Raw genomic sequence first — 72,089 nt, forward strand, 5'->3', positions numbered from 1 at the left:
TATCAGCTATGATACCTGGGTATGAATTAGGTAATTAATTTAATAAATATTGTATTATTTTTAAAATATTTATTGCAAAATATAAAAATATCACATTCAAGTTTTAGGAGTGGAGTGTAAGGGATACGGGGTAATGGGTGGGGAAGTGTGGTAATACCCAGATATCCACTATGATACCTGGGTATTCATTATGTAATCCATTTGATACACTTTGTAATATTTTCAAAGTAGTTAGCGCAACATATTTTAAGAATGTCACAGACTTAGGAGCCACTGGCTTCTTCCAATGTCTTACCAAGTTAAACTTGGCATAAGAAATACTCATATAGAGGGTCCTCTTATTATCTCTCTTGATCCCACCACAAACCAAACATTATAAACTTTGTTGAAGGGTTAACAGCCTCTATTACACAGGACAATCTTTTGCCGCAGAAATGCATAATGTCTTCCGGAGTGATGTATGCCTGAAACAACATATACTTTTTGCATATTTTACATGCTTCATGGGATAGGCAACTGGCAAAATGAGCTACTTCTCTCGCCCACTTTCCTGTAGTGCCAGGAGTGTTTTCCAGATGACCCTGGCATTTTGCTACTATGTACTCCTTCCCTGGCATCGTGCAGTTTTTCATTTTAGCAGAGCCTGGTATTTTGCCAGGGGTGGCCTTCCTTTGCTGTTGAGAAGAATTCTATAAGTCGTCATATAGAGCATGGAAAACTTGTTTCTCCAAAACCATCTCTTCCTGGACCCATTTGCCTCCAATATAATAAAGAAAGGTTTTCTTGCCTCTTGAAATCTGGTTGTTATGCCCTCATATGATAGACATTTCCCATCACTCACCATATCTTGGATAATCTACACTTTGTCTATTGCTTGTGGCCCTAACTTCACTTGAGAAAAAGGTTTTAGAGATTCTCACTATTTTGAGCTGGATTAAGAAAATCAGTTTTGGTAATTTTAAACTGCTCAGCCCTGATAGGAATATGACACTACAAGATCTTTATTCTAATTTCTCCTGTGGTTGATAAGGGCTGGGCTTCACATCTGTAGAGGGTTCTAATAACGGGATCGATGTATCCCTCCTCATAGAGTGATAATCAGCATATTAAGTCACCTGGGGTGGGCTGACCAGAACACAACCCTTCTTGAAATTTGGTTTTCATACCTTCTTCTAAACTATTCTGGACTGCCTGTAGCCACACATAAATATACTTATTTCCAATTCCTTGATCGAGCCACAAAGGATCACTTATTGTACAGTCTGACAAACAAGCAATTATAATTTGTACTAAATTAATGCCACCCTAGAGAGGCAAGACTCTTTCACTCCCCTTTTGAAAGTTCTTAATCATTACAACTTTTAATCAGATTCCTTACCATGGTATCTGAACAAAGTCTCATTCATCACCCCCTGTTGGCCGCAGTTTAGAATCATGCACTTTATTGCAGGGGCGGCTCCTCCATAAGGGTGGAGGAGCGTTGCCCCCCCCCAGCAGCGGCAGATGCAAAACCTTTCAAAGAAAAGGGGTGGGCCACGGGGCTGACTTGCACTGAGGAGGAGTGCTGTGCACCCCCCCTCGCTGCGTATGTATGTTTGGCCTGCCATCTCAGGCCGGCCAAACATACATCTGCAGCAGGCTCCCTCAAGCCAGGCAACTTAGTTGCCTGGCTTGAGCGAGCCTGCACAGGCTCCCAGTCTGCATGGGAGCGCCCTGGCTGGGCGGTCCCAGCCAATCCTGATGCTGCTCTGAGCAGCGTCAGGATTGGCGCAGGGCAGGCTGGGAGCCTGTGCCTGGAGCGATGACGCGTGAGAGAGGAGCAGCGCATGGCGGAGAAGGTAAGTTTAAAAAAAAAGTTTTTTTCTTTAATAAATTTAATAATGTTTTAATGCCCCCCCTCACGTGCCCCGCCCACCCTGCCCCCAGGAATCCCCACGAGCCACTACTGCTTTATTGGTCCCGGACCTGAAAATGCATCAAATTCTGGTCATTCTTCTCACCGCGTAGCCTCTGCCTCAGGTTGCACAGAATGTAGAAACGTATGTGCAATGTTATGCGAAACTAGGTTTATCACTCTCCACCTATACACCAACTAATATTGCAACTCAGGTTTTTGTTGCTGGGATAATCATTTTCTTGAAAGAGGGGAGCATGTTCTTTTGTTCCACCATTGGTTTTATGCCCTGATGGAGAAATATTAATAATTATATTAATACATTTAAAAAAGGATGAGTATGATTTTGCCTGTTTTCGAGGTTCTTTAGTTTGCTTTGATTATAATTGTTACCCAGGGTTCCCCTTTTCTTCACGTGGACCCCCCCCCCCCTTAGTTTCCTTCTTGATGCAAGTCCTAGTTTATGGAAGATAATGTCTTGTGTGTGTTCTTGCATATCTTAACGTTCTTGAAACATGCATACAGGAAGAGGCACTTGAAGGGCATGCTGTGTGCAGTGTCCATGCCCTCTTAATATATAGGGCATCCCTTGCCAGTCCACCCACAGCTGGAAGTTTCAGTGAAAATCGAATAAAGGGTTTGATTCCTTTATAAACATTATTAAAGAAACAAAGAGTTGGCTTGGCTAGTGGGCAAGCTTAGAGTTCTGCTTCAACTAAAAAGTTTTTTTTAAACCCGTTCTGGTGCACAATAGGTCATATCAGGGCATGCCTTTAAACGTTTTTAATTGTCCAGTTTTAATTTATTTTTAATCATTCTTAGCTCCTTAAATATAAATATAATTAGTCTTCCGTACCACACCAAAAGGATTATATCAATTGGTCAGAAGTGTCATGTACGATTCTCAGTTCTGTAGAAATATTCAGAAGCCAGCAGCAAGTTCATGGTTCATAATTCCTTAACACAGCTCTGGTTCTGGACTGCCCACTGGCATCTACTGGAAGGATCCAGCACTGAGAGCCAAATGTAAACACTGGGGATACTTGGCTGATGACGTCTCTCCAGAAACTATGAGACTAATAAACAATCCATTGGTGGAAGAAAGCCAAGGCAACTTGAGACTCCAAAACTAATAAATCCAAGCAAAGAAAACCTGAAAAGAATGTGATACAAAAACATTAGAAAAATTCAACTTCACCACTCGACGCATCAGGAGCACAGGGGACGTGATGAACTCTGTTCAAATTAGAGGACATATGTCAAGAAACTGTGATGGGTTACATCAACCCCTTGCCACGGCCAAGAGACTGGGGCAAAACATGAGGCATACCTGATAGCATCTGAAAGGAATCAATGGATGAGCAAAATTGTAAAATGTTGTCAAATTTCATGAATTTTCATAAAAAATTGCCCAAAATTATACAAACGTTTCGGAAATGTACTGGTATCTAACAGGGAATTTAAATTCAAGTGCACAACCCTTGTTTAAAAGGCATTTAAGGTGCTGGCAGAAGATTGTTTCAAGGAGAAAATGTCTCTCAACCTCGGTTTTAGTCTTCCTGTGAAACATTTTCTTCTCAGAACCTGTTTTCTCCTAGATAAATATCCAGTGAAATATTATGCACACAAAATCTTGTGAAATTCTGTGATATTATCGTAAATGTGAAATTTACTCATTGTGCAAGATTTGATTTGTGTATAATAAATTGCTTATGTCTAACCACCAGAGCCTTAAAATGATCTCCCCTTGAAGAGCAAAATGCCCTTGGACCATAAAATGAACTGCACATCAATCACCCAAGCATACTTTGATTCCATGAGTAGGTGAAATATAGAGAAATTTCAAGGACGATCTGACAGATGTTAAGAGATTCATTCATTCCGTTGGTGATACATGATGTAAACTTGAAGAACTCTTGGTTGACTATTTAGATGCGGAGTTTGTAGAGCGAGCACAACTCTTTAAAATAATACCATCGCAGAACAGAGGTTAAAATGTGCAAAAGTGTTTCCAATCTAATAATATTTCAATAAATGGTGTACCTGAGGGGTCTGCAGCAAAGAGGCCTTCTAAGCCGTGATGTTGCACGCAAAAAAATACAAAAAAACCTTTAGTACAGAATAACAAGGTTAAACTAATACGTAAAAGTTTTCTTCCCACTTGCCATTTCTAGGGGTGGGTAAAATATTTTGCTCCGCTGGAAGTTTGGGGAGTTTTGGCCACTCCGTATTACACATGTAATGCAGAGTTCCAGCCAAATATCTCACTCAGGCACGTGGTTCAGTTTTTCTCATGAGTATCATGCCAACGGTAAGTTGGCAAGCACAAGCAAGAATTGGCACCTGGTGAGATTTTCCCAATGCGGGTGTCACAACTGTTCGCATTGGAAAAGCTGCCGCAAGTGGCATGACAAAGGCGTCGGCAGCCCCTGTGGCGTGGGGGGCCCTGAGCTCCAGGGGGACCCTCAGCACAGTTCCCTGGCCTGAGAGCTCCAGAGATAGTCCAGAGAGGGGTGCCCTCCATGTACCTTTTCAGGTCGGCCCTCTCAAGTTTTGTTACGCCACTGGCTGCCGTTTGAGTAAAAAATCTACCTGCGCTGCAGCAAAACTAACATGAGCAGCAATACCCGCTGTGTGATGCTGTTTGCACTGATTTCTCAGCGTGAAACAAGGTCCTAGTGCTAAAAATCAGCATGGGCAGTGCGATGTACCAATTTCCGCCCGCTCGCAGAACTCCCCAGAATATCACAGAGTTTCCACATAACTCCGTGGAAATCCGCCGACCACTAGCCATGTTACCACCAGCGCCTTGAGCACTTCTTCCACAGTGGAAGCCAAGAGGAAAATGAAACAACAAAGTGGCCATGAGTTGATGTTTGGCTGATCGGCCGTGACACAGAAGCTTAGAAATACATCCGTATATGTTGTCACCTTATCACAGCTGTCAGCAGGAGACAGATGAAGGAGTAATTTAACCAAAAGATACATGGCAAGGGATTCCAAACGGGATGCGGGGGTAATAGTGCCGCCCCCAAAAGCAAGGTAAGCCATTCACAAAACAGTGATGAGGGTTGCCCGTAGGACTTCACGTTATTTTTTAAAACAACAGCCGCAACCTCACCGGTGTGTAAGATGAAACACTGAGGTTCTATCTATAGAACCTGAACTCTTTGAAGGGCTGAATACTGAGCAAAAAATGGAAATAAACTGTGCAGTGCCATGAATTTGTTTGTTTTTGCAATTTTTTTGTTACTTATTCCCCACACATCTACTTCTCACTGGAAGAGTTCACATCTATTTAGATTTTTAAACTATATCAGATTCAAGAAGTTAGTAAAATTGTTGAAGTTTTAAAATCAAAGTAGGATAATATCACATATGTGACCTAATTCAGGTGTCTCTCCTTCAATAAAAGTAATGTAGGACATATTTTCACCCAATTGCTTTTTAAATCTCCCACTTTTCTCTCTTAAAATGTTGGCATGTATGTAATATGACGTAAAATAAAAATCACAAAGCTCTTCCAGAATGTGATTTTTCTGTTTTGGCTGAATTAAGTTTTTATCTATATCAGGTGTCTCCAACCTTTTCTGTAGTGAGAGCTACTTCTGCTCAGTGAAAATCATCATGAGCTACTGAAAGCTAAATAACTCACATATTGTTACCAGACACCACAACACCCATTTTCATTGACTCTACCCTAATATCTGTAGAACCTGATACTGTCACTTGAACAAAATATTTGGACTAGGGGCACAGACAGGACTGTCATGTGTGTCATGAGAGCGTGGTCTTTGGGGATGTATGAACATCTGTGCGTATGAATAGGATATTTGTGTATGGGTAAATGAGAGACAGTGTCATATGTACTTGTGGCATAGGACATACTTTTCGCCATATGTGGCACCATTACCTGTATAACACAAACATACAGCAATTTTTCTGAATGGGAGGAATTTAAAGTGCAAACATTTTCATAATATGGAACATTGTTATGCACTTTAAAGTTCTCCCATTTAAACATTTTCCCATTTAAACAGTGACTGTATTTTTTTGTTATAAATATGGCACAGTGTTCTGCTGACCACTGAGAGCAAGAGACCTGCAGTTTGTAAATGCAACACTTTTGAAAACAATTTGAGAACATTGAAATGAAACGTTAACTTAATCATAAGGTAACTTTTCTTTTTAATTTTCCCCGACTTAAAAGCTATGAAATTAATCATTTTGTCCTCACCTCCAATCCTGAGTTGACAATAACTTTTATTCTAGAGTTAAATACCTCAGTCGTTCAGTTGTTCACCTTTGCCCTGGGTCATGAATCTGACTCCAGCACTTCTCCTTATCAGGCCCTGCACCTTCCCTTTGCTTTAAAAGGAAAAATGTGACCCTGTGTTTTTTTTAAATGAAATTAAGGCTGTGAGCTACTCTGAAGGGGTCTGGGAGCTACTGGTAGCTCGTGATCGACTGGTTGGAGACACCTGGTCTATATCAATCTCTATAGTGCATGCTGAAGGACACTGTTGCTTTTAGGTGCATTACATTAGAAAGTGGCCTCCGTGAGGTGGGTCATGTTTATAGTGTTTGCTTCCTATTCTGGCACAGCAAATATGATGCTTATTTACGCAGGAATTTCAAATCAAGAGTTACAATGATTATGGGAAGGTGTTTCAAAGGGCTGCCTTAGGTGGCAGCTTAGACATTTTGTAGTTGGATACAGTATGTGCATTTGTTTTAGTTTGTGTGGTTGTGAGCTTTTTCTTTGGCCCTTAGAAGCAATTAATACAAGTGTGTTTTTGATATTCTGGTGATGAGCTTGAGTGCTGGTGCATTATGAATGAATTGAGAGTGTTCAAGTATAGGCTGTTCCAGAGGTGGGTGACATGAAGGTAAAGCCTCTATCTTCCCTGCTCCAGTGGCGTAACAAAACTTAAGGTGGCCCCTTTTAAAAGTACCTGTAGGGGGTATCCTCCCCCGGACCCAGTCATAAGCCTGCTACCCATGTATAGTGTACTGTGCTGAGGTGGCCCCTTGGAGATAGGGCCCTCCCCACACCGAAGGGCTGCGGAAGCCTTTGTTACACCACTGTCCTGCTCTTGTAAAAGGTTTTAGGTATGAACCATTGGCTGCTTTAAGCAGAGCCTGGGAGATGGGGGGCTGTTACTTTGTGATCTTGCATTAAATGCATTTGGGTCCAGATTTATCCAGATATAGCATTGGAAGTTGCCTGCGTGGGGAGACGGTGGATGCTTTTTGTCCCTCTTCCTACATACAAGGGGCATCCTGCTGCATTTTGAAATATTTTGGCTGTTCATGCAGGTAGTGCACTGGTTAAGACTGCATGGTTGCATGGAGTTATAAATTGTTGGGTATTTTCAGGAGTTTCTTTTGGAAGAAGATTAACTTGACTACTGCTCCTATTTGGTTGAGCTGAAAATGGCATTCTGGTTGATGCCTAAGATTCTCACATGGGATCTGATGGCTACAGATGAACCAAAGAAGGTGGGTGGGTGTTTTAGGAACTGAGGTGGTGATTCTGAGCTTGGTGGGCTATACCAAAGACCGCTGTGCAAGCGGCCGCCGAAAGACAGGCAGTGATGGCAGCCTGAAGACTGTCACATTACAAGTCACCCACACAACACGGCACAAAATACACCCAGAAAATGACACCGTCGACCTAAACGACGGCGCGAAGGAGGCGGCTCCACCACCAGCACTGCCACGCCGAGAACATCCTGCCCGCCAAATAACGAATCACAAATCAGCACCACGGACCCAACACGGTGTCAATCCATTGGCGGTCTGGACCGCCGTGGGAAAAAAGACACCACCACCAGAACACTGCACCACATTGGACAATGCCATTACCCCATACCTGAGACACATCACACACCTGTCCACAGCACTACAAAACATACCCCCACACATACCCAGAACCCTTTGCAACCAGAAACTTTGACAGAGAGAGGCAAGAGCACACTGAAAGGAGGCACTTTACCTAGATATCACAGGCACCATCACACTGAGCACGCATCACGCAACATACCACTGCACACAAACACCACAGAGCCCACACACAAACCACTACCCAAACTCACACCAACAAACAGCACACCCAGCATCCCTTGACAACAGACATACACCCCCACCGACAACCCAACCACCATGGCACCACCAAAAAAAACACAATTCACAGGCGAAGAGCTGAGGGTCATGGATGACGAAATCATCAGAGTGGAGCCGAAACTGTTTGGAGCACAGGCCCAGCAGACATCCATAGCCTGGAAGAATGACTTATGGCAGAGGATAGTCATTAGGGTGAATGCAGTGGGGAACGTCCCATGCACAAGGGAGGATATTAGGAAGAGGTGGAACGACCTTAGGGGGAAGATACAGTCCATGGCTTCCCGGCACCAAATCGCCATCATGAGGACTGGTGGTGGGCCCCCACCGCCTCCCCCAGAATTGTCATCGTGGGAAGAGAAGGTCCTGGACATTCTATATCCAGAAGGGCTAACGGGAATACCTAGTGGACTGGACACTGGTAAGTGAACTACACTCCCCAGCCAACATGTCCCCATGCACATCATGTACCCCACCACCCTCTCATCCCCTCACACCACCTTAACTTGAATAAGCCCACCATGGACCCAATACCCACCCTTGCATGCCACAGCCCCCTACTGACACAATTCCCTCCCAGGCCCACCTAGTGCATGGATACCCCACACTGCAGCAAGTACCACAACTACCACAATGCAACACTCCCTACCCTGGCATGTCTGCTACATCCACTTCACATCCCTGCAATTGCACTTTAAACCATGTCACTCCCCATCACCAGTAAGTATATGGAATGCACACCAGTACATGGCAATGACAGTAGCAAGACAAACATTACCTATTCTCCAAAATAGGCCCATCGCAACATTACACTGATGGCAACACAAGCAGTGGACTAATAACTGTGAATGCCATTACTGCCCTGCAAATCCAGTCAATGGTGGCCTACAACCATGTGTCACTGTTACAATACCATCATCTGACAATGCTTCTCATTCCACAGGTCTCCCATGTACTGCCACACAGCAGAGGAGCCCAGTGACAGAAACCCCAGGCCTGGAAGCAGGTCCAATAAGGGAGGACTCCCCTGGAAGTCTGGATATGGACGACGAACTTGGCCCAACAGGCATGAGTGGTCGGTTCACCACCACCAGCCTCACCCTGCCCACAACTGAAACCACCTCCCCTGGGGCAGCCAATGCACAGCAGAGCCCACCTTCCCATACCTGTGCCCCAAGGTCACATCAAACATCAGTGTGCCCCACAGGACAGTGGCAGAGTCAATGGTGCAAACCGAAGACAATGACAGTCCTGATGTTAGTGGGAGGGAGCACACTGCACCAGGAGCACAGGCACATGGGGCAAGGGCCAGTGGGAGGGCAATCGTGGGCCAAGGGACGAGGCAGGTACGGGACATGACTTGCCAGGAGGCCGCCTCCAGAGTCCTGGGAGCCTACCAGAAAACCCAGGACAAGATGGGCCTGATACTCAACACCTTGCAGGACACCTAAAGGCTGCAGGGGGAATACCCCCAGGAGGCCATGCAGCCGTGGCAGAGACTCAATGCCACCATGGTCTCCATATCAGGGGAGTTCAAGGAATTGAACAATATCCTGCGGACAACCTCCACCCAACAGCAGGCCAATCCAGTAGTCTAGGCAATACCACTGTCATCAACATCAGCACCTGCTACAGAAAAGGAGGCCCAGCAGGAGGACCCACAGGCAACCAGTGCCCCTAACCCTGCAGCTGAGGGACCCTCCCATAAAAGAGGTCACCCATCCAGACATCTTGCAGGACCTAAGGCCAAGACCAATCCCCCCACCAGGAAGTAATCCCTCTTCTAAACTGTCACCCTTGTGTGCCACTGTTACACCCTGTTAGCTGTCCAAAACCAAGTTCACATCATACCGGGCAAATGGATACAGGACCTGTGAGACAAACAACCGTACCACCTACTCTGATCAGCATCTAGACCATTAACCCACTCCTCTGGACTGTGATATCATACACTTAATAAACACAAATCAACACAAGTCATGGTGCATGTCCCTTCATTGCATATAGTAGCAATCCTGTTTCCAAGCAACAAATATATACACATGTCGGCAACACAATAATGTTGAAGTGATAGACGTAGTGGGACACTCCAGCAGGTGTGTAAGTACATCCATATCGTAATGATATCCAGTGTCAACGATGTCAACAGACAGTACAGTAATCAGCTTGCAGACAGAGATGTGACCTGAAGAGGGAAAATGAAAAGGAATCAGGCACAATGTTGTAAAGCATGTGAACCACAGTCATACATCCACAGCATTTGAACATATACACAGGATGACTGGCCAAGCAGCTATGATACCACATATGTTGGGGCCTACATAGACACTCACACACGAGTAGGTCAGGAAAGATGTCACATAGGTAAAATCCTCTATTGTTCACCTCCCCGAGTAGAACAGGTACTCGCCACACAGCAGCTGACAATGCAGCATGACATGCCCACGCAGCAGGACAAGACTGAAAAATCTCCCTTACATTTACCCAAACAGGCAGACTGAGAACTCTAAACCTTTGGTAGAACTATAAGGCTGTACTTCAATTGCACCAGCATACCACACATGTCCTTAGCAGCAGTGCATTTCTACTACCCCTCATGGTAAGTCAGCTACACTTCAGGGTTGGAGACCAAGATGGAATGCTGTAGTCCCCACACACACCTTGATGCATGCAAATACTGGATACAGACTGGCTTCAACAATGCATCTCCCAAGTGCAGATAACATACAAAAAGCACATACCTATACATCATTGATAGTGAAGAATCAGGTCAGTCCTGTTGCCATGTGCCTCATCCTCGTCTGCCTCCCCCTCAGCATAAGCTTTACCTGCCCCAAACACTGTTCCAGCATCAATGTCCCCCCTCCTCCAACAGTGGAATGTGCCTTCTGAGGACCAGATTATGGAGCATGCAGCATCCAACAATGATCTTGCAGACTTTCCCTGGTCCGTACTGTAGTGTACCACCGGACACATGGAGGCAACGAAATCTAGCTTTCAGGAGACCAAAAGTCCGCTCAATCACTCGCCTCATCCGGCCATGCCCCTCATTGTACCTTTTCTGCCCTCCTGTAGTTGGATGCCTCACAGGTGTCAGGAGCCAGGGCAGGTTGGGACATCCGGAGTCACCTGTGCAGAATATCGAACATGACTATAGGTAATAATGCTAGGCAGAGTGCCGACTGCGTTAGGAGGGGTACAAACTTCTGACATGGAGAGCTGTACACATACCTATGAGCCAGGCCCTTTCTCCCTGTAGCTGTGACACCATTGCAGGGACACTGCTGTTCCTCAGGACGTAGGAATCATGTAGTGATCCAGGGAATTTTGCGTTTAAATGTGTTATGTACTCACCTGCAAGACACACCAATTGTATATTGAGTGAATATGTACTCTTCCGGTTTCTGTAGACCTGTTTGTTGGTCCTCGGAGTACCAAGGTGATGTGAGTCCCATCAATGACCCCATTTGCATCTGGGATTTTTGATATATTGTAGAAGGCTGGTTTTACAGTGGGCAATTCAGCATGTTGTGGGAACAGAATGAACCTGTGCACATGCTTCACTAGGGCATCCAGCACATCCTGCAACACCTTACTGAACTGGGGCTGTGACATCCCTGCAGCCAGTCCCACTATAACCTGAAAAGATCCACTTGCCAGAACATGCAGGACTGACACCACCTGGACTGTTGGAGGAATGGCATTGGGATTTCTCAAACCCGGCAGGAGTTCTGGCTCGAACTGGGCGACCAGTTCCCTAATGCACAAACGGTTCAGTTGATAGGTCAGGATGATGTGGCGCTCTTCCATGGTATCAAGATCTACGAGTGGATGGTAAACTGGTGCAATCCTCATCACTCCATTGTGGCAATATCTGGGCAGGGAGACAAACAACAATCTGGGAAACTCACACAATGTTGTGCACCAAGTATGACATACAACAGTCATGAAGTTTTGTTCATGCAAGTTGGCTGTCATGTTTTGGGAAGACACATTACTCCACACTCCATACCTAACCAGAAGATGGCACATAATTCCTGTGACATTGGACGCATACAGGACATGTAAACATACACCTTCCATGTGTTCCACTATACGGATCATAAATACTGACAACTGTAGTTACAAGTGTGGTGATGTCACCAGACACTCACTACATATGTCATTATCCACAATGTGTGACCTAATGTATCAGTTTGCAACGACATACAGGTACTTATGCATTGTGAACCCAGGACAGTCATGTTACAGACTAATATGGCATCTGTCTGTCCGGCATGCATTGGACAGCTGGAAGTGACCTTGTTCCACCGGCGGAAGTCGTCATGGTGAAAGGCGATCTGATCCACCGTGCAAATCCTCATTGATTAACATTAACATCTATAGGAGACTGGAACCAATGACGATCACCGCCGGCGGTGACGGTTATGACTGCTGCTGTCGAAACCGCCATTTTGTATGGGCCAGCTCACTTGACTCCTGGCATTCCGGCAAGACAGACCTCCACTTCGTGTGCTGCTGTGTCCTGTATCTTGGAGCAACGTGCCCCAGTATTCACTGCAGAGGAACTGGAGAAACTGGTGAAAGGGGTCCTACCCCTGCATGAGCGGTTGTACAGTGCTCCAGGGCAACAGATCAGTACAACATCCTTTGTCCCACATGTCGGGTGGAGTTTGACAATGTATGTGTGTGCACATTGACATGTCATGACTGATCAGGTGTTTTGCATGCACATGATATGTGGGGTATATTGGCAGTATGTATGGCAGCATGTTGTGTGTCACCAAAGGTTTCAGCTGTATTGGTATTATTTACATCATGTCCCCCATTTTTGGAATGTTTCCCCTGCAGGTCAGCGCCCCAAAAAAAGGGTTATGAAGAGCCACCTCCAAGGAAGTGTGGACCCTGGGGGTCCATAGCCAGCGGAGCACCCACTGCAGGAAGAAGTGGGAGGACCTGAGATGCTGGGCTCGGATACTGCAGAGGACCAGCTCGGGGACGGCCTTCCAACGTGGGAGGGGTGCCTGTCAGACCCTGACAGCCCCCTATTGGGCGCATACTGGCGGTGGCCTACCCAGAGTTGGATGGGCGCTTGAGGGCAGCACAGCAGCCACAAGGGTGTAAGTGTTGACCGTTCGGTGACTTCTGCATGGTTGTGTACTGTGACCCTCACTGGACTTGGGATTTACGTGGTGAGATGAGATGTAGGGAATGTACAGTCCTGTTTGTCACACCAATCATGTAAGAGTGTGACACGTTAGCTATGTCGAGCCATGCAGGAAAAGAAGTGGTGCTACTGTGACACACGTTCACCTGTACGTATGGGTCGCTCAAGTACTCTACCATGTCGCTGGCTGCATCCTCCATCTCTGCGTGTACTGTTGTAGTACAAGGTGATCATATTGGCACTGAATTTGGGTGATGACAGGCATGTTACGTGTACATTGCAATTGCTTCACTTGCTACATCCATCGACCTCTGTACCACATGCACTCCACACATTCCTGTCAGTGGTTTGTGTGCTCAGTTCCTCTGAGCTCAGATTTGTCTCATCCCGTAATGGATGACATGTGGTTGGGTATGTTCCTGGCCTGGACTGTTGGATCAGTGATTTAGCCAGTTCATTGGCATGTAGTGGTCTTCATTCAGGTATATGGGCTGCAGGATTAAGGTGATCGCTGATGGGTTTGGGTATCGCTTGCATGACTCAATTGTAAGTGATTGCAAAATGGTCTTGTTTACCCGGCAGGGGCTGAATTATGTATTGTTTGTTTGTGAAGTGGATGTGTGGGTTATCAACATTTCCTCCATTTCTGATTCTCCCACCCCCTTCTCTCTCCACCTCTGTCTATGTGTGCATTAGCATCATCTGGCGAAGGAGGAAGGGGCGGCAAGTGGAGATGTAGCAGCCCACGGGACCCTGGAGGCTGGCACCAGTGAAGACGAGGGGACCAGTGGGACAGAGGGCGAGGAGGACATCACAAGGGGGGACTGGAGCAACCAACACATCTGATACAGATTCTTCCTCCTATGGCGGCTCCCTGGCGGTGGCGGACCCATCTGAGGCCACCCCAGCACCATCCTTGTCCGTCACTGCCCTTACCAGCACTGCCCTCCCTATAGCACCCCACCCAGTTGCCCGTGCCCGCTCACACAGGAGGGTAGGTGTCTCCTTTGCTGTAGGCACCTGTGCTCCTGCCCAACTCAGCCCTGCTAGCCTCAATGAGGAGGCTATTGGCCTCCTGAGTTCCATCTCTATGTGGCAAACAACCATCGTGAATACCATCCAGGGACCGGCATTCCAGATGCAGCAGTCCAATGCATTCCTGGAAGGCATTCACGGTGCCTTGTCTGGCCTGCAGAGATCGGTTTAGGCTCTGGCCTCCTCGTTGACGGCAGCCAGTGTCCCTTTATCTTCCGTCCCCCCTCCAGCTACCTGTTCCCAATCCACAACCCCTCTCCCTACACCTGTCCGAAGCACATCTACAGACCAGCATACACCCACTGCAACAGACAAGGTGCACAAAGAGGTGCACAAAGACAGACATAGGCATCACAAGAGTTCCCACACGCATGCACACACACACACACAACACATATCTGCATACACAACAACAGAAACGTCCCCCTCCACCTCCTCCCTTACAGTCACATCTCCACTCACACCTGCCAGCACCACATTGTCACACACTGGTCCTGCTATCATTCCTGTCATACCCTCATTCACCACAACAGCAGACTCACAGACACACACCCCACACTTCACATCCGCACTCACCATTACTACCGTCTCTGACACTTTCAGCACATCCACCTCACTTACACACACCACCGCAACATTCACTCACACATCTCCCATTCCCGCTCCCTAAATCTCTACCCCCTCCGCCCAATGAATGCACATGCACCCACTGACCCACCCAACATTCACCCACCACACACATGCACACATTGCACACACCAACATCCACATACAGCCCACCAACACTTCAGACAAGCACTCCCTCTACCTCCACTCCCAATCCTCAATCATGTGACCGCCCCCGTGTACCTAAGAAAGTTTTCCTTGCCGCCCTTGACCTCTTTCCTACTCCTCTCCCGCCCCGTGTTCCCCGTAAACACTGTGTCCCCTGCCCCTCCCAGGCCCTTCCACCTCCCATTCCTCAGGTGCCTCGTCTGGTGTTTCCCCTGCTCCTCCACCAGCAAGAAATCCACCCCTCCCAGAGCCAAAGTCCCCCCTCCCAAAGCCCAAACTGAGACATGCCCCTTCCAAATCAAAGCCACCCCTACCTCCACACCACCAAACCCCTGAGGTGCCTGCCTGTCCCATTGATGCCCCATGACGTGGAGGCCTATTTGCTGTCAGGAGTCAAGGTAGGGCCATGTTATATGGACTTTATGCATTTCTGAATTAATGCAGATTGGACTTGCCATTTGGCAGATTTTGTATATATTTATAATATTTTTGATGGTTCCAATTACAACTGCCCACATTGCTGTGGTTGGCAAGATGAGATGCTTGTTCTGGTTTCCTTCTGCTTGGTGGTGTGACATCTGTGTGCAACGGTGTGTGAGGTCTGTGTATGGGTTGTGTCTGTGCTGTTGCATGCGCTTTGCGAGTTGCAAAAAGAAAAACTTCCGAAACCATTTGGTTTCGTTTTTTTCAGAGCAGGCAGTGGTCCATAGGACCACTGCCTGCTCTGAAAAAACATTTTTTTTGTCATTCACAAAGGGGAAGGGGTCCCATGGGGACCCCTTCCCTTTTGCGAATGAGTTACCACCCACTTCAAGTGGGTGGTAACTGCGAGTTGGTTTGCGACCGCATTCGCGGTCAAAAAGCAACTCAGCATGGCGATGCGGTCGCAAATAGGAAGGGAACACCCCTTCCTATTTGCGAGTTCCAGCCTCAAATTGCGAGTCGGTACCGACTCGCAATTTGAGGTTGTGCATCGCGTTAGGCCTTTTGCACATCGCAAACTGCGTTTTTAGCAGTTTGCGACGTGCAAAAGGCTTTCTACATCTGGCCCTATGTGTATCACAGGGCTTGTGATTCAAAAATGGCATTGGGCAATTCGTCCTTAATCTGTGAACCAAAAGCAATAATAACCTACCAGGAAAACAATATATATGAACGTTGAAACAACTAACTTAAAGAGCACAGAAGAGATGGGCCAGAGATAAGCTTGTGGGACATCGGATCAGTGGAAAAGAAAACAGAGTCCTCTTCCAAGGCACTGAAGGGTGCACGAGAGTGCAAAGTTTTCAAACCATTCCTGAGCAGTGCCCGAGCTACTGAGGGAAAATACACAAACCACAGGGTGGAAAAAATCAACAGTGTTAGAAGGAAAACAAAAAAAAAACGATAAAGTAAAACGAGAATGACAGCTATTGATTGTGGGATCGTTGAGTGAAATTAAACATAAAAACGCAATGACCAAAAGTAAAACCCGGGAGTAATGAGACGTGTTCTAAATGCCCTTCAACAAGGTGGGAAGGAAGTAATTCAGTAGAGACATGTTCATCTGACTGCTATAAAGTCATTTGCCATAAATATCCTTGGGAATTCACTTTAAATTACAGTAATCAAACATCAGTGCATCAGATCACTTTAAGGCGCTCAAAAAATAGTTTAAGTTATGGTGTAAATCAGTGTAATTCTCAGATGGCTGAGCAAGAGATTTGAACAAAATTCAAAAACACCTATTTGGACTTACAATTAATTGGTTTGAATAAGATTAGAAACCATTGATTCTAACTGGTCCAATCAAATTTTTCGGCCTGAGCTAATTCAACGCCAAAGGATGAGATATTTTTTGTCACAATACACCGCAACCATCTGCAACACTCTTCCCTCACCTACGAGTGTGCAAAAATGTGTATTTTTTCTAAATATTGTGTGAAATTTCACAAAACATTAGGCACACACGTGCAAAGTTTGGTTGGTGGCATTTCACACGACTTTTCACCAAATAGGACCACCTTTATGCCACATTAGCTGTTACGTGACTTTTTGATTGATTTGCTGAAAATTGAATAAATTACATTCAATGTATAAATAATCTGCAGTTGTGAGAAGGCTTCCCTAACACAGTATTGCAGTGGAACTTAAGGGCTACACTTCCCCCTCATGGACCATTTGTTGCCTTAATCTGAGTTAGAACTGGGTGGACGGGTTACTCCATCACAACGGTTATGGATATCCCGTCCAATAATATCGGAATCCCTTTATATCCTATGGGATTTAGATATCGGCAGACAGGATATCCGTCACCATTGTGTAACCTGAACGTGGAATTCTAAATCAAGCACTAGCTCGTTTTTATCGAGTGCATATTAATGCATATTTTTGATCCCAAAACATGTTAAAAGTCTCTACTCACGCCTCATTTACTTTAGTGGATGGTTAAGCAAGAGAGACCTCGTTGTTTACAGAAACACTGAAAATGTTATTTTAAAGCTGCTTAGGTAGATCAGAGTACGGCCTGCTGGGGGCTTGTGCTAAGCACAGATACTCAAGAGCCCCTGTCCATCCTTACAAAGGCAGAGTGATGGACTTTCAGCAGGGGCGGCTCCAGTGTTAGGACAGAGGAGTGTCCCCTCCTCCCCTCCCCCCTGTCAGCAGAAGAAGCTGCAAACATTTCAGAACAAAAGGATAATGAACTGTGTTTATTATCCTTTTGTTCTGAAAGGGGCGGGGCCATGGGGGTGACTAGCAGTCAGAGCGCATGTGTGTTTGGCCGGCCATCTTGGACCGGCCAAACACACATGCGCACTGTGCTCTCTCCAGCCCGGCACTGTGTTGCCGGGCAGGAGAGAGCCTGCACAAGCTCCCTGTCTGCCTGGGAGTACCCTGGCTGGGTGCTCCCTGCCAATCCTGACGCTGCTGGGAGCCTGTGCCTGCAGCAACGATGGAAAGGAGATTGGCACGGCATGGGTCCGCAGGTCAGGTAAGTTTTTCAATGCTTTTACTTATTAAATGTACCCCCCCCGCTCATCTCCCCCAGCCCTCTCGTGCAGCATCTATCCCACCCCTTGTTAGCGCAGCGAGCTACGACTGACTTTCAGACAGCCAATCTACGGGATTCTACGTGCCTGTGCAACCTCTGTCATAATCTGCGGATGTCTCCTGTGCGCTCAGATCTGCCTGACACCTCCTGTCGATGCCCGGCGCTGTAATAGCTTCTTTCTTCACACTTTTGCTGGCACCTTTACGCGTCAGTAGGTGACCCACCGGATAACATCCGATTCACAGATGTCCACTCTTTGTTTGTTGTACTAGATTTTCAGCAACTTTCACAGTTTGTCAAAGTGGAGTAAACAGACATCTGGTGAGTGACAACTATTTAACGGTTTTTAAATGGAAAACTAAAAAATGGCAACAGACACATTGGTCATGTGAAAGCGACCGACCATGTTCTCCTTCTGTTGATAAACACGCCAAACATGAGAAGTTTCTGTAAAACAATAAATTACACTCAGCGCATGAAGAAGAGACCTGTGTGCCCCTGAAAGCTTCCAATGATAAATGTGAGCTAAGGTGTCATCTGGGCAAGATTATGCTGTTTGTACTCTCAATGGGCCAGGAGAGTCATTTCAAGTGGTTGGGCACCCATCACCTTCAAAGCCTGCAAGGGAGTGGGCTTGGAATATCTTCAGAGGTCGCCAACCATTTACACCCCTGGCCACGACCTCTGCTTTGGAAAAGGAAACCAGATGGCCCAGTTTACATTCAACTTCTGGGAGGTTAAACTCATGACTGCTCTGGGCTCTCGACTTTAGGGCAGCCACACATCATCCATCATCTGTCCTAGGACACCCCTTTCATTGTCAAGAGGCCTGACCTCCGGGCAGTGACATCCCTCAAAGTTTTGAACAGGTGCAGCACCGAGGCTGGGAGTGCACAGCGCATGTGGGGCGTCCATTCAAAACCTTTATGAAGCGCTTCTGTGTGTCTGTCTAGAGAAAAGTTACCCAGGCTGTTTTTTTTCTTTAAAGTGACATTCTGGGCTCATGACAGTCCTTCATCCCCTTTCACACCACGAGAAGGGATCTTTCCGATACTGGCATAGCAAGGTGCAGCATTTAACAGATGTGTAAGTGAACCTCACCAATACATCTAAATTAAGGAACAGTGGCAAGCCTGCTGGGCATGACACGAGGAGTTACAACAGTGACAGCAGGTCTATCAGTGACAGCAGCAGGAGTATCAGAATGGGATATAGACTTTTTTTTATTTTTTTTTATTTTTTATTGATTATTGCATAATACAGAACAGACAGCAACCCAAACGGCACCCCCCTTTATAGCAGCAGACTGTACATACTACAACCCTCCTCAGCTTCAGGATTTATCCCGCTCGGCAATACTCCAAGCGTTTCTCACAGTGTGCGTCAAGATCCGGAGCCACATCGCCGGCTCAACCCGCCGGGCTTCCAGACGACACAGTCCGCTTATCCAGTCCAGGAGGGATTGTCGTATCAAACATCGAAGTCAATATATCAACAAAGGAGGGATAAAGCAACTTAAAGAAAAACAAGAAAGGCAGGTAGGGTGCACAAGCCAGGCTACACCAACTGACCTCAACTATACACAATCCTTGACCCAGTCAGGGGGGGCAGGGGAAAGCATCGGAATGTGGGCAAACACACATCATTCCGCCTGCTCGTTCCTGGACGCCAGGTACTCACGCAGTGGAGCCCAGATATCCCTCGGCCGGGAGCCTTCAGGCATAAGCTCCCAAAAAAACATCAACTGATCTTGACAAAAGGCAGCATCCCGCAGCCATTCAGACCTACGCGGCGCCCGCCCCCTGCCCCAGCACATGGCGACTCTGCGCTTGGCCAATAGGAAAAGTAAGCCAACCAGCCGCCTGTGTGACCCGTTAATCTCATTCACACACCCAAGCAGCGCAACCCTAGGGGAGATGGGTATCTCAGAGCCAGTTACCACAGCAATTGTGTGCAAAACCTCCACCCAGAAAGCTTGAACTTCTGCACACTCCCACGCCAGGTGCAGGAAACCTGCGTCCGGTGCATGACAGCGCTCACAGCACGCATCCGCGCACAGGCCCATGGAGTGGAGCCCGCTGGGTGTATGATATATATGATGCAGAAACTTAAAATGCAGCAGCCGTAGCCTATAGTTCGGGGACAGCACTCTCATGTGGGCACAGCAGCCTCGCCACATTGCCTCTGTGATAGGTTCACCCACGTCCCTCTCCCACCTGACCCTAGAAGACTCCCCAGAGCCGCCTCTCTGCTCCTGTATGCAATTATACAGTTTGGTAACTAGCTTATGCAGCGACCGCGCGCAGCACAGCACCTCCAAAGCACGGCACTCCGTGGGCACCTCTGGCAAGCCTGGAAATCGAGCCCGAAGCAAAGCATTGACCCTGAGAGCATACATTCGCTGCAACACCGTCACGCCACTGTCATCTAGTACCTCCGAAAGGTTAATCAGGCGACCATCCACAAACCAGTCTCCTAGCCCCGTCAAGCCTGCATCCCGAAGAAAACCACGCACACCGCCATCCCGGAACATCTGAGCATCGGCGACCGCCATAACAGGCAACGAAGGAGAAAACGGTGCATTAACACCAGAACGCTGCATCAGCATCCCCCATGCTCTCGCCGTACATGCCACCGTGTCAACTCCCTTAGGTCGAGACAAAGCCCGGCCCCCAAGCACACGCAACAACCCATCCGGCCACACCGCATCGCTCTCGCGTGCCAGATGCGGCAAGTATCGAATCGGACGCAACCAGTAGTATGCAAAGTGCGCTTGCACACAGTTATAGTATAACTCCAGATCCGGAGCAGCACGCCCACCCAATTCGAACGGCAGCGTCAGCCTCTCCCAAGAAATGCGGGGCTGGCGACCTGCCCATACCAAGCAAATCAGCACAGAACGCAGGCGTCGCAGGAAACCCCGCGTTAGCGGAAGTGGGAGGTTAACGAAGAGATACAGGAATTTAGGAAGAATCACCATCTTCGTAATGGCGAAACGCCCAAATAACGATAATGGTAGGGCGCGCCAAGCCTCAATCTTCTCCTCCAGCCATGACATTGCAGCACCATAATTAGCCAGCCAGAGTGTATCAACATCACAGCTCAGCTGGACCCCCAGATAGCGCACCGGGCCCTCCGCCCAAGCCATGGGGTACCGCAAATCGAACTTCGCCACGCTCTAAGTCAAAGGCAAAACCACGGACTTCGACCAGTTGATCGTGATGCCGGAAAAGGTGCCAAAGTGCACGATCTTGTCCAATCAAATGTCCAAGTTTCGATCGGGATTCCGTACATATAGCGCAATATCATTAGCATACATAGACACCAAGATAGGCCTCTGTCGGAACTGCAAACCCCTATCATTATACTTCTGTTGCAGCCCGCCGCCAGGGGTTCCATTGCCGCCGCAAATAGTAGCGGGGACAGCGGGCAGCCCTGATGCGTACCGCGAGCAACAGGAAATGGGGCCAACACGCACCCGTTGAGACGCAACCGAGCCGTAGGCAGGGTGTACAGTAATCTAATCAACTGCACAAACCGCGCGCTGAGACCCACCCGGGCAAGAAGTGCGAACATATACTCCCATGCCAGAGAATCAAAAGCTTTGGCAGCATCTAGAAACACCGCCGCCGCCCTGTCCTCCGCCACCAACGAGCCCGACACCGCGAAGAACGTGCGCAAGTTGTGACATGTGGACCTCCCGAGTCCAAATCCCACTGATCCGGGAGCACCAGCTTGGGAAGGAGCGGCTGCAAACATGCCGCGATCATTTTAGCCAGGATTTTGTTGTCAATATTGATCATAGAGAGTGGGCGTCACGAGTCACATCGAGCTGGATCCTTCCCTGGTTTAAGAATCGTTACTATCAGAGCCTCTCGGAACGAAGCAGGAAGGAACCCAGTTTCCAGGGACTCCGCGTATACCTCCAGAAGGCACGGGGTGAAAATATCTGCATATTCCTTATAAAACGCTGGACTCAGGCCATCAGTGCCAGGAGACTTATCACCAGGCATGCCGCGGATCGCCGCCGCCACCTCCTCCACAGAAAACAGAATATCCAGGTACGACCTGTGCGCCTCATCAAACCACACAAGTGCAATATCCGCAAAATACGCCTGCGCAGCCGCAGCATCCAGGCCCTCCGGGGTAGCATACAGCTGCGCAAAATACTCTGAAAAAACTTGCATTACACCATTCATCCCAGTCACACTCTCATCCTCAATTCCCACAACCTCAGTGACATAGTTACTGGCCCAGGGCCTGCGCAGCATATCAGCAAGCGTGCGCCCAGCTCTCTCCATAGCGACGAGCCCGCGCATGCCTCCCCATAAAACAAACTTCTCTGAGGGAGGCCTCCTCATACAAGGACACCTCTCGTCGGATCTCCGCTAGCACCTCGCCCGACCAACTCTCAGTCAGACGCCGCTCCAACTCCGCAAGTCTCCCCTCTATGTCAACCATCTCCCGTCGCAGGGCCTTCAATGTTCCATGCTGTTTCGAGAGGCATATTCCCCTAATGACCACCTTAAATGCCTCCCATAATGTACTGGCCGACCTCACTGAACCCCGGTTCTCAGCAAAAAACAACACAATAGCCTCGCGCACCTCCGCCCGAAAGGCCGCATCATGGGGGTGCCCCGCAGGGCAACCTCCTCATGAACGACTGGCCCAACTCGCTGGGTATCTCCAACACTAATCTGACCGGCGAGTGGTCGGATAGAGTGCGAGGAAGATGATCTACCGATCTCGTCCAGACCTCCACGTCTCTTGTGCCCAGCCAGCGATCAATACGGGACCAGCTACCGTGGACGTAATTCACGCACGTACCCCCTCTAGCATCTCCGTGCTTCTGCCTCCACAGATCTACTAAAGCACCACTCTGCATCACCGCCGCCAGCGACTTCGCTGCCGCAACATGCTGCACTCTGGCCACACTCTCGCGATCCATCCTAGAATACAGAATCACATTAAAATCGCCGCCCCAAATCACTGCACCAGCACCCAGCGATTCCACCAAGCGCCACAGCTCCAGGAAAAACTCTGGGTCATCCACATTTGGCCCGTAAACAGCAACAAGCCGGCAGGCCCTGTCGGACAACGTACCACTCAGTAAGACATATCTACCATTTGGGTCAACAATCACATCACGGGTACGCCACTGCAGGCGCTTACGCAACAAGATCACCACTCCACGAGTGTAACTTGAGTATGTCGAGCAGTGGGTCTCGCCAGCCCACCCAGCTCTCAGTCTGCCCAGCGCAGACGCCACCAAATGGGTCTCCTGCAGCATACAAATATCAATACCATGCCGTTTAACATACGCTGCCACCAGCCGCGCCTTCCGCCTGTTGTTGAGCCCACGCACATTCCACGCCAAACACCGAACCGCAGTCACACTATCAGCTCCCACCTCTCCCCAACATGCATACTTCACATCGCCAGGAAGCACAGCCCCACCTGCCAAGGGCTTGAAAGAAAACAGCCGCAGCAACATAGAGAACAGAAGACACACAGCCAAACCGAGCCCGCTTCCACCCCCTCCCACTCAGGCCCCCCCAATTGGACCATTGCAGAAACCCACCCACTCACCCCCAAAACCCACCCATTTAAATCAAAAGCACAACCATCAGGACTCATCCTAGGGGCGATAGCCGGCCTATCAGCTCTCCACCCAGTATGCACTAGGGGAGAGGGACACATGGGCCGAACAGCAAAGCTGAACTCCAGGCGATCCCATGCACGGAGGCGGATCCGCGCGCCTCAGCAGCCTCAGCCAGCACCACCAGCCCAGCAGCGAGCCAACTAGTCATTGTCACTCAAGGCAGCACTCTCAGCTCCCGACTCCCCCGGCCCCGCAGCCCCCGGCCTCCTAGGCAAATGGCGAGCAAACCTGGCTGCCTGCTTTGGGTCCATGAAGTACAGTACCTTCCCCTCATGCCGCACCCTCAGCTTAGCAGGGTACAGCAAGGCAAATCTTACGCCAGCCTGGTTCAGCAATCGCTTGGTCGGCAAAAAGGCATGTTGCAGCGCCTGCACTCCCGGGGTATAATCAGGGAAGAAACTGAGTTCCGAGTTTTTGTATACCAGCGGCTTCCTCTCCCTCGCCAAACGAAGAACAGTATCTCGATAATTCAATAGGAGCGCTATAATTGGGCACGGAGGAGTACCCGGCAGAGGCCGAGGCCCCAAGGATCTATGCGCCCTCTCGACCACCAGAATCCGGGAGAGCTCGCCCGCAAACAGATCCAACAGCATGCTCTCCACAAAGTCCTCCATGCGGCCCATATCAGTAGCCTCAGGCAGGCCCACAATGCGAATATTGTTGTGGCGCGACCCCGCCTCCAAGTCCTCATTCTTATTCCGTATCGCCTCCAAAATGCGCTCCATTTGCGCAATCTGGTCTCTATCCCCCCGACGTGCATCCTCCATCTCCGACGTATGCCTCAAATCTGGAATCGTGATCGTCCACACGGGCCTTGATGCGACCAAGTTGTTCAGTCACATGGTCCAGCTTCGCGTCAATGCCAGCCAGACTATTCTTGAGCTCTAAAAACATGGACCGCACAGACTCCTCCGGGCTTCCCTCTCCGGCTCCATCACCACAGGGCTGAGAGGCAGGAGTCGCGTTTCTCTTTTTCCCACCCTCAAAGGTGAGCTTTGCTTGACGCTGATCAGCCTTGCCCATGATTCCAGCTCAGTTCATAACCGACTCCTCCATGCACAGGAAGGGTAAATGATATCCAGATCTAAGGACGTCCACAATCAGGCAGCCCCTTCACAGCCACCCAGGCTTCGCCCCGCCGGCCCACCAGACGACACAAAGGGTGGCAGACCAGCGCCAAGGCACTCCACACGGCAGGCCAATCCGTGCCAGCTCCACTGCAAGCCACCGCCAACACCAGCTCCAGCACTGTGAATCCTCCTTACACGGAACAGCTTCTGGGCCCCAGTTAAGACTAGCACATCAGCGCGGGGGATCCCTCTAGCTCCAGGCCCTTAATCAACCACCGCCGGCCCGGCCACGACCCACCAGAATCGGGTCACATCCTCCTACTCTCCAGCACCCGGCCACCACGTCCGTCCAGCCACTCTTAAGCAGCTCAGTGCATGCCAGCCAGCCCAGACCTGCCAGGCAATCCAAAGGTGCCGCTCCCCACACGGCGCTCTCCAGCGTCACTCTTCTGGCACCTCCATCCGTCCACGCGCCAGCAGCAGGCCTCCTCGTCCGGCAGAGATCCACCGGGCTTCCAAGCCGGTCCCACCTCCTCCCTGAGTCAATCCGCCGCCGGCTATTAGCTCAGCTCCATCGCGCTCGCCCGCACCACCAGGCCACCGGGGCGCGAAGGCCACAAAAACTGCCAGAGCCGCGGGGGTCTACGAGGCCGCGGAGTCCACGAGAGCCGCGGCTCGATCCAGCCACTGAGTAAGCCCCCAAAGCGTTCACCCGTTCCCGGCACTGTATGTTCACCGGAAGCGGCACTCCACGAGCGCCCCGACCACCGGAGCGCGCGCGCGCTCAGCAACTCGCAGCTAGGCCTCCACCTGCGAGCCGGGAGCTCCAGCACCAGTCACGGTCGCGAACCACCGCCGCACCCAAAGTGACGGCGAGACCCACTCAGGATCGTACCCCAATCCGCCTCCGTCAGAGTCACCCTTTAGGGGAAATAAACGGATAAGCGGCCCGCGGCCCGGCAGAGCCTCACAGAGTGCCGGCCATCTTGCCCGGCAGCCAGGCCACGCCCCCCAGAATGGGATATAGACTTTACCTATTTGAGAAGGGTGTCTTCACCCACTCACCTATAAATTCCTCTCACTGTTGACCCCCCGCTCCAAGGCTATGTCTGTAACATACATGTGCATGTTCTGTGAAGGATGGAAACTTGTTTCAATCTGTTGAATCTGTTCTGCACAGAATAGTGAGACTACATCTGCTGCTTTCTCCAACAGAGGGAAGCTTGCTTTGCTGCTGCCATGCTGTTCCTGCTCTGTGAAAAAACAAAGTTTGTACCTAATTTGTACGTCTCCAGTGATGGGTAAAGCTTGAGCTGCTGCTCCTCGAACTGTACCTGTCCTCTGATGGACCGAAACCTGCAGTGCTTCTGCCCACAATGTGTCTGCTCTTTGAAGAAGGGTTGCTTCCACTGCTTTTACCCATTTTTAGCTCGAACCTAGGCGGCGTGATGGAGCTGTCTCTTGACATGTTGTAATCTACATCTGTGGGCTTGCAACATGCCCATCTCACCACACTCATCACTTTCATCGGCCTGCCTTTCAAAATTCCCTTGATTTTAAAGGTAAGTGCTTTATGTTTGTCCTGCCTTGAGGTTGTTTTGTTATCGCCTTGCAGACTGACCCTGTTATATGGATTATTGTACGATCGGCCATATACCTTAGTGAGGCACTCTACTTTTTTCTTTCACCTCGCCACCTTGCGCTCCATGGCCATGTTGATTTCTCCTCTTCCTTGTTTTAGGCATGCTGCTATTTCTTTGTGGTCTGGACGCACAAAGGCTGCAAGCTGGAGAAGGGGTTCTTTTTAATTTTTTTTTATTTTTAAAAAAAAGGTCCATATAGCGCAAACTCGACCAGAGGAGCTCTTTACATGAGGACGTGAAGTTTCATATAGAACAAACTTGATTGGACAAGTGCATTACATGACTACATGAAGTTTCATATAGCGCGACCTCGATCTGAGGAGCACTTTACATGAGTACCACTTAACAAGTTTAACAGTTGAAAAATATACAGACTGGAGCATTTAACACAGAAAAAAACACAGAATACTTCAAAGCGGTTCTCCTGGCACATCGGCAGAGCCAATACTACAATAGTCACTGTCCTCGGGAAACTCACCCCATAATGCTTTGCGAGGCATTTCTTTTTTAAAACAGTTTTGCCCATAACTCAGCCTGTGGTGGTCCTACGACAATGGGACCACCACCAAACCGTTCAACATGGTGCGCTCTTTCGGTCTAGTTCATCTCTGGGTCCCCGCACTAGGTTGGGACGGGCCCCAAAATAGTAACCTCTCCCACCATTCAATGTCTTTATAAGCGCTCTCATGGCTGGAACTATTGTTTTACAGTGGGGAGTAGTTTGTGTTTTAAAGACCTTGTTTGTAATAGTATTGGAGTAGGCCTGCTAGGCCTGAAAATGTGTTAGGTACTATATTCTCTAGGGGTTATATATATGATTGCACTGCATAACTTTCTGACATTCTGTTTTCATGTCGTTATGCCCTCTAGGGGATGACTATATGGTGACATGACCATGTTTCTTACAAATGCTATTTTTATTATGGTGTCCTCTAGGGGCTGTTCTGAGCATTACAATCAAGATACTACAATATTCGCTGTATCCGGAAATTTGCCCATAATGCTTTGCGGGGCATTTCTTCCCCAAAACATTTTTGCCCAGAACTCAGGGTGTGGTGGTCCTAGGACAATGGGACCACCATCAAAACAAGGGACCCCGTACAAGGTTGGGGGGGAGGGGGGGGGCACATAATAATAACCCCTTTGACCAGTCAGTGTCTTTTTAAGTTCTCTCTTGGCTGGAATTTGTTTTTATAGCTGGGAACAGTTTGTGTTTTAAGGGCCTTGCTTGTAATATTACTCTAGTAGGCTTGCTAGGCCTCTAAGACCTCTTCTGGGAGTTGACCATATGATAAAATGACCATATATATTACAAATGTTGTTTTTATATTGGTGCCCTCTGGGGGCTGTTCTGAACATTACAATTGAGATACTACAATATTTGCTTTGCAGGGTATTCCTTCTACAAAACATTTTTGCCCATAACTCATCACACAATATGCTCTTTCTGTCTAGGTCATTTCTGGGTCCCCACACTAGGATGAGTATATATAATAAGTAATAGCAATAATGTAATATTTTGCTGCAGATAGAGAAAGAAGATAAAATGAAGTGCTTTAGTTATATGGGGGCCACTGGAATTATGTGGCAGAGAGATCCAAATTATGCAGCAGTGTTGACCAATTTATGTGGCAAGAAAAGTCCACTTATACATGTACAACACCAATAGCTCTAACTCAAGCAAATGCAAAACCTATTTCATTGCAAATGCTTGTTTGAAAAAGCAAAGGATATATTGAATGCATTACATCACATGACCTACGATCCAGGGACTGTTTCAAAATACTTGGGGCCATATTTATACTTCTTGATGCAAACCAACGCCGGCGCAGGTTTGCGTAATTTTTTTTACAGCCGGATAACGCCATTCCTACGTGCCAAGCGGGCGCCTTATTTAAGAATTGACGTTAGCTGGCTCTGCGGGCTGGTCAGAGTAAAAAAAAAAAGACTCAAACCAGGCAGCGCCGGCGTAGGGGAAAATGGGGGATGTGCGTAAAAAAATGGTGCAAGTCAGGGTTGAGTAAAAAATCATGGCTCAAACCGGACCTGCGCCATTTTTTGACACACAACCCCCATTTAAATGACTCCTGTCTTAGCAAAAACGGTGTTGCTGGCTGGAGAGAGCCTACTGCGCATGTGTGTTTGACCAGCCCGAGACGGCCGGCCAAACACACATGCGCTCCGAGGGGGAGGGCTGATCACTCTCCCTCACTGCTCGTCACCCTTGTGGCCCCGCCCTTTTACCAAACAACGATAATAAACGCCTTTTATTATCGTTGTTTGGTAAAAGGTTTGCAGCTTCCACTGCTAGCGGGGGGGGGGGGGGAGAGGCTCCTCCGCCCTAATGGAGGAGCCGCCCCTGGTGTAAACATGCGAGTATGAGTGAAACTGAAATTCAAAGGGCGTGTGATGTCACTTCCGCTAGCCCTGGCATTTTGGTGAGTTGACATTCATGGCTTTTCTGATCTGGTCTAAAAGTCAAAGTTTGGAAAAAAATCCATAGCTCCTTCTACAGAGCGCACTGATCATTTCTGACTCCTGAATCCATTTCTAGGCATTAAACTCAATTAAACTCACACATTTCCAGCCGGGATTCGCGCTAATTACTCCCTTCCCTTGCAGAGGTCCCGAGGAGCATGAAGTGCGCTAATGTGAGTAGACAGACCAAAGGCCTTCGGTTAGGAGGATATCAGGGGCCGCCTTCTCATAGCCAATCCTGTCCCCCGAAAGCTTAATAAAAGGTGATCAGATTTAGAAAGCCAAAAACCGGAGCCGTTTCTCAAAAATAGAAGAAGGACTACAATTTTACAGAAAGGCTTAAATAACAGCGCCTACCAACAGAAAAACACAGTGAACGAGGCGCTAAGGAAATGCATCCAATGCAACCTTTTAACCGCGGGTCAAACGTGTTAATTAAACTGTTTTTGATAAGCTAGTCCTGGTTTGACAGTTCCTCTGTTTAATTGGAACCTTTTATTGCGACGTGCGTTACATGTGTCAAAATCTGCACTGACAGCTGGTGAAAAACTGGGGCTATCCCGGCAAATCCAGGACGCCAAGTCACCCCAACTTATGATCAATTGTTTCTGCATTCGTGGCTCTGCAGTCCAAGAAATGGGGAGAAGCAAATACCTCCAGGTAACCAGGAACACACCTTTCATTAAAAATCATACATTTACTCTCCTTTTAAATGGAGAACGTTCGTCTGTGTTTGAGGTAGATTTGTTTCTTTTTTACAACAAAAGAAACGTGGATCAAAATCACCTGGTTTTATTATTTATTAAAGTTATGCACAGGTTCAGGTTTGGTAAAGTTGAATTTCTTTCAGTGGCTTAAAGCGATTATATACAGTATATGCGTTATTTATGGTTTCACAATCTGTTTCCCTCCTTTTTCCTGATGCAAACATTTTTCTGTGACAAAAATTGCTTGTGCCATTCCTTGTTACACATGTAGTAAAAACGGTGCAAACAATTACACCACTGTTACCCTTGCACTCTCAGGCAGTTAAAAATATGGAGTTAAAAATGCATTTTATGTTTCATGTCTTTCTCTTCTTCCTTCCTCCCACCTCTTCTACCTTACTTCTCTCTCTTTACCTCTCTCCCGCTCTAATTCACTAAGGGCCTGATTTAGATACTGGCGGTAACGGGTCTGCCGCCACTTTTTTGATGGAAATCCCAACCGCGGGCTTGGCGGTCCGCCCCTCCAATCTAGATGTTGGCGGTCCCATAGACGATAACCTGCCAGAGTCCCGCCGATTCGGCCAAGGATTCCATTCCGGCGCTATAGGAAAGAGTGGTTGGCGACAGGACTCCAGCCACCTTTATCGTTGTGTAGATTTGGATGTGATTACCGCCAAGCAAAATGTGGCGGTCCGACCTCCAATTCTGACTTGGCCGATTGGGAGGGTGGTAAGGGGTGAAAACTCACCTTTTCTCCTGATTCCACTTCCAATTCCGTCTGGACACGACTGGACAACACCCTCTGTCGCTGCTGTCACTTGAACACAGAGAAGGCTCGACCCCCCCCCATCGCTAAACACAAAGGCAGGGAATCTGCATTGGCTGTATATGTTGGGGGGTGGGGGTCACTGCACATGAGCTTGAGACCACTGCAGACATATACATGTCACAGTAATATTTTAGTTTACTGTGAGATGCATATGTCTGGGTCACGAGTGGGTCAGACACGGATGGGGACACTGGCACACAACAGAGTTTGCAGACATACACAAATGTCATTTTGGTGTCAGCATTCATTGACAAATGAATGCTGGCACCACAATGACGGTACAATCACACCTGTCAACTGTGTTTATGTGTGCACATTACAAGGGGATCTGTACCTGTCATGTTGTGCTTCAAGTTGTGTGTGTGAGTCAGTGTGTGTATATGTGTGTGCGATGCGATTGGATGGTTGAGGTGGAGGGAACTGGAGTGGGTGATGTGGTTGTGTTAATATGTGTGTCACTTATATATGCATTGATGCTGTAGTGTATGTTGTGTTGCTACATGCAACATTCAGGTGAGTGTTGTTGTGTAGCGGTTGTTGTTGTGAGGTGTGCAGTTATGATGTGTTAGTGTGTTTGTGCAGATGAGTGTGCAGTTGTGCTGGCTGTTGTGGTTGTGTCGTATGTGGGTACAGCATCAATAGTGTGTGCATGTTGTGCCATGGATATATGGCAATGTGTGTTTCCAGCATGTACCTGTTGTGTTGTGGTGGAATGGCAATGGATAATAGTATGTATGTAGTGTGTTGCGTCATGTGTGATGCCGGTGGATACATGCGGCAAGGTACAGTGTGTGTGACTTACCTGTATTCCACAGCCACTGCTATTGTCCATTGGGTCACAGGATGTCTTCCCTGTGCTAGCAAAGTGCAGTCAGTGCACCACCTGCGACTGTACCATCTGAGTATGGAGGGCGGGATACCGTCAACTTGACGGTCTTCTCTGGCCCGTCGCGGTAATAGTTTAATGGTAAAACCACCAAGATCGAAATCAGGCCCGAAATCTCCATGTCCCGACCTCCTATGTATTCCAAATGCTGACACCCACGTGTACTTCACATGTGTCCATGCTACATCTCACTATGTCTCTGTCTACCCCTACCTCTTTACCTCCCTCCTATGACTATACCTGGGGCCACTGGAGTGAATACAGCAATCAGTAACTGAAAGGTGACCAGTTAACAAAGGGACTGCACTGCCCACCAATGCATGTGGAAATGTTTTCAGTAAAGATTGATCCTTTTGAGCTTGAAACAGAACGCTTTTGTTACAATCTGCAAATTATGCAGCAGGTAAAGGATTATGTGCCCAGTGGAGCAAAAGCATAATTATGTTAAATATACCATAGCCGGAGAATCACGTAATTCCAGTAACCATGACCACAACTCTCCGCCTCTCTCTGGTCCTACATCAGTATTCGTACCTGTCATCTCCTCACTCTACCTCAAATATCTTTCTGTCTCACCGTTCACCCTGCATCTCCCTGCTGTGTTTCCATCTCACCGCCCGGTATGTCTCCTGCATCTATTTCACCTCTCTACCTCACCTATCTCTAAACCTTACCACTCTAATGTCTTCTCTCTGTACCTCACCTCTCTTTACATTGTTCTCACTTCTCTGTCTCCCTCACATCCCTCTCACTATCTTATCCCTCTCAACCAACCTCTCTCCCACTACCTAGCTTTTCTATTTACCAAACCATGTGTTCTCAATAACAACTCGCTAACTCCCCTGTCTCTCTCTACCTCTACCTCTGATCCCTCTACCTTACTTCTCTGACTACCTCACTCCTTTCTTGCTACCCCTCTCTCCATCATTACCTCCTTTAACTCTTTACCATCTTTCTCTGCATCCTCTCTTAAATGTCAACTTCACCCCCTCAACCTCAGATGTTCCTCTCATCATCTCTCAGTCTATCTGTGTATTGACCGCACTTCTTTCTCGGTCTCACTCCAGTATATCTACTTCACCACTTGTGCCTCAACGCCTTCTCATTCTACCCTTCACCCCTCTCTTGCAACCTTCTCTATGTCTCAGTGCTCTCTTCCCCTGACCTGTCTTTCTATACTGCTTCTCATGTGTCCCCTCTCTCAGAACACAGCTCTGTATCTTGAATCTTTTCTACATCTCTCTCTACCTCTGCCTGGATACCTCTACCTTGCTCTGCCTCTACCGCCCTCTAACCCACCTCTCTTTCTACCATACATCTCTCTCTACCTCTGCTGGGATACCTCTACCTCACTCTGCCTCCACCGCTCTCTAACTCACCTCTCTTTATACCATATGTCTCTCCCTACCTCTGCCGGGATATCCCCACCTCACTCTGCCTCCACTGCCCTCTAACCCACCTCTCTTTCTACCATACGTCTCTCCCTACCTCTGCCGGGATACCTCTACCTCACTCTGCCTCCACTGCCCTCCAACCCACCTCTCTTTCTACCATAGCTCTCTCTCTAGCTCTGCTGGGATACCTCTACCTCGCTCTGCCTCTATCACCTCTCTTTCTACCATAGGTCTCTCTCTAGCTTGGCACTCGGTGTACCCTGCCTCGCCTCGCTCATTCTACACTCCCTTATCATCATCTGTACCTCACCCAAACTCTCTTTCTCATTCTTCTCACTCTTTCACACTCTAAAAGCTTCCCTATCTGCGTTACACTTTCTTTACCCACTACTTCCTCTTTCTACCTTCCTCTAGATTCCTTTCTGGCTCCTCACCCTTCTCTCTTTATCCCTACACCATCTCTATCTGTACCTCCCTCCTCTCTCTGCCTCGCCTATTGTCCTCTTTACAGCTGCTCTTCTCTGGTCGCCCACTCCTGGCGCCTACCTTACTCCTCAGAGGTAGGGGTCACTCTAGCCAGAGGAGTGCACACATAGAAGGAGGCAGGTGGGCAAACAGGGGGGCAGAAACAAGGAGAAAGTTAACAGATCCCTCCCTGTGGATGGAAGAAAAAGGAGTGGGTTGATTTTCACTGTTGCAGCAAGAATACCAGCTGGGCCGAAGGATTTTTTTTCGATTACTGATGTCCAGCCATTAGGAGTTATGTGTCATATCTTATTATTGTTTTATTATTACGCACTGACCCATTGAGCAGCCTCCAAGTCACCCTGGCTGCAAGACAGAAAGGGAATCTAGCTCCAAGAGCAAATGCTTGTTTAGGAGTTGTTTTGGTGCTATCTGCCTCGCTGATCACAGTCAGATTGAAATGTTGGCTGTTTCTGCATGCCCCATTTTCAAAAGTTTATTGTATGATCAATATTGTTTGGCATCACAAGCTTTGAATTTTAATTCCATTGTAAATCAGACATCTGTAGACGATGCCAGAAATGCTCCATTTTGATTGGCTCCCAGCCGTTTGATATTTAGACAAGAAATTCATAGCTAGTACCTGAGACAATCCTCACTACAGTATCAATCCACATATCACTACGCCTTCTTCCCTTAACAGCTGCAAGTAAAGGTACAGTGTTCTAATAAATAACTAGAATGTTTACCTTGCTCACAGAATGTGGCTGCAATAGGAGACATGTGGCTGGTGAAGAGAGCTTTAGAATCATTCACTTTAAAGAAGGATAAATATTATATGTAAATGGCAGTCTCAGCTATTACAAGTTTATGAAATAGCTGCGTCCCTGAAAACCTTCCTTTCACTTTGTTTGTATTTTATTTTTAAAGTGTTTCAAGTCTTGTGTAGTCCTCTGATTTCAAAAAGTAAACTCAATATAATTTGATTTATTTTATTTTTTTAATGAATTAACCGTGGAAGTAGTCATTTGTGAGGCACATAGCGCACTATTATTTTTATAAACAATAAATATATATTTTTAAATGTGTTTAGCATTTTCTCATATTTAATAAAAAATAATTTTGAAATCTGCACCTGAATGCGGGGAGATGCAACTACTGACATGAAGTAGGAAAAAGTAAAAAAAAAAAAAAATCCAAATGGCAATTATTTTGAAGGATCCCACTACCCATAGGCATATAATCTGTTCATTTTAAATATGAAATCAATCTGCAAATACATTCCTTCAGCACTAAAACTTTACTGCTGCACATTAAAAGGGAACATTTACATACCATGTAATCTGCCCAAATATTATAATTTTCAAATTAAAAATGTATTAATCGACAGAGAGGATTGGATAGTCTGCGGAAACAGATGTGGGAAGGTGATGCTGAATTCAGAAATGGACCTCTCTCATTAACTATTTTACCCCTAAAATATATGTTATATTGACTACATATGAGTAAAAATATATAACGTCTCTCATGTATTTTTAACCTGCTGTTTTCGTGCCTGCATTAATACCCCAAAGCTTATCTACATGACCCTGTTCCAAAGGAAAGTCTTTAAATTGAACGTCTCTTATTTATTAATGTAGTGTACATTTTTTGTCACTATAGAATGTTACCTGTTTTGATTGTTCATTAAAATTTGTTATTAAGCTACAGTATGTTTCTAGGAAATCAAAGTACAGACTGCTGCTGCTGCCCTTGAAAGAACACGCCTCCCTCACCCTGCAAGATTTATTCTGACATGGGTGAGGAAGATATTTGAGAATTTATTAAAAATGTGTCATCATTTTAGCATTGCAGAGTTCTAATCATAATTTCTAGGACAAAATGAAACCCATAATTTTGTTCATTTGCTGCAATCTCCTCCATGTTAAATGATTTTAATTCTACAGCTCCTATTCCAGCAACATAACTTTTAAGTGTAAAATATTTTGGTGGTCATTACGAGTCTGGGTCCGACCTCCGGCACTGCCAGTCGACAGCCTGGCGGTCTCGGCGGTTGCAATAAACCAGAGATTATGAGTCCCCTTTCCATCAGCCTTTGCATGGAAGTCGGACCGTCATGCCAATGCTGGCGGAAAGGGTGCGCCGGGTGCCCCATGGGGGCCCTTGCACTGGTCATGCACTTGGCATGGGCAGTGCAGGGGTCCCCATCGACAGCCGGGTAGTGAAAAGCGCGATGGGTGCTGTTACACTCGACGCATCGCCACATTGCAGCCGGCTCAATTATGAGCCGGCGTCAATGTTAAGGCCCTGTTCCCCGCTGGGCCGGCGGGTGGAAATGCTGTTTCTGCCCGCCGGCCCAGCGGGGAACTTTTAATAGGGCCGGCGGGCAGAAGACTGGCGTGGCGGTCTTCCGTGCGAATGAGCTTGGCGGGTGGCCTCTGCCAAACTGATAATGAGGGCCTTTGTTATGAAACTAGAATGCTGGCGCTCTAGTAGTTCATTGGCACTCTGTGGTGAAATCGCTGGAGGACATGGAGGAATCAAGTGACAGGCTGCTTCAGCTATTTGAAGTACATGTTTTACTCAGCATATCAGACTTTTCCCTCTCAAAGTTGAGTGACATGTCTTCGAGGTTGTAGAAAAAGCGGCCCCTATTTAGCTTCTGGATCATTCGCTATCATTTCTACAAGAAAATTATGCAAGAAAACCATTTCCTATCAAACATGGTTCATCAAATCCCAGTAGAGTGTATGAATTGTACACACTGTTAAACCACAATAGAAAACATCACAAATCATTTATATTATTATTAAAATCTGTTATCACTCTTTCTATGCACCTCTTTGTATGTCTCAGACCAGGCAAAACCAGGCTTTCACTGCAATGCATTTCAATGGGACAAAAACATGTGAGCCTTATCATACAATATCCAACAGCTGTGATTATTATAACCTTCCACTTAAATAGTCCCACGGAAAAACACCATCTAACAAACAATTTTGTAAGCCCCAACTTCTAAGAGTTTGACATACAACAGTATTACTATCCAAGAGGGAAGGGACATCCAGTTAGGTTTTGATGTGTGCAGTGGGCCTTCGGTTGTGCCTTGGGATCCCCTCACTCTACTCCTGTTAATATCTACCAGGGTGTGCCATTACTCTTGGATAATTTGTTCCCAACAGGATACTCTAAAATGTATCTTGCCTATACCCCACACATTTTTAAGATGGCAGTGAAAACAGAGCCTCTTGTCCCTCTTACGCAGGACGGTTTCAGACCAGAAATAAAGGCATCCGAGGTCCTTAATCTTATTTTCAAAAAATACATTTGTCACAGGTATGCCACTGGTCAGCAGAGCAGATCAGGTGCCATATGATTGGCTAAGGGAGGCCAGGCTCTCAGCCAATCACACCAACAGGCACAAACTCACCATTGAGTTTCCTTTTCTGTGGAATGGTTTTCCATTTGACAACCATCTGAGACCAAGAATAAGATTTTTCAAATTGTAAAATGACTAATTAGCATAATCATGATATTAGTGGAAATTACATCAAATAACATTTAAGCCTTATGAGGGTATCTAAGGAAATCACATAGAGAAACAATTGGTCCAGATAAATAAAAATGACTCTGTGGCCAGATTATAGCATGAAAATTCATAAATTAACATTAATGAGTGATGTTTGGCATTGGGGACCGACTTCAGTAGACCATGAGATATGCAGGACATGTGCACCCAACTGTGCCCTTGAGTATGCCAACAAAAACCCTGCAATGCCTCTTGGCACCTTAGACCACTGCAGTGGCTGATAGTAATGTCTGATCATGCAAAGGCAGTGACCTGGCTGACAGCACCATGGAAAACAAAGAGCTATGTTTGTCCCCACCTCTGCAAACATGCAATCACTCTCTATAAAGTCATAATGATCTATGTTACACAAATCACACCTCAAAAATATGTTGAAAGCCATGGGGCCAGTACACAGAAAATGTACACCAGCAGATTTACTCATAGGCTTACACCAGATTAACACATTTTTGGAATTCACAGTAAATTGGGGTATTCTTCCTGGAAGGTACAACAGTCACAGCTTTCCGACCCCACTCACATGTGCATGTGTTTATGCATGTGCAATTATTTATATATATGAATACAGCTTGTGTACATTTACGCAGGCGTAAATGCTTAGCAAACGGATATGTACACATTACAATATTTTATTTTTCTTCAAGAGAAAACCATTTTCCTCGTGGAGAAATCACTTCCACTCACAGACTCTAATTTCCACCAAGCACACAGATTTTTCCTGCTTTAACAGTCGTAAACCTCTGATTGCATCCAGGGTGGGAAAGGGTCCTGCAAACGTTTATCCACGCGCACAAACCTAGAGATTCATGGGAGTTCACTTACTTTGCAAGGCATTTCAACCCTGAAATGCCCACTAGTGGCACCTAGGCACATAAGTTGATTCCACATAATATCAAACAATGCAAGTCTAACATAACATTTGAGTGAACCAATATAAATTAAAATTCCCATTTACCTGAAATCCAAACATAAACTTGCGCCTTTTTCTCTCAAAACCAAGCCTTTTGTATGCCTAAATTGAACATGGGTGTGTAAATGCTGTTTGGAATCGTCCTCACTGAGCCCTCCACTTAAAGTCACACAAATCACAAAGTCCTACCTACACAAGCAGTAGACTTTTTGATTTGAAAACAAGGTCTTTTGAAATTGATCCAAATAAATAATTCGCCTTTGAAAACTCACATAAATATTTTCATGGGAGTAATTCTATACCAGGAGAAGGTGTCGGTGTTTCAGGGCAGGTGTGACCAGATATATTGTGCACACTCACAAACATAGGTACCCAAAACTTTTTCAGTCATTTTCCTGCCCCGGAAACGGCTGAAAATTACACCTTTCTAGGGTACAATTTGTGTTCCACAAGGGCGTGTGAATTAATTAATGCATTCCCTGGTGGGGTTTGTAGAACGTGGCGATTCTCCACAGAGATTGTTTTCCCCATGAATGAATGGAAGAACATTTCTGGAGCATTTGACTAGAACAACGGCATCCCAGTGCTGTAGATTCTTCGTGACAGAGGGTAAGCTGCCAGTTACAAATTCAGTAGAAAGAGCCTCGTTTTAATCTTTTTCTTAAAAAGGATACCTGATGTAAAGCAGCAAGGTTGGGGAGGGGGGTCGGGGGGGGGGGGAGTGCCCCAAAGTTTGGAAGCCAGGTAAGGGAATGTTATGGTTCCAGTTTTAGTTCCAACTTAATCTTGGGGATATTTTACAGTTGGAGAGATGCAAAGCAGGGCTTGACTCCAAGAACATAAGAGGAAAAAAGTGCATCTTAAATACCTGGGAATGTAAGGCTTTGCGAAGAATAAACAGGTATTTCAGAATGATATTTTTCTGCAATGGGAGCCAGTGTAAACTATAAAACTTTGCACTTGTATAGCGCACTACTCACCTGTTAGGGTCTCAAGGCACTGTACACATACCGCCGTGGAACCCCTCCTGGCTTTTCCTGTGAGGCACTCCCTCCTGGGCAACCCCCAGGGTGAAGCCAGGCATCAAAGCGCTGTCAGGGCCATTGTGGAGATTAAGCAAGCTGCTGCCCAGAGTTACAGAGTGGGACCCATTAATTAGATTAGGCACTGAGGTGAGAATTATCTGGTCCAAGGGAATTGAGCCCAAGACCCGCCAAGGTGGGAATTGAACCCTGGTCCTGGGCCAGATCTCTGCATCAGGGTCTGCTGCTCTAACCATTGTGCCCTTCCTTGGACTCTCGAGAGTCCAAGGAAGGAATGAACGTGGCTAGGGATGTTCAGAATGAGTCTGGCAGCTGCATTTTGGACAATCTGAAGGCAATTGAGACTTCAGAGCAGTAGCCCAGGTAAAGGGAGCTTGTTCAATCTCGTGTTGAGGAATCAGGGCTTGTAGATCCCGCTTTACAAACTGTTCCCGGTACCAATGGAAACATTCTCAGTGGGATGTGAGGAAAGCAAAACAAACAGCTGCTGCTTTATTGATCTGACTGTCAATCAAATATCACTCCCAGATTTGTGGCTGATTTAGCTGAAGGGGAGGGGTGTCCACCGCCACCATTCTGGGACCCAGGTCCAAAGGCAAGAACATCCATATTTGTCCTTGTTCCATTTAAGTCAGATGCCTTTCATTCATCAGGCAACAGCCCCCGTACAGTTTTTAAAACTTGATCTGGACTTTCCTATTATTGGATATAATTACAGCTATGTGGGTATCATCTGCATAAGAAGTCAGATTAAACCCAAACAACCCAATTACAGTTGCCAAGGAGACCACATAGATACTTAGCACTGAGGCAGGAGACCTGAGAACCCACAGAGATGAAAGAAAATAGTTTGGATTGAAAATGAGGGACAGTGACACAAACAATTTAAGCCATTTCTAGGCATTCTTCTCTAACTTCATGTTTAAGAGCCTGGCACGTAGGGCATCATGAGCCACAGTGTTGAAGGCAGCTGTAAGATTCAAAAGTACTTGGGCAGCAGAGCCTCCCTGGTCCAGGATCATTCTAAGATCATATGACAAGCGAAGCTAGCAATGCTGATTCAGTGTTTTGGTTTAGTGTAAACCCACCCAAAACTTAAAATCACCATTCCTTCCTTTAACCATTTGTGGCTCGTGGGTCCTCCATGGGGCGAGGCAGTACGCGGTGGGTACTGGGAGGATGGCGCGGGAGGGGGGCTTAGGGCAATATTAATACAATAAAAATAAACTTAACGCAGGCCGCGCCTCTCCTCCGTCTCTCCTGCAGCTGGCTTCAGGAACAGGCTCCCAGCCTGCCCTGCAGCCAGTCCTGACGCTGCGCAAAGCAGCATCAGGATTGGCTGGGAGCACCCAGGCTGACTGGGAGCCTGTGCAGGCTCTCTCCAGCCCGGCAACTGTGTTGCCGGGCTGGAGAGAGCCCTGTGCGCATGTGTGTTTGGCCGGCCCGAGACGGACAGCCAAACATACATGCGCTTTGAGGGGGGGTGCTGAGCACTCCCCATCACCCTGGTCACCCCGTGGCCCACCCCTCTAGAAGAAAACAATAATAAACTAAGTTTATTATCAATTTCTTTTGCAGGTTTTGCAGCTGCGGCTGCTGGCGGGGGGCAATGCTCCTCCACTCTAAAGGAGGAGCAGCCCCTGCCTTTAACTCTCCCACCTACTTATATTAAAATCACCTCTAGCTCCCTTCATCTCTACCCACCCCAAACTCTAAAATCTAACTCCATCCCTTTATTTCCACCCTCCCCTGAACCCTAATATCACCTACCTTCCTTTACCTCGACACACCGAAGTCTACTGTCACATTTACCTCCCTTTACAGCTACTTGCCCCTGAACCCTAAATTCACCCTTACCTCCCTTTACCTCTACCCACCCCTGGAACCTAAATTAACCCTTACCTCCCTTTACCTCTACCCACCCCTGGGTCCTAAAATCACCCTTACCTCCCATTACCTCTAACCACCCGCACCCTCAAATAACCCTTACCTCCCTTTGTAGATAATACCCGATAATTGTGACCATAGCCTACGATATAGGGTCATTAGCAGGCAATTTTCACAACTATATGCAGGAGGTCAGCATTTGGTTGAAAGCAGGCTGCTTGAAACCGAATGCAGAAAAGAGTGAAGTCCTACTATTTGGAAAAGCATCATTGTATTGGTCTCAGGCTTGGTGGCCGACTGAGTTAGGCATCTTACCTACATCAGTGAAATCTGCCGGGAATACGCTAGTAATCGTGGGGCTCTCACTAACAGTCGTGGCTCGTGTGTCCTACATGGGATGGGGTGGGGCGGCGTGCGGGGGGGGGCAGAAAGGGGGTGGTGACAGGGGATGGGAGTTTAGGGGAATGTTAATACAATAAAAATAATAAAAAATAAACTTACCTGAACGCAGGCCGCGCCGCTCCTCCGTATCTGCTGCAGCCGGCTGCAGGCACAGGCGCCCAGCCTGCCCTGAGGTCAATCCTGATGCTGCTGAAAGGATTGGCTGGGAGCGCAAAGTTAGGGCACTCCCAGGCAAACTGGGAGCCTGTGCAGGTTCTTGCCAGCCCGGCAACTTGTGCTGGAGAGAGCCCTGTGCTCATGTGTGTTTTGTGAACGTGCAGGTTCTTGCCAGCCCAGCAACAAAGTTGCCGTGCTGGAGAGAGCCCTGTGCTCATGTGTGTTTGACCGGCCTGAAGCGGCCGTCCAAACACACATGTGCTTTGAGGGGGAGTGCTGAGCACTCCCCATCACACTCGTCACCCCCGTGGCCCGTCCCACTAGAAGAAAACAATAATAAACTAAGTTTATAATCGATTTCTTTTAAAGGTTTTGCAGCTGCCGCTGCTAGCGGGGAGGTGACGCTCCTCCACCCTAACACAGGAGCCGCCCCTACTCACTAACCTTCTTTAATCATATCAAGCAGGTTGTGTCCTCTTTTTCTAAGACCTGAGAGTTCTAAAAAAGATCTAGCCTACGAGTCCTGTTTACTCACATAAAACCTGGACTCTAGTCATGGTGTCAGTTTCTTTGCGCCTTGACTATTGTAATGCTCTTAATTTAGGTAAAAACAGGACACTTCAGAATAGAGTACAGGTAGCACTCAACACAGCAGCGAGTCTGGTTTTGACTTCACCTCTTTGGTGATATGTAGTTCATAATATACATGAGGGCTGTATACTGTACGGGCCCCCTTTGAAGGGAGAATGGAGTGCAACATCCACAACCAACACTAACACCATATTGCGATAAATTATTGACAAGCAGTGGCGTAACAAAACTTGAGGGGACCCCTTGCAAAGTACATGGAGAGGGCCCCCTCCCGGACCCAGTATGGAGTTCTCAGGCCTGGGGCCCGCTGCCCATGCATAGTGTACTGTGCTGACAGGTCCCGCTGGAGCTCTAGGAGCCCCCCCACACCACAGGAGCTGTGGTGGCTAATGTTGCACCACTGCTGACGGTTACGATGAAATATTACACCAATAAATTTGCCATCCACTGAAAGAAACCAATTGCTTGCAAACAGTGGTGATAGAACATTTTGCTGAGTAAGGGTGCTGCCCTCAATGTTTCATCACTGAAGTCATAGGGAGTGTAAAAGGTCCGAGCTTCACGCAAAGATAAAGTGTAGCAAATGAGCCATGCCCATTCAGAAGAAGAGTGGTAACAGTGTAGTATGTAGCTGGTTATGCATTTTGCACTGCACTAGTGCAAATACATTACTACGACTTGGTGTCGTAGTGCACTGTTATTTACACGAAGCACATCTCCCATTGAAATGGCAACAAAATTTGCACTGAAATGCAGTTTTGCTGATGAAGCACTTTTTAGACCTCAAGATAATCCAGTGCTTAATTTGTAAATAAAAATGTGCTGGTGCCCAAACATCTCCTCTGAAACATGAGGCTGCTGCAATTAAATGCGCGAGCACTGAATACTGAGACAGTGTAATCCATTTGCAGCCACTAATGCCCCTTCAGCTGACTCTTGCAGCTTTTTGCTTTCTCCCTTTGTGATGCTTTATCGTTTTTCTCTTCCTCCGTGTTTCCCCTATATGTGTTTTGCTCGCAGTAAATGCTTGAAGCAGACAAATAGGTGCCCGCGCTCAAATATAAGTGGCGGTGCCCAGCATTGGAAACCATCAGCTCAAAATAAGCACTGAGCTAATCCCCATGCATGAACTAATTCTCAGTGTAATTCCTGGGTGCCTTGCAAAGCAAGTCTATTTAAAATGGGACGTGGCTCTTGCAAGTGCCTTCGTGTAAATTAGAAGATGAACCTTTCCATCATTTTGCATTCTTTTGCAACGCGTATGTGCGCCCACGCGGGAAATGGCTAAAGCCAGTGCGCAAGCTGTTGGGTTTTAGACAACATGCTGTTGCACTCAGAGTGCTGCGTTCGGGCACCAGATAAGTTGCCTTTGTCCCAGTTTCGAGTATATTCATGCAGCGTGGCTCGCGCGGAAAGGCAATGATTGTGTTAGGAATAAGCAATTGGCCCACAACAGTTCTCTTTGATTTTATTCTTGATTGCTTCTCCTTTTTAATGAAGGAGTATGGAAGTTTTATATTTCGAATGAGGCCCAGACCCACCACTAGCGCCTTGAGACGCTCACGGGTGAGTAGTTGCACTTTACAAAAACTGATTGATTGATTGATTGATATTTTACAATCATTAGTAAGAGGATGGAGGATAAGGGCGTTGTGAGAATTGGCGATCATGTTGAACTGGAATTGTTATGCGTACAATAGGTGCCTGATATCATGTAGGTGAGCACTTACGCTTTTAATGCCTGTAGCATTTTACAGAGCTGCAAATGTATGTGTACAACAGTTGCCTTCACTTGTAGTTGAGCACTTGCACTGTTGATGCTTGCAATGGCATTTATAGTGCAAATGTCTTTTATCTGTTGTATTTTAACGTATCCTTTTGTTGTACCATCTATGGCTGGAACTGTATCGATTGTTTTTTACTTTGATTTTATGGATTTTGTATATGAAATAAGCTGGTTGATTGATTGGTTGAGTGAAAAAACTATGTAGAGCACAAATGACAACGTGGTTATCGGATTTTAGCAAATATTTATCATTTGCACATCACCAAGCACCTTCATTTGTGATGATCCTCTTGAAATCTTTCTACTCATCACATTTTTCAGAATTACAAAACACATGTGCTTCATTTGATCTTGACTAAGTGCTGATACGTTCTGAAACATATATACAGTTGATTTGCAGTTATTTAAATATTGCTGTGTGTTAGGAAAGAGTCTGACACCCTACAGCCATTCATTTCCCACTCACTGTGCCAGATTGTCAGATAGTTCACTTTACAAAATCCTCTAATTTAGCAGCCAGAGAAAGAAAATGAAACATTTTCATGTTAAAAGAATAAGCAGTGATTTGTCAGAAGACAGTGCTGACATTTGATCTCTGAACCCACAGCAAATGTGAAAAGATAGAAACAAAATTCAAAGGCCTCTTTATAGCTCATTCACTTTCTGAAATTTAGCAAGTTTCTTTTGTGGGTGCTGCAGTACCCCATCACTACTACTTCCAATCGCTGTGCTGCAAAGTAACTCTGTGCACCCAGTTCATCTATTTCCCACTAAATTGCTAATGATGAGAGTTGTTAGGGGTCTGTTCGTGACCAGAAGTAGGAAATATGGTGCTGATTGAGAATGTGAATGGCATCCTTCCATTGTTCTTCAGTCGGAATCTTGCCCTTTCCATTTCTTTCAATTCTTTCTTCAACTCAATACCAGTTTGGGTGCTGAAGGGCAGTATCAGAAGACAAACAGGATGCTGCCCTGCAGGATAGACATCACATCATATTGGAGGTACTAGCTGGACCCACGGGCAAGTTGTGTGTGGAAAGTGCAGGGTGGGCTCTTATGTCTCCAACCTTCTGATGGGTGAGGAGCAAACTCTGCCCTGATGTACTAGAACTTGATGCTTGAGCTGTCATGATGCCATTGCATAAGATCTCCTGGATCACCGTGTCCACAGTCACAATGCTGTGGTGTGGATCCCACCAATGCACTAATTAACTAAGGACTGCTTTGCCCCAACCCGTGCTGTGGCTATAGACCCTCTGAACTGTATCTGCACTAGTCTACCATCATGTCCATGCCCAACCCTCTGCTGTGGTGTAGGAACCATGACTGCACTATTGTACATCATTGCAAACAAATGTCGGCTGTGGTGCAGGAACCACCGCTGTGCTTATGTTCAAGGAAAACATAGACAACTGCGCTAATCCCCCTGATGCCGGGTGCAAGAATCATCACGGTGCTAAAGTACAAGGATTCATTGAGTCCCTGTGTCCAAACCGGTATGGCTGCGGCTTAGGAGCCATTGCTGGGCTAATGAACAAGCATACCATGCCTGTGTCCATTCCACAATGCTGCAGTGGAGGAAGTGCTAACCCTGAACTGTGCCACAGACTTCTGAGGCTATCCCCAGTGCTGCAGCGCAGGAAGTATTAACATAGAAGGGTACCATGCACGTCTGTGTCTAACCCCCAGCGCTGCAGTGTAGGAGTGTTAACATAGAAGGGTACCATGCACATCTGTGTCTAACACCCCAGTGCTGCAGGACAGGAAGTGTTAACATGGAAGGGTACCATGCACATCTGTGTCTAACCCCCCAGTGCTGCAGGGCAGGAAGTGTTAACATAGAAGGGTACCATGCACTTCTGTGTCTAACCCCCAGTGCTGCAGTGCAGGAAGTGTTAACATTGAAGGGTACCATGCACTTCGGTGTCTAACCCCCAGTGCTGCAGGGCTGGAAGTATTAACATAGAAGGGTACCATGCACATCTGTGTCTAACCCCCCAGTGCTGCAGGGCAGGAAGTGTTAACATAGGAGGGTACCATGCACTTCTGTGTCTAACCTCCAGTGCTGCAGTGCAGGAAGTGTTAACATAGAAGGGTACCATGCACTTCTGTGTCTAATCCCCCAGTGCAGCAGGGCTGGAAGTGTTAACATAGAAGGGTACCATGCACATCTGTGTCTAACCCCCCAGTGCTGCAGGGCAGGAAGTGTTAACATTGAAGGGTACCATGCACTTCTGTGTCTAACCCCCAGTGCTGCAGTGCAGGAAGTGTTAACATAGAAGGGTACCATGCACTTCTGTGTCTAACCCCCCAGTGCTGCAGGGCTGGAAGTGTTAACATAGAAGGGTACCATGCACTTCTGTGTCTAAACCCCAGTGCTGCAGTGCAGCGCAGGAAGTGTTAACATAGAAGGGTACCATGCACTTCTGTGTCTAACTCCCAGTGCTGCGGTGCAGGAAGTGTTAACACAGAAGGGTACCATGGACTTCTCTGTCTAACCCCCAGTGCTCCTGGGCAGAAAGTGTTAACATAGAACAGTACCATGAACTTCTGTGTCTAACCCCCCAGAGCTATAGTGCTGGAAGTGTTAACATAGAACAGTACCATGGACTTCTGTGTCTAAGCCCCCAGAGCTATAGTGCTGGAAGTGTTAACATAGAACAGTACCATGGACTTCTGTGTCTAACCCCCCAGTGCTGCAGTGCAGGAAGTGTTAACATTGAAGTGTACCATGCACTTCTGTGTCTAACCCCCCAGAGCTATTCTGCTGGAAGTGTTAACATTGAAGGGTACCATGCACTTCTGTGTCTAACCCCCAGTGCTGCAGGGCTGGAAGTATTAACATAGAAGGGTACCATGCACATCTGTGTCTAACCCCCCAGTGCTGCAGGGCAGGAAGTGTTAACATAGAAGGGTACCATGCACTTCTGTGTCTAACCTCCAGAGCTGCAGTGCAGAAAGTGTTAACATAGAAGGGTACCATGCACATCTGTGTCTAACCCCCCAGTGCTGCAGGGCAGGAAGTGTTAACATAGAAGGGTACCATGCACTTCTGTGTCTAACCCCCAGTGCTGCAGTGCAGGAAGTGTTAACACAGAAGGGTACCATGCACATCTGTGTCCAACCCCCCAGTGCTGCAGGGCAGGAAGTGTTAACATAGAAGGGTACCATGGACTTCTGTGTCTAACCCCCAGTGCTGCAGGGATGGAAGTGTCAACATTGAAGGGTACCATGCACTTCTGTGTCTAACCCCCCAGTGCTGCAGTGCAGGAAGTGTTAACATTGAAGGGTACCATGCACGTCTGTTTCTAACCCCCAAGTGCTGCAGTGCAGGAAGTGTTAACATTGAAGGGTACCATGCACTTCTGTGTCTAAACCCCCAGAGCTATAGTGCTGGAAGTGTTAACATTGAAGGGTACCATGCACTTCTGTGTCTAACCCCCCAGTGCTGCAGGGCAGGAAGTGTTAACATAGAAGGGTACCATGCACTTCTGTGTCTAAACCCCAGTGCTGCAGTGCAGCGCAGGAAGTGTTAACATAGAAGGGTACCATGCACTTCTGTGTCTAACTCCCAGTGCTGCGGTGCAGGAAGTGTTAACACAGAAGGGTACCATGGACTTCTCTGTCTAACCCCCAGTGCTCCTGGGCAGAAAGTGTTAACATAGAACAGTACCATGAACTTCTGTGTCTAACCCCCCAGAGCTATAGTGCTGGAAGTGTTAACATAGAACAGTACCATGGACTTCTGTGTCTAACCCCCGAGAGCTATAGTGCTGGAAGTGTTAACATAGAACAGTACCATGGACTTCTGTGTCTAACCCCCCAGTGCTGCAGTGCAGGAAGTGTTAACATTGAAGTGTACCATGCACTTCTGTGTCTAACCCCCCAGAGCTATTCTGCTGGAAGTGTTAACATTGAAGGGTACCATGCACTTTTGTGTCTAACCCTCAGTGCTGCAGGGCTGGAAGTATTAACATAGAAGGGTACCATGCACATCTGTGTCTAACCCCCCAGTGCTGCAGGGCAGGAAGTGTTAACATAGAAGGGTACCATGCACTTCTGTGTCTAACCTCCAGAGCTGCAGTGCAGGAAGTGTTAACATAGAAGGGTACCATGCACATCTGTGTCTAACCCCCCAGTGCTGCAGGGCAGGAAGTGTTAACATAGAATGGTACCATGCACTTCTGTGTCTAACCCCCAGTGCTGCAGTGCAGGAAGTGTTAACACAGAAGGGTACCATGCACATCTGTGTCTAACCCCCCAGTGCTGCAGGGCAGGAAGTGTTAACATAGAAGGGTACCATGGACTTCTGTGTCTAACCCCCAATGCTGCAGGGATGGAAGTGTCAACATTGAAGGGTACCATGCACTTCTGTGTCTAACCCCCCAGTGCTGCAGTGCAGGAAGTGTTAACATTGAAGGGTACCATGCACGTCTGTGTCTAACCCCCAAGTGCTGCAGTGCAGGAAGTGTTAACATTGAAGGGTACCATGCACTTCTGTGTCTAAACCCCCAGAGCTATAGTGCTGGAAGTGTTAACATTGAAGGGTACCATGCACTTCTGTGTCTAACCCCCCAGTGCTGCAGGGCAGGAAGTGTTAACATAGAAGGGTACCATGCACTTCTGTGTCTAACCCCCAGAGCTGCAGTGCAGGAAGTGTTAACATTGAAGGGTACCATGCACTTCAGTGTCTAACCCCCAGTGCTGCAGGGCTGGAAGTATTAACATAGAAGGGTACCATGCACATCTGTGTCTAACCCCCCAGTGCTGCAGGGCACGAAGTGTTAACATAGAAGGGTACCATGTACTTCTGTGTCTAACCTCCAGTGCTGCAGTGCAGGAAGTGTTAACATAGAAGGGTACCATGCACTTCTGTGTCTAATCCCCCAGTGCAGCAGGGCTGGAAGTGTTAACATAGAAGGGTACCATGCACATCTGTGTGTAACCCGACAGTGCTGCAGGGCAGGAAGTGTTAACATAGAAGGGTACCATGCACTTCTGTGTCTATCCCCCAGTGCTGCAGTGCAGGAAGTGTTAACATAGAAGGGTACCATGCACTTCTGTGTCTAACCCCCCAGGGCTGCAGGGCTGGAAGTGTTAACATAGAAGGGTACCATGCACGTCTGTGTCTAAACCCCAGTGCTGCAGTGCAGCGCAGGGAGTGTTAACATAGAAGGGTACCATGCACTTCTGTGTCTAACTCCCAGTGTTGCGGTGCAGGAAGTGTTAACACAGAAGGGTACCATGGACTTCTCTGTCTAACCTCCAGTGCTGCAGGGCAGAAAGTGTTAACATAGAACAGTACCATGAACTTCTGTGTCTAACCCCCCAGAGCTATAGTGCTGGAAGTGTTAACATAGAACAGTACCATGGACTTCTGTGTCTAACCCCCCAGAGCTATAGTGCTGGAAGTGTTAACATAGAACAGTACCATGGACTTCTGTGTCTAACCCCCCAGTGCTGCAGTGCAGGAATTGTTAACATTGAAGTGTACCATGCACTTCTGTGTCTAACCCCCCAGAGCTATTCTGCTGGAAGTGTTAACATTGAAGGGTACCATGCACCTCTGTGTCTAACCCCCAGTGCTGCAGTGCAGGAAGTGTTAACATTGAAGGGTACCATGCACTTCTGTGTCTAACCCCCAGTGCTGCAGGGCTGGAAGTGTTAACATTGAAGGGTACCATGCACTTCTGTGTCTAACCCCCCAGTGCTGCAGTGCAGGAAGTGTTAACACTGAAGGGTACCATGCACTTCTGTGGCTACCCCCAGTGCTGCAGCGCAGGAAGTGTTAAAACAGAAGGGCACCATGCACTTCCGTGTCTAACCCCCAGTACTGCAGTGCAGGAAGTGGTAACATAGAGTGTACTATGGGCTTCTGTGTCTAACTCCCAGTGCTGCGGTGCAGGAAGTGTTAACACAGAAGGGTACCATGGACTTCTGTGTCTAACCCCCAGTGCTGCAGGGATGGAAGTGTCAACATTGAAGGGTACCATGCACTTCTGTGTCTAACCCCCCAGTGCTGCAGTGCAGGAAGTGTTAACATTGAAGGGTACCATGCACGTCTGTGTCTAACCCCCAAGTGCTGCAGTGCAGGAAGTGTTAACATTGAAGGGTACCATGCACTTCTGTGTCTAAACCCCCAGAGCTATAGTGCTGGAAGTGTTAACATTGAAGGGTACCATGCACTTCTGTGTCTAACCCCCCGTGCTGCAGTGCAGGAAGTGTTAACATTGAAGGGTACCATGCACTTCTGTGTCTAACCCCCAAGTGCTGCAGTGCAGGAAGTGTTATCATTGAAGGGTACCATGCACTTCTGTGTCTAACCCCCAGAGCTATAGTGCTGGAAGTGTTAACATTGAAGGGTACCATGCAATTCTGTGTCTAAACCCCCAGTGCTGCAGTGCAGGAAGTGTTAACATTGAAGGGTACCGTGCACTTCTGTGTCTAACCCAAAGTGCTGCAGGGCTGGATGTGTTAACATTGAAGGGTACCATGCACTACTGTGTCTAACCCCCCAGTGCTGCAGTGCAGGAAGAGTTAACATTGAAGGGTACCATGCACTTCTGTGTCTAACCCCCAGTACTGCAGTGCAGGAAGTGTTAACATAGAGTATACTATGGGCTTCTGTGTCTAACCCCCAGTGCTGCAGTGCAGGAAGTGTTAATACAGAAGGGTACCATGCACTTCTGTGTCTAACCCCCAGTACTGCAGTGCAGGAAGTGTTAACATAGAGTATACTATGGGCTTCTGTGTCTAACCCCCAGTGCTGCAGTGCAGGAAGTGTTAACACAGAAGGGTACCATGGACTTCTCTGTGTAACCCCCAGTGCAGCAGGGCAGGAAGTGTTAACATAGAACAGTACTATGGACTTCTGTGTCTATCCCCCCAGAGCTATAGTGCTGGAAGTTTTAACATAGAAGGTACCATGGACTTCCTTGTCTACCCTCCAGTGGTACAGGGCAGGAAGTATTAACGTAGAAGGTACCATGAACTTCTGTTTCTAACCCCCCAGTGCTGCAGGACAGGAAGTGTTAACATAGAAGGTACCGTGGACTTCCTTGTCTACCCCCCCCCCCAGTGCTGCAGTGTAGGAAGTGTTAACATAGAAGTTACCCTAGACATCCTTGTCTACCCCCCTAGTGCTGCAGTGTAGGAAGTGTTAACATAGAAGGGTACCAAGAACTTCTGTGTCTAAACTCCAGTGCTTTAGCGCTGCAAGTGTTAACAAAGAAGGTACCATGGACTTCCTTGTCTACCCCACAGTGCTACACGGCATGAAGTATTAACATAGAAGGGTACCATGGACCTCTGTGTCTAACCCCCAAGTGCTAAAACGCAGGAAGTTTTAACATAGAACAGTACCATGGACTTCTGTGTCTTAACTCCAGTGCTGCAGTGTAGGAAGTGTTACCATAGAGTGTACTATGGACTTTGTGTCTAACCCCCAGTGCTATAGTGCTGGAACTGTTAACATGGAAGGTACCATGGACTTCCATGTCTACCCCACAGTGCTACAGGGCAGGGAGTGTTAACATAGAAGGGTACCATAGACTTCTGTGTCTAGCTCCCACTGCTGCAGAGCAGAGATCACTCCTGTGCTAATGCATGAGGAAAACACGAATCGCTGTGCACAAACCCAGTGCCGGGGTACAACAATCATTGCTGTGCTAATGTATGGGAATGAAAATATAAAAAAACACTGACATTCACAAGTTATGATGAGCTCCATAATCCATAACCTGCACAACAGCTGTGCAAACCATATTGTGCATATCAAATTCATTGTTCACAGGGGGCTCCTTTGTTAGGTCGGAGGCGCGTTGCCCTCCCTTCCCCCACCATCATCAGTAGGAGCTGCAAACCTTTAGAAACAAAACGACAATAAACACTGTTTTTGTTGTTTTATTTCTAAAGGGGTGGGGCCTAGGGGGTGACGAGCAGTGGGGGGAGTGCACAGAGCACTCCCCTCAGTGAGCATGTATGTTTGGCCTGAAGTCTTGGGCAAGCCAACACACATGCACACAAGGGCTCCCTCCAACCCAGCACTGTGTAGCCGAGTTGCAGAGAGCCGGCCCAGGCTCTCAGTGTGCGTTGGAGCACCTAGCAAGGGCACTCCAGCCAATCATAACACTGCTCTGAACAGCATCATGATTGGCGCAGGGCACGTTGGGAGCCTGTGCCTAGAATGCGACGGCGGCAATGCGGGAACAGCGTGGCCACAAGTAGAACTGTTTTCAGATATATTGTTTTGTATTTTTGAGTTGCTTCACCCCGCCCCTAACCCGGTACTATGCGGAGTCGCCAGCTGCGACTGATTGTTCATGATCTCACTCATCACTCCTTCATGTGTCTTTTTTTATTTTTACAGGGCATAAGAACTGAACCACACGTCCTGAATTGGCAGCCATCGAGTCACACGCTTTGGATTTCCAAGCTCGCTCCTGGATCGCGGAACACAAAATAAATTACAGCAGAGAACGCTCCTTTATCCAATTACATTTGTTTATTTTTTTTTATTTTGGGACACTGACAGTCCCACAGAACCAGAAAGCTCACTCACATCGAGTCACTGTGTGGTCAGAAAAGGCTGGAGAGCATGGACCAGAGGGATTTGGAAATTGAGTTTATGCAAATACTGGACTACACAACACAGTTTCTAGACAAATCACTTCCTGGGTAGTTTAATCTCTTCTGGGGTATTGATGCAAGAGCCAGTATTTACGAAACTTTCAGTGTGGAGCAGGGCCCTGGCGATGTATTGCGTAGTTGCTGCAGTAATCGACATCACTGTAGATCACACCTGTCACTCTTCATTGCACCTATCTTATTTTTTTTCCGGGTACGCCCACGTTTAGGATTTCTCTTTTGTCCCTTCCTCGGTCCTCTGGTTCTATTGTTTGCCTCCTTGTATGTTCCTGCATTACAGTTTGTTCATCAGCTGGTGACCTCTCTGTCTTCTGTTGTCCAGGGGTTGTCACCGGGTATCCTGGTCTAATAGGATCTCATTACAGTACATTCTGCCAGGGAGTCAGGTAATCCATTGATGTACTCCCTATATTATATTTTAACCTCCTAGCTGCTGTCTTCTCCTTGCTAGAAGTGTTCCCCAATTTCTTGATGTCCCTGAGATGGTTTGGTAAAAATTCCTTGATGGCACCACCATCCGAGATGATTCTACTAGAGGGCGAATCCAGTCCTGATTTTTTTTCTACCCCTTCCCTTGCATTTCTACAGTTTGTTCCGAAAGGTGCATCAGCAAACCGACACACTGCAAAGAGACCTAGGTACATCCGGTGTTCTCAGGGGTTTCTCAGTGGAACCTGACACAAACCCAGGTCCATAGCCCATTCACGGTCTAACAGTCAAGCTATCTCTAAATTTGGAACCCTGTCAAGGGGAAACTTCCTTGATTAAAATTCTACTTTCATGCCAAGTTTAGTGTAATTCAGTGAAACTTTTTTTACATTTTCTGGTTGGATTAAAAATTCCTTGGGGAGCTAGCTGAGAAATCTCACTTTTTTACACCTGCAAAAGGCCCCGTGGATCAGGCAATATGCACAGCAGAAAAAGGCAAGCAAAACAGTGATGGTGAAATATCTGTTGAAGCCAATAGACATCATTAAATTTCAAGATCTAGTTTCAAGATGCTGCAGTGGTCCAGGTTGGTGGTTCCCAACCTTTGTTCTTGGGACCGCTGGGAGTCTGCGAAGCCTCTTCAAGGGGTCAGCGACTGCTTGGAAAATTAAATTATATTAACAGATTAATAAACTATATATAAATAACGTGGCTATATGTACAACTGAATTTTTTTAAACTTACTATAAATGTCAAGAAATTTGAAATTGGAGCCTAAAAATTAAATTAGTATTCTGACATTGATTTGGAGGAGCCTTACAGGTGCATCAAACAGAACATGGTATTGACAATTTGTGGCTTCAATTTAATTTAGAAAAGCTCCACCTTTCCTATTAAAATTATTTTTTTATTTTTTTATTTTTCGATTTATATGTGTTTGCAAATGAAATAAAATGTATAATTTGTACATGTGGTTGATGAATGTGTGTTACTGTATTTTTTGTGTATTGTTTTGCGGTTCAAATCATTGCTATTGTTTAGGCCATGCCCCCCCCCCAACCCAGCTTCCGGTAGTGACTCAGCGGGGGGTGCCCGGATTCGAATAATAATCCAGAGACGGTCCCCAGGTTCCAGTAATGATAAAGTGGGGGTCCACAGAAATCAGAAGGGTGAGAACCACTCCTCTAGAGGCTCAAACCTCATACATCAGCCAATGGATTTAGAAGAAACCCTTTGAAACTGAGCAACTGGAGGAACCTGAATTTTAATCGGGATGGCATGGGTGACGCAGCCCTGCGGCGGAGCGTCTTGCATCTGACAGTGCGCATCGACGCTGCGGAGCGCGTGCAGGGAGTGTTGTTTATGTGCCAGAGGCACGCAAGTGGTAATAAAAAGCAGTGTACAGTACTAACAGCATCTCAAATCAAAAGACTCGATTTATTTCCAGACGAGACACAATGCTCGGCCAGGGACTCCTCAGTTTACACCCTGAGTGCCTCTGACGTCTGCTGAATTATTCAGAGACATCTGCTGCTTCAGCAAACTGAATAAATGGACTATCACTTGCAGCGGGAGTGTACACATCTCGGGGTGTTAGCTGGCAGGCCAGGGCTGTGATGGGCGGTTCTAACCTGGAGCAGGATCAGTGCACAGCAGCGAGACCTGGGGTTCAAGATCACACACCCAAGTGAGGCCTAGGGTTCAAGATCACACACCCCAGTTAGGCCTAGGGTTCAAGATCGTACACTGCAGTGAGGGCTAGGGTTCAAGATCACACACCCCAGTGAGGCCTAGGGTTCAAGATCATACCCCGCAGTGAGTCCTGGGGTTCAAGGGCTGGACGCGCATGAGTCATGGGGGTCAAGATCATACACCTCAGTGAGTCCTGGGGTTCAAGTGCTGGATGCTGCAGTGAGTCATGGGGTCCAAGATCATACACCGCAGTGAGTCCTGGGGTTCAGGGGCTGGAAGCCACAGTGAGTCATGGGGTTCAAGATCATACACCTCAGTGAATCCTGGGGTTCAATTGCTGGATGCCGCAGTGAGTCATGGGGTTCAAGATCATACACCGCAGTGAGTCCTGGGGTTCAAGAGCTGGATGCCGCATGAGTCATGGGGTTCAAGATCATACACCGGAGTGAGTCCTGGGGTTCAAGTGCTGGATGCCGCAGTGAGTCAAGGGGTTCAAGGGCTGTATTCCGCTGTGAGTCCTCAAGTTCTAGAACTGTACACGCAGTGAGTCCTGTTTTTCAAGATCTGTACGCACAGTGAGTCATAGGACTCAAGATCATACACCGCAGTGAGTCCTTGGGTTCAAGATCAGACACCGCAGCGAGTCCTGGGGTTCAAGATCTGTACACACAGTGAGTTATAGGACTCAAGATCATACATCGCAGTGAGTCCTTGGGTTCAAGATCATACACCGCAGTGAGCCCTGGAGTTCAAGATCTGTACACACAGTGAGTCATAGGACTCAAGATCATACTACGCATTGAGTCCTTGAGTTCAAGATCATACACTGCAGTGAGTCTTTTGGTTCAAGATCATACACTGCAGTGAGTCCTGGAGTTCAAGATCTGTACACACAGTGAGTCATAGGAATCAAGATCATACACCGCAGTGAGTCCTTGGGTTCAAGATCATACACCGCAGTGAGTTCTTGGGTTCGAGATCATACACCACAATGAGTCCTTGGGTTCAAGATCATACACCGCAGTGAGTCTTGGGGGTTCAAGGTCTGTACACCGCAGGAAGTCCTGGGGTTGAAGATCTGTACACCGGAGTGAGTGCCAGAGTTCAAGATCTGTGCACAGCAGTAATCCTGGGGCTCAAGATCTGTACACCACTGTAAGTCCTGGGGTTCAAGGACTGTACACCGCAGTGAGTCCTGGGGTTCAAGATCAGTACACCGCAGTGAACCCTGGGGTTCAAGGTCTGTACACCACAGTGAGTCCTGGGGTTAAAAATCTATACAGAGCAGTGAGTCCTTTGGGTTCAACATACATACACGGAAGCAGGGAATGGATGGATCCCGCATCTCTACATAGCAGTGAGTCCTGCGGTTCAAAGTCAGTGGGAGTCAAGGGCCACCCATTCAGTGAGACCACGCACTATGCATCTGTACAGATAAGTGTGTCCTGGTTCTCAGGATCTCTACACAGCAGTGAGCTCAGGTTCTCCCTGCCTCTACACAGCCTGGGCGAGTTCAAGGTCCCTGGATCTGTACACAGCAGGAGTGAGTCCAGGAACTCTAAATCTGTACCACACAGCAGTGAATCCAGAGACTGTGGCTCTGTACAGAGCAGTAGTGTGTCCATTGATCTGCACATAGCAGTGAGTCAAGGGTTCAAGATTTTTACACAGCACTGATACATGATCTGATCCTGATCTGAACACTTTGGTAAGTCCTGGGACCCCGATCCGTAGACAGGAGTGAACCTTATAACACCAGATATGTACATAGCAATGAGTCCATGAACATCAGAACTGTAAACATCCATGCATTCTGGGACTCCAAATCTGTACACAGTAGTTAACTCAGGAGCATATGATTTGTGCACAGCAGTGTCTCTGGGTTTCAAGATCTCCACACAGCAACAAGGAAGTTTGGTGTTGTAAAACTGTATACAGCATCTGTGACTCTGGAATTGTAAACAGAAGTGAGTCCAAGGACACCAGATATGTACAAAGCAGAAAGTCAAGTATTAAAGGGCCAGATGTATCAAACTTCTTTGCATTCGCAAACGGTGCGAATCGCAAAAATTGGCCGTTTGAGAATGCAAAAATGCCTTTCACGATGTATGAAAGGCATTCGCAGTGCAAATATAAAGAATCGCTAACATAGCGATTTCTTACAACTGCGACATGAATTTGCGGGTCGCATTCTGCGTATCACAAATAGCGACATGATTTAGTGAATTGCAATCTGCGCATCGCAAATTGCGAGCTGGATTTGCGAATCGCAGATTGTGATTCGCTAAATCATGGCGCCATTTGCGATACGCAGAATGCGATTCGTAAATTCAGTCTCGCAATGCAATGCATCAACAATTCGCAAACAGCGATTATTCGCAGAATGGCCTTTTGCACATGCAATTTACCACGAAGTGAAATCAGGTGGTAACCAGGTGCAACCTATATAAAGAGGCCCAGAATTACTCAGCCTCTTTTCCACAATGGCTGCACTCTACGTGATGGTGAGGAGGATGAGGATCCTGGCAGGTTTGAGGAGAGAGAGGAGACAGAAGCACATTTTTAGAGTGCGCATAACCCTTTTTGACCAGACTGAGGAGGAGATATATGAGATATATGAGAAGTACAGGTTAAGGTCAGCCATGATACTTGACCTGATAGCTGATCTACAACCCATACTGCAGCGCACCATACACAGGACCAATAGAATACCATCCATGTGCAGGTATTATGCTCCCTGCACCAGTTAGCCTCAGGGAGCTATGCGCTGGAGGGGTCTCACAGAGTGCTGTCTCACGATTTTTCAATGCATTTCTCAATGCCATGCTGAGCAAAATTCAACAGCACATAAGATTCCCCAACACCCCACAGGAATTACTAAAGACAAAATTAGATTACTACCAGATTGCCCGATTCCTACATATAATAGGCACCATCAATGGGACACATGTAGCTATCTGTCTGCCATCGGCCACAGAGTATGTTTATCGGAACAGTAAAAATTCACATTCTATGAACATACAAGTAGTTAGCAATGCCTCCAACATTATAACCGATCTCGTGGCCAGATATCCAGGTAGCACACATGACTCCCACACCTTTCGGCACAGTGGAATTTACACAAGACTACTAGCTGGGGAGTTTGGCGAAGGATATCTACAGGGTAATGTAATAGTTGATAATGTCACATTGATGTAAATGTGACGTCAGGTATAACACGTATTCATTTTGCTCTCCTGTCACTCCAGGAGACAGTGTCTATGCCGTGCGGTCATTAATACTGACGTCCTATCTGAATCCTGCAACGCCAGCCAAAAGGAGGTAGAATGCTGCTCACAGGACAACCCGCAGCGTTGTAGAGAGGACCTTCGGCCTGCTGAAGAGCCGCTTCAGATGCATACACAAGAGTGGTGGTGCACTACAATACAATCCTGAAACAACATACAAAATCGTGGCAACATGTGCTATGTTGCACAACATTGCCAAAACGAGGGGCATACCCGTGGAACCCACCGAGCCGGACTCAGATGAAGATGGTGATCCCTTGCCACCCCTTCAGCCAGCAGACAGAAACAGTGCAGCAGAGGGCAGAAACAGATGTGCTGACATCACGCACAACTATTTCTGATGTAAGTAATGACAATACCACGTCTATTTTATGTATTGCAGTAGATAGCATCTTTATTGCCTTGACTTCAGGTAATATATGTGTGATTAGGACATAGCTATGCACTATACACAAACAGGTGCGTGTAACAGTGTCACACTATTAGCATCATAGTATAACTGTTTTGCTACATGTTACTGTAGTCCCCTGTACCCCTCATCATTACTTCCTACGTCCACGCACTCCACTTGAGTGCTCAGTGGCCTCGGTGGCACCTCTTGTAGTGGGTTCAAAGACAGTACTGTGTCTGGTACTGCAACGCCTAGGATCCATCACAGGGGCTGTGAGCCTGCTGAGGCTAGAGAGCTCCTCACTATCCCCACCACCCAGTTCGCTATTTGTAGCACTCCGTGCTGTCTGCATTGTCTCCAAAACATTGGTGATTTGCACCAATCCTTGTGCAACGTCCCGACTGCAATGTGCCATCTCCACTTGTATGCCCACAGCACGTCGTGATATCAAGGCAGTTGTGGTACAGAGCCCATTGATAGATCTGCAGAACCCATCCAACCTGCCCATCAATTGGTGATGGCGCCTACGGTGGCTGACATGCTCCTGCTGAATCACAGTGCAGAGTTCCCTAATGGCATTTGTCATCTCCTTTGCGTGTTCTGCTGCTGTTTGCTGTCCCTCATGCAGCTTGCACATGTTTTCATTGAGAGACTCCAGCTGCTTGTGCATTGATCTCATGCTGTCATTGAGAGACTCAAACTGCCTGTGCATTGCGACCATGTTATGATCGATTGACACAAACTGCCTGTGCATTGACCTCATGTGTTTACATTGCAGGCGCTGCACTTTCAGCATGAAAGCTTTTAGGCTGCCAAACAGTGATGGGCCCTCACCTTCCTCAGTGCACTGTCTGCCTGCTTCAGGATGCCTCCTGAGTGGAGTGGACTGACCCTGGGGCAGGGACTGCTGTCTTACTGTGATTCTAGCCTCTTGGTGTGGTGTGGGTTCTTCATCTAGCACTTCATCAGAGTCCAGGTTATACTCTAGGAGAGGTAGCACTCTTGCCCTGCGTCTAGTTGGTGCATTAATGAAAGACTCATTGGTGTTTGAGTCAGACTGTGGCTGTATTTCGCTATCCCTCGCATCTCCACCTTTTGCTGCGCCAGGGCCCGGAAGATCTACAACGACAATGTGCAGCATGTCATTTTTGATTATTACACAAATAGTTGCATAATAGTATTAAATGTACACTGGCATAGTATCACTAACAGTCTTTTGTGTTGTTTCTCGATTTGACTTAACACTATCTTACAATTTATGTGGTATTTGCACTTTAGGGGTGTGGACTACCACTCCCATAAGGCATTGTTGTGTTGTATGTAAGATGTGGCATGGACAACTTATCATACTGCATAGTGCCAATAGCTATTTTCTACGGGGCATTTGTACATGCACATATGGGGAAACACATCATTGCTGGCCTTACCTTTACTGGTGCTGGGTGTCTCTGAGGTGTCAATATCAGTGACACCACTGACAGCTTCAGGAAGCAGTGTGGACTCCACCATGTCCTCCATTGGTGTAGATGGTGTCTGGGTGGGCCTCCTTTAGCCTGCTGGCTACCTTCTCTTTCGCATGGGAACGCGAGTCATACCATTGCTTGCGTATCTCCTCAACGGAACGCTGCGCAATACCCACTGCGCATATTTTGGTCTGGATGTCTCACCACAGTTTCCTCTTCTCAGTTTCAGGTACCTGGAGTGAGTTCTTCCCAAAAGTTTGTTGTGGTTCCTGACCACCTCCTCAGTGAGCACCTCCAGTTCCTGCTCACTGAATTTGAGCTTGCGCTTCCTGTCACCTTTCTCCTTCACGTACCCATCAGTGGCCATGCTCCTGTTTGGTCCTGGCTGGCTCACAAGGCTGCCTCCCTGGTGCTGGGCTGTGTCTCTCTCCCTGCTCCTGGAAACAGCATGGGCTGACTCACTTCCTGGTTGTGATGTCATCAGGCTGTTCCGGTTTGCCGTTTTCACAATTTGCAAATACCGATTCGCTATTTTTTACGATTCGGTATTTGCAACTCACGAATTGCATTTGCGAATTTTAAGAAATCGCTATTACCAACTGGCAGTTTTCATACATCTCATTTTGCATTTCTAAAATAGTGATTTCTTAAAATTCGCTATTTAAGAAATGCAAACCGGGAGCTTGATACATCTGGCCCCAGATTCCTACACAGCAGTTAGTTTAAGTTATCAAGGGCCAGATGTACGTACCATTTCGTTTGCGACAGGAAAAAAACATTTTGGTATGTACAGACCCTATTTTGCGAAACGGTAATCTATTTACCGAATCGCAAAATAGGTTTGCGAGTCGCAATTAGGAAGGGGCGTTCCCTTCCTAATTGCGAGTCGCAGTGTGATGTAGGATTGTTTTGTGACCGTGAATGCTGTCACAAAACAATCGCAGTTAGCACCAGTTTCAAACTGGTGCTAACCCATTCGCAAACGGGAAGGGATCCCTATGGGACCTCTTTCCCTTTGTGAATGCATGCAAAAATATTTTTTCAGATCAGGCAGTGCCTGCTCTGAAAAAATGAAAAGAAGCTTTTCATTTTTGTTTTTGAAATGCATCTCGTTTTCCTTTAAGGAAAATGGGCTGCATTTAAAAAAAAACAGCTTTATTGAAAAGCAGTCACAGACATGGTGGTCTGCAGGCCACCATCCCTGTGAGGGCAGCCATTCCAAACAGGGTTGCAAATTGCGACTTACCTCATGAATATTTATGAGGTAGGTCATTTGCGACCCCATTGGGAATCACAAACAGTGTCACTGACACTGTTGTACATCAGGTTTTCCCACTTGCAAATTGTGAGTCGATATGACTCGCAATTTGCGAGTCGCAAAACCTAATGTTCGTACATGTGGCATCAAGATCTGTACAAAGCAATGAGTCCGTCAACACACTATTTGCACACACTGTGCGTCTTTGGTCTCTGAATGCCTAAACTTTAGTGAATCCGGGTTATCGTAGTCCTATGCAAGGCAGTGAGTCCAAGAATCCAAAGTGTGTGCACAGCAGAAACTCCTTAATGCCTCTATCTGAGTCCTCTTACATATTTCTTCCTTTGTCTCAGCTTTAATCTCTCTTGTTTCTTTCCACATGCTTCCTTTCCAGCAATGCATCCTGCCCCATTTTTCTATTGTCCAAAAAAGCAATGAATGAAAGTGGTCACTTGTGCAGCAGAAATGTACACAGTAACATATTAGCATTGTGGCTTGGGTCAGAGGGAAGACCTGTACTGAGCTATTGAGCAAATGGAAATGAGGAATTGTATAACAAAATGTAATTAGAGGTTTGACAGAGAGGAAGAGGGAGGGAATTCCAGAGGGGAGGAGCAAGAACAGAGAAGGGATGACCACCAGTTCGAGCAGGCCTTAAGCTATGAACTGCAGAAGAAAATGACTCTTGGACCAAATAGAGCACCAGGGGATGCCCCGACGAGGGTGGTTCAAGAAGAGTTTTTGACCAGTCTGATGGGAGGTCCATTGACTCAAACACAGTCTTGAGTGTCCTGCTAAATTGGGAGGTAGTGGAGTTTGGAGTGCCACACAAAACTATTTGCAACTTTTCATAAATCCCCAAAAAATGCCCTGCCAGGTTCTAAAGCAGTATAAATACGAGGGTACTGCAGCACTCAAAAGGAAGTCTATAAGGAAGTCACTCAAGATAAGTCCATGAACAATTTAAATAGTTAACAACTTTAATTTAGATAATCCGTCCAATACATGTTCTGATATATTAACTTCCACAACCAACACATATTTCATCACCTTTAGTGACTTCTTCAAGGCTAGAAACTCACCAAGGTAATCAAGAAATATAGCATCCTCTTTTGCTCCGATTGTGGCAGTAGCGGCTAAACAGTATAAATTAATGTAGTAAGTCCTAGCTCAGTAGAAGACCGGTCTCACACAAAAAACCTGGGTATTGAAAAATAGCTTCACATATCTAAGGATATAACCAAATTCCATTAGTATGGAAGTCCAGTTACCACACCATAAGTATTTAAAGACCCTGATAAGTCAAATTTACAAGATTTCACTGCGCCATTTCTTCCAACATTTTTAACGCCTGCTGAAGGCAGGCGTTAAACTGATGTTCCAATAATAACCTATGGGCCTCCCTGTGCTTTGCTCGATTAGCTCCATAAGTTCTTGCATTAATCCAACAAAGCGTCACAATAGCGTCACAAATTATGATGCTATTGTGCTAACATGTGCCATGGTGCGCTGTATAGTAAATACAGCGCTACTATGGTGACGTTAGGGGGGTGCAGGGCGACACAAGAAAAGTGGCACATTAGACCTGATTTGCCACTATCTTGTATATATGCCCCCTATTGTCTACAATACATTACATAAAGGATTAATTGGTTCAGCATCTTGATCACGATTGAATGGCTTGCATGCCTGTATGAGTTTGCTGGTTCTTATTAGATAGCCATTCTTGATTTGTCCCATGTCTGAAGCATCTCATCCTTTCTGAATGGTTAAGTTATATCATTCAACTGGTGGTGTGAGGGAACTAATAATTCTCCTTAAATACTCCATTAGAATGCATCACTTTCCCTGCCCTCTTCCCTATCTTGTCCAGTAATGTTGTACTCCCTCACAATCGCCTTTCTCAAGACTCAAATTTTCTTGCAAATGTATATGCTTGTCTTGCATCATAATCTTGTTTGTCTTTTAGAAGCGTCTGTTGTTTTCTTGTTTGAACTACATCCTCGTATTTTGTTATAAGAGATTGTATTTCAATTTTCAATTTGTGTATAAGCTCCTACTTTGTTTCAGGCTCTAGTTCCTCATTAATTTGTTTTATGATTATACATTTTCTTCTCTGTCAATGGTGGCATATTTAGAGAGTATTTCCATCCAACTAAAGAAACTCACATTTGTACTCGTTACTCACTCCTCAATCATTTTCGGGTTTAGCTGCTCAGAGCCTAGGATGGTATAAATGGGCAACCCCTTTGGAATCCATTTTACGTCTATATATTTCCTCAAAGAGGTGACCTCCCATCATTTTTTTAATCTATTGTCTGGTCAATTGGTCCAATGCTGGTCCTGGGTTCTCAATCATTATATCACTTGAATATAAAGCATCTGCCAGCTCTTCACATTTTCTTCTCACTTAAAACCACTATTTCTTATGTGTATGTTATGTGTTGTTATATTTGTGTTGCAGTCTAAAAGACCTTCATCTGATGAAGTGCATGTTACGAAAGGGCCACAGGAATAGAAAATGGTCAAATTGACTCTGCATGGATATCAAGAAAAGACTACCCAGTTTATTGCAGGGAAAACAGTTTCTATTGTTTCTTCTCATTCATGTAAAAAAATCACTGTGGTAAATATTAATTGCCAATCATACAGTATTTCATTGGAGTGATCCTACGTTTTTAAATATATTCTGTCTTTCTACTTGCACATAAGTCCATCATTGTAGATGTGAACAACAACATTACTGCAAGAAGTTCAAGTATCTTGTGTCCAGACATTTATGAAAGCCACCAACAGAAGCAGAACGGTTTCCAGGACAATAAAGAACTGCATCAACCTCCTGCATACCAATCCTATTCCTCAGTCCACAGAAATGTACAGTGCTCTCAATCTCTTCTTCAGTGCAAAAATGCAGCAGATCCAATAGTACTTCGACAACAGCAAGCCTGCTCCTTCTAATATGCCCACCCCTTCGACTATAATCCCACAGTGGTCTGCCTTCACTTATCTCTAGCAGATCTCACCAACATACCCAGCTCCTTCAAAGCCACTTCTTATGAAGATTATGTCTTATCCTTGAACAGAGCTCTCTCTAAGGACGCTCTCCCACCCTTACACACTAGTGTCAATGCCTCCCTCACTTAAGGCACCTTCTCAGACACTCTCAAGACAGATCTGATCCTGTGACTCCTAAAGAAACCTTCAACATATCCCGATGACCTCACCAACTACCTGCCAATCACTCACCTACAATTCATCAGCAAGATCATTGAAAATGCGGTCTATGTTGAACACCAAGATCGCATCAGTGCAAACCATCCCATGCACTTCAAGCCAGTTAATGTCATATAGTGCATACATGACATCCATTGGCAAAGCAATTATTTGCTCATATTGTTAGATGTCATGAGTCTGTATACTGGTATATGTCATAGAGATGGGCTCAATGTAGTGAGACACTTTCCCAGAGGGAGACCTTTGAAGCTTTGCATGCATTCACAGATACTAATGGACATGTTCAAATGGTATTTAGAGAATCATTCTTTTCTATTAAATAAAGAGGTATTTTATCAAGTGAGGGGTGCGGTGATGAGCACCTGCTTTGCCCTTACTATGCATGTTTGCACACATGCTGGTGGGAGGAGCAGGTGCTCCAAACAGTTCATGTGACAGAATAGTGTGACTATGTGATTTCTTAGGTCAGTTATGTAGATGACCTTTTTGTGATCTGGAAGCGTGCAAATCTTTCTAACAGTGATCAATGTGAACAATTTAAATTTGCATTTTACTGCCCGTATTAGTAAGAACATATTGATTTTTTTTAGATCTGACAGTATATATTAAAAATGAAACAATCCTGACAAAACTATTTAGAAAACCAACTACACCACACCACGTGCAACAAGCTTTTATCCAAAAAATCTGAAAGCAAGTATGCCATAGTAGAAAATGTTAAGGCTGAGAAGAAGCCTTGTAGCCTTGATGATGACATGGAGATTTGCCAGCAAGAAATGATTCACAGATTTAGAGAAAGGGACTATCTCAATGATCTTTTAATGAAAACCAGTGCTAAAGCGCAAGTGTTCTCTGTCTAAATTGTATTGGTGATCGGTTAATCCATGCTTGGCATATTTGATTTACTAGTAAGTCCCTAGTATAGTGCACCATGTATGCCCAGGGCGTGTGAATCAAATGCTACTAGTGGGCCTGCCGCACTGATTGTGCCAACCACTTGAGTAGCTCTATAAACGTGTCTCAGACCCGCCACTGCAGTGTCTGTGTGGGCAGTTCTAAACTGCCATTTCGACATGGCATGTGCACCCACTTGCCACGCCCAAACCTTCCCTTTTACTACATGTAAATCACCCCGAAGGCAAGCCCAAGGCATGTCCTGTCTTTTAAATACATCACACCCTGCCAAGGGGGCTGCCTTGGGCCTGCCTTTGGGATGATTTACATGGTGACAGAAATGGGTATAAGTACTGGACCTCTGACACCACATAGTTAGACCACTTCTGATCTGAAGAAATTCTGTCAGGAAGAAGAGCTGGATGCTGTAGGTGGGACTGCCACTCTGCCTGTTGCTTTGTTGTGCTTGCCTGCTGCTTGCTGCTTCTGATATGGGAGTGAAAGGCCTGGACTTTGCTTTCTACATCCTGCTTTCCAAGGTTCTCCAAGAGCTTGAACTGAGCTTGCCTTCTGTTAAGGCCCACGTGCACATCTGGGTCCCAGGAAATGGGGTCCCCGTGGCCAATCGTGGTCCGGGATGAGTCCGGGCATGTCGCCCCCATTCTGTAAATTGGCCTGGCCCCGGAGGGGTGTCGTGGTCCCTGGGGCTAAAAACGGAAATACTTTCCCTATGGTAAGTAGGTCCTAACTATGTCTATCTACTGGTGCCAATATGTAATAAATATATATATATATGTGTGTGTGTGTGTTTATATATATATATAGTCACTGAAAAAACAGAAGTTACAGGGATGTTATAGTTAGGTTCAGATTCTACACCCACAAAATCATGTATATATGGTAGCTGTATGGGTGTGTGAGTGGTTGTGTGGATGTGTAAGTGGTTGGGTGAGTGTGGGAGTGGGTGTGTGAGTTGGTGTGTGAGTGCTGTGTGGGTCTGTGAGTGGGTGTGTGAGTGGTTTTATGCGTGTGTGTAAGTGGTTGTGTGGGTGTGAAAGTGAATGTGTGAGTGAGTGAGTGACTGTGTGAATATGTGTGTGAGTCTGAGAGTAGGTATATGTGTATTTTTTAATTGGAGTCTGGATCTGTGGATCCACCTGGCTCCATCTGAATTAATGAGGATCTGGGAGGATCCACCAAAATCCACTCAAATCCACTTAGATCCTGGAGGATCCAGGTGAATCTGCAGATTCTCGTGCTCGCAAAACAAAAGTTTTGGGCAATGTCTTGCCCATGAGGAGTCCCTCACATACCCCCCCTTCTGCCCGACTGGGCCAGGGTACATCTACCCTGAACCGTTCTGTCTCTTTAAATTGTATTTTTCCCGCTTGGAACAGAGTCCCAATAAACAAAATGGTGGCATCAATTTTCCTCTCAGTTTGCAGCCAGCCAATCACAGTATGTGTGCATCCGCAAATCCACCCAAATCCGCACAGGATCCAATGGTATCCGCATCTCTAGATATACATAAATCTTTTCACTTTTTTTTTACTCCAAAACGACTGAACAGATTTACACCAAATTACAAAAAAGAGATCTTTCTGGACCAAGACCTAGCTTTCTGCCAAATTAGGCAGAATTCCGTTCAGCAGTTCGGGCTGTAGTCGTGCCTAAATTTCCTATGGGAAATTGCATGGGGAAAATGCCTTTTGGGCAGCCACCTTTTTTCTTGACTCCCACTTGATGAATCACCCTGAAACTTTCCAGACAGCAGCTGAAGTGACTGGCACACTAGTTTTGAAAATTTCAGGAAGATTTGTCAAATGGCGCCAAAGTTATTAGCAAAACAAAAAATTATTTTCCTATGGAAACTAAGTGCCAGATGTATCATCACGGCCCTTTGCGATTCGGAAATTGCGATTTTTAAGAATTCGCTATTTCCGACTCGCAAAGTGCCATGTATCACATTTGCGATTCGGTAATAGCGATTTCTTAAAAATCGCAAATGCTATTACCGAATCGCAAATTGCGATACCGGCCCCATTCACAGCTATGGGCCCATAGCTGCTAATTTTTTGCATTTCCCCAAATTTTTGGCATTTCCAAAATTGCGATTTCTGAACCAGAAATCGAAATTTTGGAAATGCAAAAGCCCAGGGTGCTGGGACACCTAAGGCCCCCCCTGCTGCACTCCAAAAATGTTTTGGGGGACATGTAAGGTGCACACATGCCAAAAGGTCATGTGTGCTTTACATGTTCAATTTAAAAATGCAGTTTAACTGCATTTTTAAATTTTGCACCAGGTTACCACCTGGTTTGATATCATGGTATTTTGCATGTGCAAAATGCCATTCTGTGAAAAATCGCAATTTGCGATTTTTTGCAGCATTGCCTTGCGACTTGGATTTTGCGAATCGCAAATTGCGACTCGCAAAATCCAGGTCGCAACGCAAGAAATCGCAATTTTAGCGATTTCTGCTTTTTGGTCTGCGAATGCCTTTCATGCATTACAGACCACTTTTTTGCACTCGCAAACGGACGAATTTAGCGATTCGCACCATTTGCGAGTGCAAAATATTTTCATACATCTGGCCCTAGGTCCTAACTATAACTAGGTAATACATAAATGTGTATGTATATATATATATATATATATATATATATATATAAATATCAGCAGCAACATAATAAAAGGTTTTGTACAGACGTGGGTCCCTTTATTGGAAAATGTACTAAGATTTTGGTTGGATATTTACGGAGTGCGCTGACTCCGGTGTTACCGAAGCTCCGTTCTTGAGCACAGCACCCGCCAGCAACTTGGAAGAAAGCAAAATATCTATATATTGCACAATTAATCCGGATGCCAATACTATACTACTATATATATATATATATATATATATATATATATATATATATATAAATATATACATGTACATATACATGTATATATATATTTATATGTATATACATATATATGCCTGTATATATGTACTGTAAAAGCCAGAGGTTCTTGAAATAAAAATTGCCAGTCAATGTATCTAATGCTTTTAATGCTTTTTCTGCATCTATTTGCTAAAATGTTGGCCTAGATTCTAAAATCATGATTTATGAATGAACTAGGCTGACTATTGGGTACAGTGATAGGAACATTATGAAGTATGGGTAAAACAATTATTAAGGCTTCGGTAAATAGGCCAGCACTGTTCCTGCTGATCAGCCTGGCGAGAACGACATAATACAATGTCCGCGCCGGTCAGCCCGGCGGGAACATTGTAATACGCTTGGTGGAGACGCCACCGCCATGGCAGAGGCATCCTACCCACAAGTTCAGCAGTCCGCTCATCTGACTGCCAAACTCATAATTAGGCCCTTAATTGTTTTGTACAAACGCATTAAATAACGGGACAACGTATGGTGTACAGTGGGTGGAAAATGGTCCATAGAATTCCGTAGGAATGCCACTGGGATCAGGAGACTTGTCTGAGTTTAAAGAATTAATACCAGTATTAATTTCATCAAGGCTCATGGGGGTTCTAGCAAACGTTTATCACGTTGAGGGATAAAATGCAAATTACAGGGTTTAAAAAATCTTTTGAATTTGTAGTAATGTCCTTTGGTTCATGATGTCATTTAGAAAACAATTTTAGAAACTCATTGGCTATGCCTTGTTAGAAAGTAAGTCTCCCCTCTATCCCAAGGATAGCAGTGGTTCGTATATATTTTACATGCAGATAATCAGAAAGTAGTTTGCCCCAATCATTTGAATTAAAGAATCTTTAAGCATTTACTGAAATATTTGAAAACCAGCTTTTCTACTAATTAATTAATTATATTAAGGACGTTTGGGAACTTCAACCTCCAAACGTTGTTGCAGGAAGTGATAAAAAAATTGTTTGTAATTACTGACTTAAGATTTTAGAGCTTAAATGTTTATTTCATGTGCCGTAATAGACATTGGCGTGCCCCTCGTGTTTTTGATTAAAAGCATCCCAACTTATCATAGTTAAAATGACCTTTTCCACATTAAAATCAAAATAATGTTCAATAACATTGTGTTTTTATGAGCGTAATTGAACATAATACTGGCATTTATTCTCCTTCTTAAATAAGAGATACAAAATCATCTGGTTTTAGAAACATAGAAATCAAATTAAAGTTTGAAATATCAATTTGTTCAATTTTGCAGCTAGAGATTAGGCAATAGGTACATAATTCTAGTTTACATTTCCTAAATAGCAAATCCTAAGAAATCGCTATTTAGGAAATGCAAAATGGAATGTACAAAAATAGAGATTTCATAATACCGACTCCTTCAGAGTAAGAATTTGCTATTAGGAAATCGCTATTTAGGAAATGCTACACCATTCATTCCTATGGGCCTAAGGGCCCAGAGGTACAAGTGGTTTTGCGTTTACAAATTTACAATTTCCTAATAGGGAACCCCAAATTAGGAAATGCAAAACCAAGGTGCCTATGGGCCTGTGCTCCCCATTGATGCACCCCCAAAAAAAGTGGTGCACGTGTAAAGTGCAGAAATGCCCCTGGGGCTTGTGCACGCTACACAGCACTTTAAAACAGGCATTTTGGGTGCATTTTATTTAAATTGCACATGGCACCATCAACTTGGAGTCCATGGTTATAGCATACATTAAATGTCCAATTTGCATTTAGGAAATGCTTTGTACATGTGCTTAGGAAATGACAAATAGGAAATCCCTATTTGTGATTTCCTATTTAGAGAATCACAAAATGCGATTTCTATTGGGTAGAAATTCCAATTTGTGATTCCCTTTCTGTCGCTGTACATATGGAAAGGCAATTTAGCATTTCTTAATGGACCAAAATTGCGATTCAGTCCATTAAAAAATGCTGAATACTTTCGTAAATATGGCCCTTAATGACGTGTATTGCTTGGAGACAGCAAACAGTGGCCGTGAGAGGTGAAATGTAAAGAAATGATGGCCTTTATTATCACCCTGGCGGTTTCCAGATCGTCAGTCACGGTGGCGGTCAGACCACTGCCAATGCGGCAGTCCGGCCTCCACATTATCACCATGGCGAACGTGCCGCGGTCGGACCGCCGGCACTGCCACTTTTTCGTCTGCCGGCGGCCTGGTGGTGCTGGCGGTCTTAATCTGCCAAGACAGCGCTGCCGTGGGGATTACGAGTCCCCTCTCCATTGGCTTTTACATGGGTGTTGCACCGCCATGTAAAAGCTGGCTGAGACAGGGTGCCAGGGGCCCCCTAGGGGCCCCTGCACTGCCCATGCACCTGGCATGAGCAGTGCTGAGGACCCAATGGTCAGCCCTGTTGCTCTTTTCACAGTCTGCTTAGCAGACCGTGAAAAGCACGATGGGTGCTGCTGCACACATCCCACACAGCAACATTGCAGCCAGCTCAATTATGAGCCGGCGTCAATGTGGGCTGTTTCCTGCTGGGTGGGCGTTTCCACCCGCCGACCCAGCAGGAACCTTGTTATGGGGCCCGCGGGAAGGCTGCCGCCCTGGCTGCAACCTGCCTGCGGGAGTTTGGCGGACAGGCTTTTTTGTCTGCCAAACTCATAATGACCCCCAATGTCTCTAATGTTCAATGAGCTTTGTATTCCTAAAAGAATGTTTAAATAAAGGAGAACATCTTGGTGGTCTGAACATAGTAAGGGAAATTCTGATGAAGGATCTCTTATGTGATTTAAACCTCCTTCAAAAATAAGGGAGACATTACCAAGTTGTATGACTCATGAGATAATATCCATCTGAAAAAAGATCATCGCCCCATACACATCTACATTAACTGTAGAATACATTTGTCTAAATTGACTTTAACATACACAAGCCAACCATCTGTGTCAGTCTAAAATTGGGTTTCCTAAAAAAAAAAGGATTTCTGCTCCATTTTCCTTTGAGAAGCCAGGAGGAGATAAATTGATAGACACCTACACTTCCTTGCCCAGGCACAAAACACCCGCTTTTATTTTCAGATAACTGCCATTCAATATGCTGCCAATTAAATAATAACGCAAGCAAAAAGTGCAAAAAACTGTTTCGAAACCTTACTCACTATTGTTAACTTTAAGCACTATCGTTTTAATCTAACACAACAACATATCAATTACTTAGCAGACATGGTATTTGCAAAAGGATGTTTTTGCTCCCATTAATAATACCTGGGTCTAAAGGACGCCACAGGACAGTTAACTCTAACAATCCGTACCCTTCCTAAGATGGCGGCAACACCAGGGCGCAACACAATACATTTTTCGTAAAACAACAGGGCTCATGATCTGAAATCCATTGCACATCTTTTCCATTGAATCAGAGGTTTAAAAATGCAAATAGAGTTTGAAAAATGTCTTCTGGCAAATTAGGTTTCTGGATCAAGCTAGAAATTAAAGGTTTGTGATGCTCAGCAGCGCTGAGCTGGCAAGTTGCAAAGCCCCTGAGCAATGTCTTCAAAGGGGTCGCTCTACGAGGTAAGGGCTGCGTGCTGAGCACAGATAAAACCACTTGGAACCTGGATGAAAGCAGCCTAGCAATCAAGGGATTAGAGCAGAAAACAGGGCTAAGCCAGGCGAAACCTCAAAGGTGGATCCGCTGGAGCAAATGCAGCAGTGAGTACCGCGTTCAGCCAAGAGCTGGATCCAAGTTTAACACATAAGGGAAAAAGATGGGAGAACTCAGACTTCAGCTTGTGGAATTGTGCAAGGCAGAGAACTTTCCAACGCTTAACAACAGGTCAAAAAGAAAACTAATAAATTATGTTACCAAGCAATAGATCAACAGTGTGTGTGTAAGTATGTGGTGGTATTTGTATAGCGCAAACCTAGCTAAACAGTAACGGAACACTGAACAAGGGCCGGAGGGTGTACATTATGAGTCATGTTTGTTTACAGTAAGGAAGAGCATTTGGAAGCGGGGTTCCCAGCATGTAACAATGTAGTAGTCCCTCAAGTGAAGAGTTTTCAGCTCTTTCCTGGGTTGCATCTAGGAGCTAAGGTTGGGTGTTGGGATGTTGCTCCAGAACTTCACTGCATCGATGGAGAAGGATTTCTGGGCTTTTGTTGCATTTTTTGGTTTCCAATCTGGTGATGTCCTGGCTCTTGGTGTGGTGATGTCTGCCTGAAGTGGTCATTTCCTTAGCCACACATGCATGGGTACTCTTTCTGGTAGCCGTGCACATGAAGCATCTGGTCTTAAAGATGACGCGTTCATGAAAGTGAGGTAATATAATTCCTTCCCTATTGAGTTTGTGTAGTCAAACTTCTGGCCTCCAC

This window comes from Pleurodeles waltl, chromosome 10, assembly GCF_031143425.1.
Source record: "Pleurodeles waltl isolate 20211129_DDA chromosome 10, aPleWal1.hap1.20221129, whole genome shotgun sequence".
In the NCBI taxonomy this organism is placed as follows: Eukaryota; Metazoa; Chordata; class Amphibia; order Caudata; family Salamandridae; genus Pleurodeles; species Pleurodeles waltl.